The 69,666-nt window shown below is 47.6% G+C and overlaps 7 protein-coding genes across 16 annotated transcripts; 3 read left to right on the plus strand and 4 right to left on the minus strand.

The window, feature by feature from the left end:
- Positions 1–13,825: 13,825 nt before the first annotated feature.
- LOC136449453 (uncharacterized) lies at positions 13,826–17,499 on the plus strand. The gene is made up of 4 exons (XM_066449485.1): positions 13,826–14,492; positions 15,690–15,866; positions 16,039–16,467; positions 16,554–17,499. The coding sequence occupies exons 1-4, from the start codon at positions 14,151–14,153 to the stop codon at positions 17,361–17,363; spliced, it is 1,758 nt and encodes a 585-aa protein (XP_066305582.1). The 5' UTR covers positions 13,826–14,150; the 3' UTR covers positions 17,364–17,499.
- Positions 17,500–18,351: 852 nt separating this feature from the next.
- Positions 18,352–27,072, minus strand: LOC136449454 (protein ALWAYS EARLY 3-like). Of its 5 annotated transcripts, none has more exons than XM_066449487.1 (16): positions 26,787–27,072; positions 25,673–25,816; positions 25,415–25,510; positions 25,251–25,313; positions 24,975–25,052; positions 24,036–24,201; positions 23,483–23,863; positions 22,836–22,919; positions 22,582–22,730; positions 21,541–21,807; positions 21,274–21,455; positions 20,887–21,169; positions 19,697–19,903; positions 19,301–19,480; positions 19,069–19,215; positions 18,352–18,987 (listed from the first exon to the last, which is right to left on the minus strand). In XM_066449487.1, the coding sequence occupies exons 2-16, from the start codon at positions 25,778–25,780 to the stop codon at positions 18,787–18,789; spliced, it is 2,592 nt and encodes an 863-aa protein (XP_066305584.1). In that variant the 5' UTR covers positions 25,781–25,816; positions 26,787–27,072; the 3' UTR covers positions 18,352–18,786. The 5 variants fall into 5 exon arrangements, with proteins under 5 accessions (XP_066305584.1, XP_066305583.1, XP_066305585.1 ...); XM_066449486.1 differs by having other exon boundaries at positions 24,036–24,204; XM_066449488.1 differs by having other exon boundaries at positions 24,999–25,052; positions 26,787–27,071.
- A 7,234-nt stretch (positions 27,073–34,306) lies between these two features.
- Positions 34,307–39,890, plus strand: LOC136451452 (uncharacterized). 5 transcript variants are annotated; one of them, XM_066452154.1, is made up of 11 exons: positions 34,313–34,986; positions 35,266–35,451; positions 36,063–36,172; positions 37,037–37,145; positions 37,450–37,605; positions 37,902–38,017; positions 38,173–38,339; positions 38,631–38,761; positions 38,860–38,984; positions 39,098–39,152; positions 39,339–39,890. In XM_066452154.1, the coding sequence occupies exons 1-9, from the start codon at positions 34,393–34,395 to the stop codon at positions 38,965–38,967; spliced, it is 1,677 nt and encodes a 558-aa protein (XP_066308251.1). In that variant the 5' UTR covers positions 34,313–34,392; the 3' UTR covers positions 38,968–38,984; positions 39,098–39,152; positions 39,339–39,890. The 5 variants fall into 5 exon arrangements, with proteins under 5 accessions (XP_066308254.1, XP_066308255.1, XP_066308251.1 ...); XM_066452155.1 differs by having other exon boundaries at positions 39,355–39,890; XM_066452156.1 differs by having other exon boundaries at positions 39,373–39,890.
- Positions 39,891–40,945: 1,055 nt separating this feature from the next.
- Positions 40,946–44,698, plus strand: LOC136451454 (F-box/LRR-repeat protein At4g29420-like). Its single transcript, XM_066452159.1, has 2 exons — positions 40,946–41,442; positions 43,638–44,698. The coding sequence occupies exons 1-2, from the start codon at positions 41,001–41,003 to the stop codon at positions 44,462–44,464; spliced, it is 1,269 nt and encodes a 422-aa protein (XP_066308256.1). The 5' UTR covers positions 40,946–41,000; the 3' UTR covers positions 44,465–44,698.
- Positions 44,699–44,874: 176 nt separating this feature from the next.
- LOC136451455 (uncharacterized) lies at positions 44,875–46,733 on the minus strand. 2 transcript variants are annotated; one of them, XM_066452160.1, is made up of 3 exons: positions 46,540–46,733; positions 45,399–46,387; positions 44,875–45,315 (listed from the first exon to the last, which is right to left on the minus strand). In XM_066452160.1, exons 2-3 carry the CDS (start codon positions 46,376–46,378, stop codon positions 45,009–45,011), a joined length of 1,287 nt encoding a protein of 428 aa, XP_066308257.1. In that variant the 5' UTR covers positions 46,379–46,387; positions 46,540–46,733; the 3' UTR covers positions 44,875–45,008. The 2 variants fall into 2 exon arrangements, with proteins under 2 accessions (XP_066308257.1, XP_066308258.1); XM_066452161.1 differs by lacking the exon at positions 46,540–46,733 and having other exon boundaries at positions 45,399–46,530.
- Positions 46,734–56,512: 9,779 nt separating this feature from the next.
- LOC136454209 (3'-5' exonuclease-like) lies at positions 56,513–57,291 on the minus strand. The gene has a single exon (XM_066454716.1). The coding sequence runs from the start codon at positions 57,242–57,244 to the stop codon at positions 56,513–56,515; it is 732 nt and encodes a 243-aa protein (XP_066310813.1). The 5' UTR covers positions 57,245–57,291.
- A 2,587-nt stretch (positions 57,292–59,878) lies between these two features.
- Positions 59,879–61,100, minus strand: LOC136451456 (dof zinc finger protein DOF3.1-like). The gene has a single exon (XM_066452163.1). It carries the CDS (start codon positions 60,903–60,905, stop codon positions 60,180–60,182), a length of 726 nt encoding a protein of 241 aa, XP_066308260.1. The 5' UTR covers positions 60,906–61,100; the 3' UTR covers positions 59,879–60,179.
- Positions 61,101–69,666: the final 8,566 nt, after the last annotated feature.

A 69,666-nucleotide genomic window follows, 5' to 3' on the forward strand; every position in this document is an offset into this window, starting at 1 on the left:
TTATGTCATACTTAAATATCTCCTTAGTCATCTCCATAATTGTCCTGACCTTCAAGTTGGGCTGACCCTTCAAAGTTGTGTATAACTTTCTGGCAATGAGGGTAGAGGTCAACTGTCTATGCTTCTATTTTAGATCCGTCTAGGCAAAAGTGTGTGGACCTACAATTTTGGTGATCTTGAAATTCTCTGTGGCCTTCTGTTTGTGAGCACAGACCCTCCAATTGTAATCTGCCATCTTGCACACCACCGTATAACGGTGCTCCACATGGGAGTGCCTCACCTTGAATGGTCTCTTACGTCTCACAGAATATTCCTGTAGCCACCTTCTTAAGGTGGGCAAGTCCTTGAAGACCATGCCCAACTGAATTTCCACGCTGTCATCAGCCTCAGGAGCCTCTAGCAGCTCGTCATCTCTTCCTTCTCTATAAGCATGTTGAGAATGACTAAGGTCGCTGAATTCATGAACCAGTGGATCATGATCAGGACATAAGTGTCTGATGAGCTCCATTTCTTGTTCGCTCAAAGCTGCGACTGGGCGGTCATCATCAGAATCAACGGCCCTTGTTGTGCCATAAGGCTCCTCATCATCCGCAATATCAACATCTACACTGTTAGAGGCCATAAACCCTGGGTTCACGTTGGTTGATGGAGGAACAGGAGCACAACCGTCATTATCAGGATTGTCTCCTGCATTTAAAGCACAAATATGGATACTACTGAGACAAATGAATGGAATGAACAAAGAATAAGGAAAGCCAAAGTGTTACTAAATCACTTACTAGGATGATTCTGGGTCAAAGGGATCTCCTGAGGGGCACCTAAAACATCATCAGTCCCACATTCGGTACGGACACCAGGACATACACCAACCTCATTGGGGGTGGATTGAGCATCGGGCACCACAACCGCATCTTCCACATCCACCTCACGGTTGGGTAACAGAGGCTCAGAGGGTGCCGGATTCTCTGGTGCTGGCGACAACCCATGAGGGGGTTAATGAACATTAGGGGGTGAATACCCATGAGGGGTGGGATCATTGGACAACTTCCGCGCAACCAAATCCAAGCATTGAAACTCATTCTTTATGACAGTTTTGACATATTTATCCCATTAAGCCTCTGATGCAATTGGGACCAACCGCCTTAAAATTGTCCCTGACCTACCATGGTGAAGTACCCCCTCAACTAAGATGACATCTTCATTTGAATTGCATTTAAGCTCATCACGAGCCCTACCAAACAACTCACAAAACAATGGCCGATCATCGAATATCATTGGCACCCTTTGCATTCCAACAAAACTAACATTATCAAACTCATCTTCCTTCACACTTCCTCCATGATACTAAATGACTGCATTGTCCATCTAGTTGGTATGCACATCAACCAAGTTATTACGGATATATTATTATAAGATAACTAACCATAATATCTAACTACAATTGCTAACTAAATTACCTAACTATCGACCTAAACAAATATGTATCTAACTGTTTAACTATATCTATAACAAGATAAGAGATTTGATAACTACACTTACTAACTAGCTAACTAAATCAATAGGTAACTAACTCCTTAATTATGTCTCTAACAATCTAATCTAACTAAATAAGCTACATACATATATTCCTAAGTATATAATATAACTAAATAAATAAGCATTTAACTTTCAACCTATGTAATTAAATTTGCTAACTAAATTTACTAAATATTCTTAAAAATTACTAACTAAATTACCTAAAGTAGATTAACTAATTTAAGTTAACTAAAAAAATTACCTGGATGGGTTGCTCGCGCACGGCCCGGAGGGGCAGGGGCCCGGAGCCCAGCCAGCCGGTGGGAGCTCCGGCGAGCAGTGGCGGGCCACCCTCACCGCCGGACAGAGATGACGAGGAGTGAAGGGGTGACGAGGGTGCGGCGGTGGCTTGCTGTGGTGGAGCGGCGGGCAGTTGCGTGGGGGCGCAGGAGCTGGGAAAGGCAGGGGGCGCAAGGACCGGACGGCGGGCGGTGGCCTGCAGCCGGCGCAGGAGGCCCGGTCGACGGCGGCGCTAATAGGGCATAGACGGCGACGGTGAGAGGCAGAGACAGAGCGCGCGCGAGAGAGAGAGCGCTGCGGCCGCAGGTTTTGAATCTATGCTCGGCGCCAAGATCTGTGGCGCCGAGGTTGGCACCATGTGTTCTGGCGCCGTGGTACCGGCCACGTGAACGCCACCTTGGATGCCCTGCTGTGCACGGTCAGGCACCTCGGCGTCATGAGTGCTGGCGCCGACCCCAGGGTTCAAAGATGAGTTTAAGTCTCTCAAAAAAAACCAAACTTAAATTTTTCATAAAAAAGATCAAATTGTAAAAGATTATGGACGCTCGAAGCTCTCGCAGTGAGCCCAACCGTGCCAGGAAGCAAGAAGTTGGACGAGGCGGCGACGCATACCATCCCAGCGTGGCTTGGTGACAGGGCGGGGCACCTGGGCCGGCTCCTAGGGCTGGGGGTGGATGACGGATTTGCTCCACCGCCCGCAGGCGTAGGACCCGCTCCGTCAGCGCTTGGGGAAAGCGGCAGCAGCTGCGGAGTCCGCAGCCGTGCGGAGGCATCGTGAGGCTGAGACGGCAACAATCGCTCCCCGAACCGGTGCGGTTTGAACGCGGATGGGTGGATGATGACGGACGAGAAAGAACGAAGGGGCAAAGATGCCTGCCAAGGCTAGAATCTAGTATTATCTGGCTCGAGATGGATTCATAGAAATTTTTGAGAATCTAGACACCGGATTGTTGCCATCCCTCCCGTTTGGAGGCGACTCGGATTTTTTTATCCAATTTCTAGAATCCAAATAGGGCACTCAGACGGGCCCGTAGCTAGTTCAATTGTTGTATGTAGCCGGTCATATAATGTTGTACTATCCCCATCCTAAATTACAAGTCATTCTAACTTTTCTGAAGAGTAAAAATATCTCAAGTTTGATCAAATTATATAATAAAATAATAATGTTTATGATACCGAATAAGTATTATTAGATTTTTCATTAATTATACTTTTATAGCATACCTATTTGATGACATAAATCTTTATAATTTTAGTCAAACATGCTCCAAGAAAGTAAGTCTTTATAGTTCTCTCTATATTTTTTTGTCAAACTTGCTCCAAAAAGTTATAATGACTTATAATTTGAAATGGAGGGAGTACGTAATAAACTACACAATGACTAATATACAAGTTAGGTTGGATGATTTCCTCATTCAGTGACAAACAACTCTTTCTTGAATTAATTTCTGATCTCCCATCCCCGATTGGCTACAGAATGATAAATCTACAGGATAGCTTGGCCTGTGCGTTCAATCGCCTGTGGGCTTCCATTGGGGAGGAACTCCAACGCCTCCCATGCACCTCCCCTAGTCCCACCTGACCTGACCGTCAGGTTCGTTCAGAGTTCTCTGAAACACGCTCCTTCACAAACACCTGCTTCGAAGCAAAGCCTGAATCCAGTCGCCACAGCAACTGGTTCTGGTGTTTGTGTCGATGCAGCAGTACGTGGCCGTGCACTCTTGCTCGTGACAGCACCCAAGCGAGCTAGTGACGTGGTGGCACGTGCGACAGCTCGTGGCGGCGCGCTGTCTTTGCTGGACCGGTGCACGTCGCTGTCGCCGCTGCTGATGATACGTGATGGGTACGCGCTGGGCTGCTGTGCTGGGTCCGCTGCGTTGTCTCCGCGCCGTTTGCTGGTGACCGCGAGCTAGAGGCGAGGGAACGGACGAGGACGACAGAATCGATCGATACTCGCTCGGTTCGTTGGCTTGGCCCTCTTCGCCTTGGGGCGTCCCGTACGTCCTCCTTTAGCTGGCCTAGGATTGGATGCGTTGCGTCGAATATATAAATACAAGCGGCGCGTCGTTGCCATCGGAGACAGTCGGGGCCGTCGTCGTCGCTCGGCCGGGACCGCAGGGACGGCTAGGCATCGCGTCGCCGGCTGCGTCTTGTTTATGGCTTTGCTCTGCCCTCTGCATTATATGCGTGAGCTCCCAAGTCCTTGCTTCGCATAACGACGCAGTACCGTACCTACTCCAAAGTAGTGTAGTATACCTACTGTACTTACTATAGATACATACGGCTAACGGAAGAAACGACATTCTGCACGCCTGATTCCTTATCGCTCCAACCAGAGACCCTTTGTTTTTGCTACCCCGGACCACAAAAAAGAACGAGTAAAAAAAAGAAAATATCACGCGCGGGAGAGTAATACGAGGCCGGCCCATCCGCGCGCGCCAGCGGCCAGTCGTTCATCGCGGCGGCGACCGGCAGCTTTCCTTCCACAGAAGGAATCGCGACGCGACGCGACGCGTGATCCATGATCTATCTCTGGAAGCACAAGCAAAAGGAGGCCGACGGCGACTGGCGATGGTGGTGACGACCGACGAGGATGCGGCGAATCTCGCGGCCTGTTCGTTTCGTCGTATTTACCGCTGACTGGTTTAGTATAAGAGAAAAATATTGTTCCAGCTTATAATCCATGATCGTATATGAGCAAGCGAACAGGCTGTCGAGTTCTCCGCGCGAGCGTGACGCATCCATCAAGGCCGCCGTGACGTAATTGTCACCGACAGAGGCCGATCCGTCGGAATCCATGGATCGATTAGGATCAATTACCTTTTTTGAGTTTCTTTTGTCCATAGATTATAGGATCAATTACGTACCTTTTTAGATTCTTTTCTTTTTCCTTTCCGATAATAATGGAGATTACGATCGATCGGTGAGATGACTTGCTTGTTAGGTTTGTTGTCGCGCACGCGTGCACGTGTGCGTGGAGCGTGGTTGCTTGCTCGGTTTCGCCGGCCGGCCGTCGGTGGCCTCGATCGATCGGCCGGAAGCCAGCAGCGACGAGAGGGTTACTTATCCAACAACTGTTACACGTACTACATAGGACTACATCCTTCTAGCTTGTCCCGACACGTCAAAATTGATGAGAACTTTGGATGCAATTAATCAAAATTGATGAGAAGTTTGGATGCAATTAATCCAGTCCAAGCAAGCATGCGGCCCGTGCCGTACGTACGTGCGTGGTGACCAAGCAACCGGGCGGCCGCGCGCACCCACGAGACCAGATCACAAACGGCGGCGTGCCGTGGCGTCGCAGACGACATCTAACAGCTTTCTAGATGGAAGTACGGAGTAGTGTTTTGCTACGGCTGGCTGGCGATAGATGTTAAGGCCGCCTTTAGTTCGGCCGATTCGGCGGCGGTCGAAGCACTGTAGGTACACTGTAGCTACAGTGTCGTTTCTCTTGTTTTTATTTGGTAATAATTAGTCAAAACATTGACTAATTAGGCTTAAAACGTTCGTCTCGTAAAGTACAACCAAACTGTGTAATTAGTTTTTAATTTTGTCAACATTTAGTACTCCATATATGTACTACAAGTTTGATGTAATAGAGAATCTTCTTTTTATATAATGCTAAAATTTGAAATTGGAGAGAACTAAACATGGTCTAAAAGCCTTGGAACCGGGCCTTTATTTCCGCGCACACGTGCACGCAGATGGCGCGGCGTGACGTGACATGACAAGATGCCGAGCAGGCGAGCACAGGCACGGCAAGTTTTCGCTGCTGGCTGATCTGATCGAGACGAAGTCGCCAGTCGCGTACGTATCGGCGTATGCCTCGCCCGGCGTCGGGGAAAAGAAACTGCATCTGCCCATGCAGGACGATGCGAGGCCCGCGTGAATGGATGATGCAGACATGGAGTTGCGTTGCTTGACGGTGAAGGAGCGCCCGTGCTAAGTTACCTGCGTCAGCGCCAGCCGCCAGGCCGGGCGCATGCGTGCGTACGCCAAGTACCCAAGGTATACCGCCTGTCGTTGCAGCATATGCCATTGTCCAGGTTAGAAAACACTATTTATACTGGAATATTGTGAGAGAAAAATATTGTTTTGATTAAAAAAATAAGTCAAACAAACCGGCTTAAAGTGCAGCTGAACAAGCTAGTGGAACTCGGGCCGCTGTCTTACGCTTGTACTATACGACTTCAATTCCTGAGGTGCTAGCGTCCCTGTCCAGACGCCCGCGCAGCGTGCTCCCGTCCGATGATTTTTTTCGCCCCACACGCGCATTCCATCCCGTCGCAGCGGCCGCGTGTCAGGAGGACTTGCCTCCCACGTCCCACTCGCAGCCCGCCTATCCGCCCCGACCGCCAGCCCCGAGCTCGTCCTGTCCGCACCCCATTCCCCCGTGTCCGCGTCGTGCCACTATCACTCCCTGTGCCCCTCGACTCTCCGAATAATATGAAAGATGCGTAACATGAAACACTTGAATGCAACAAAATAAAACATCTGAAATATACACTTGCAACATATGTGTGAAACATATGCAACTTACAACATGAAAACACTTACTACAACATAAGACTGTAATAACTGAAACATCTGGAACGTATTGTTGCAACATATGTATGAAACATATGCAACATTCAGATCAGAGCGCTTACAACATATGTCTAGAACAGATAAAATATTTTAAACAAACCTCTAAAACACTTGCAACATGCTTCTGAAACACATGCAACAAGTGCAATATGTGCAACATCCCCCGATCTACTTTTACAACATCCATACAAAATAATTGCAACATACCTCTGAAACGTCTGAAACACTTGAAACATACGCTTGCAACATGCGCTTTCATCGCAACATCTCCTAGCTGAGGTCGCGCATCGCGGCGGCCATGGCGTCGACAGCGGGCATGACCTTCTGGTAGGGAATGGTGGCGGCGGCGGCACCCCAGCAGCACCTCGCCGCGCGAGGGACGGGGCATGGTGCGCAACAGCGGGGGCGCGGCACGGCAATGGAGGTGGCGTTGCGCTGGAGCGCGGCGCTGGGTGGGGTAGTCGCACAACGCGAGATGGGGTGCGCGACGGGGAAGATGGCAGCAGTGAGCGCACAATCCAAAGCAGCACGCGATGGACGAGAGCGATTGTCGAGGACCAATACTAGGGTACCCAAAGAGGAGGAGCTAATGGTCATCAACATTGATTCATCCGAGCAGTCAAGAGCGCGACTACAGCTCCAACCAACCCCAGGTGTGTGGGCTCCGCCTCGCCCGATCTCTGGGGGCGGGCTCCGCCTCGCCCAACCTCTGGGTCGGGGCCCCGCCTCGCCTGACCCCTAGGTCGGGGGCTTCGCCTCACCCAGGCTCTGGGTCGGGGGCTCCGTCTCGCACAACCCCTTAGGCGCGGCTCCTAACGGAAGCCCGTACCACCGTCAACCACTACGGGCCAGAAAGTACAACCCAAAGTTAAACTTCTGGCATCATGTAGGGAGCGGGCATATCTCAACATGACCCATGCCCGCGACATGTCACTTTAGGAAACTCACATCACCAACAGTGATGGGCGCGTGGTCACTATGATGCCTACTCCCTGTACGGCCATTGACCAGCACGCTGGATCGCTGCGTCGCCCGTCAGGACGGAATGTGACGTCACGACCCGCTGACAACGCCGGGGCGTGGCATCAGCGGCGAATAGACGCCCTGTGTGGAGTCATCCCTAACATCATCTGCAGTGTCGACGAGACCTGCATAAAAGTAGAAGAAAGGTCCGATGGTCCTAAAAGCCTTCCTCTCCTTGGCTCTTCTCCCTCTTTCTCTCTGTATAACATGCTCTTCCCTTTTGTCTATAAAAGGGGAAGAAGGATGCCCAGGAGAGGGGACAGCGGTTCACCGCTCTACACGGATGTAGACATCAAAACACACGTCCTTACACGCCTTAAGAGCACACGCACATAAGAGATTTGGGACATGTTCCTCTCTCGCTCGTTTGTAACTTCTACTACAAACTTTCAGTGCTAGTAACAAGAGCAGCAGCGATGAACTGGACGTAGGGACTTTCTGCCCGAACCAGTATAAACCTCGTGTCCTCTAAGCACACCATCCGAGCCAGACGCGAAATACTAAAAAATTACTAGTTGGTAACTCGAAACACCAACAGCGATGAGGAGATATTTTTTAGAGAAGAGATAGGAGACGCAGAAAGTAAGCAGGCCTATTGGTCTAATACGCGTAGACCCGGAAAAATGGCATCCGGACGGACGGACATCCACTCCTGAGCATTACCGATATAATAATTGTATATACACGGCACGTGAACCAATGTGTTATTTATATATACACTCACTCTATCTCAAAATAAGTGCACATCTAACTTATCAGAAAGTTAAATTTTATTAACTTTGATCAAATATATATATATATAATTTAATAAGTATCATTAGATTGGTCTAGAAATATATTTTATAATAAAATTATGAAAATACAGATATTGGTATTATTTTTTACATACTTAGTCAAACATAAAAAAAAGATTAACTTCTCAATAAGTTGATATATGTATTTATATTTATTTTAGAAGAGAGCGAGTATACGGTTATACCAGGCGGCCTCCGGGCCAGCGTGTGACGCTTTACAGCCGCTTGCTATAAAGAAGGAAAATATCTCCACAACCTTTTTTATTTTTAGAAATTTTCTTAGCTAGTTTTCCAGAGACAATACTTTGTTGAAACAACTCCTATATATTCGGCTATTCCACACGTGACCAATATGATGTGCGTGGTGGTCCGGAAAATGATCTTTCTCCTGCCCCCCATCGAGAGGCCAAACAGCAGTAGACGATGACGCGCATGCTTGCGCCTTGATTAGTTGGACGAAATTTAAGAATTTGGCTACTGTAGCACTTTCGTTTTTATTTGGCAATGAGTATTCAATCATGGACTAATTAGGCTCAAAATGTTCGTCTCGTGATTTCCATTCAAACTGTGTAATTAGTTTTTTTTTTTTGTCTACATTTCATGCTCCATGCACATATCGTAAGATTTGATGTGATAAATACTGTAGCACTTTTTGGGAAAAGTTTTTGAAAGTAAACAAGGGCTTGCACGTGGTGCAAACGGAACATTCGGCTAGTACTACACGCGTTCCCTTTACTTCAAATTGTTCTCCAAAAATAAAAAGGAATACCAATATTTTCTGTGGCCTAAGCCTAACTAAACGCATAAGCAAACGGTCATGGCAGCTAGCCGGTGGATCGATGGCAGACGAGCCTGACATGGCGACTTAAGTACGGGCTCGTTTGGTACGGCTCCGAGGAGCTTCGGCTATGCACTGTAGCATGTTTGAACGGGAGCCGGTGGCGTTAGAAATTCGAGTTTCACTGGCTTCATGAACAGTACCACGCTCTACAGTGAGAGAGAAAAGATGTGGATAAAAAAACAGCTCCCGGTGCTACAGTGTTGGTACAGTGTTCCATGTCAGGGTGTCAGCGGGAGCCCTACATCACCGACACACCACCACGAAAATGCAAAGCCCCAAAGTATATTATAATCCTTTTTTGCCTCCTTCCAGAAACTAATATTATTAGCAAGGACAAAGGACAAACTGAAGGATCGGCCGGAAAAGGCCAGCCAGACAGCGACGGGAGCCGCCGCCGACGGTGGTTCTTCGTACACGTACGCGGAAGACGAAGGCGTCGTCAATAATGATCAGTGATCACCGAGTACACTAATGGCCACGCCCCTGAGTGCTCCTGCTCCCACTGCTAATACTAGTCTAATCAGCCCAGCTACGCGCCGCGACTGATCATCACCGCTGGCCCACGACGTACGACGCGCCGACGGGAGATCGAGGCCAGGTCATCAGCGACGCGGACCGGATCCAGTGCCTTCCTCTGTCTGTCCCAGCGTGCGTTCGCGACAGCGCGCATGGGGACGGGCGGTCAGGGTCAGCCTCGCGTATTTTGAACATCGGAGAGCGAGGACACAGCAGTCAGCAGGGCGCGGGAATGAACCCTGCAACCACCGGGACCCCGACCGACAGCCTCGTGTACGCTCCAGATTAACCCACCGGACTGGCCGTGCCGGCGGGAGGGCAAGCCGTGCGTTCGTACAGGCCCCCAATTCCAAGAGGCTCCAAAAAAATTATGGCGCATTAAGCCCGACTGATTTTCAGATTACTCCTGATGCTGCGTCTCTTCCTATATCGCGCTAACTGAATCGATCTACGTCGATCTGTCTTCCTGGTTCTCCTGTAGTCCCATCCTAGCTTCCCCGTGTCTCGCGTCTTCATGATCAAGCAAGCCAGCAATCTGTCTCTCTGGCTCTCCCATCCTGGCTTCACTGTCTCTCCATCTCCGTGATCAAGCAAGCTACAAGCCAGATGGAGGTCTGGAGGTCAGCGCCCAGGTGTAGGTCACAGGGGGTAAATTCATGATTCCTATAGACCTGAACTCGTGAAAGATAATTATCTAATTGACTAATTATCTTATATTTATCGATACAAATATTTCTTTATGTTAATGAATAATTACTCGTTGCTATAAGTAGACGCAGAACAGTTGTATTGCGCAAACGATCGATGGTGTATACACTCACATCCGAAAAAACGCAAATTACTACTCTCTCTCTCTCTCTCTTTTCGAGGATCACAAATTACTACTCAACAAGTGAAAACAAGTCTTTTTTATTTCAATTCTGTTAAATAATTTAAAGAACACTAAGAGAATGATATTGTGTTCAAATAAAAATTATGCAATCACAAAATAAATAGGTATGTGTCGGAGACCAATACTAGGGTATCAGAAGAGGAGGAGCTAATAACCATCAACATTGATTCGTTCGAGCAGTCAAGAGCGCAACTACAGCTCCAGCCGACCTCCAGGTGCGCAAACTCCAGCTCGTCCGACCCCTGAGGGTTGGCTCCGCCTCGCCCGACACCGAGGTCGCGGGGTCCGCCTCGCCCGACCTCTAAGGGCTGGCTCCGCCTCACCCGACACCGAGGCCGCGAGCTCTGCCTCGTCCGACCCCTAAAGGTGGCTCCGCCTCGCCCGACCCTTGAGGGTGGCTCCACCTCGCCCGACATCGAGACCGCGGGCTCCACCTCGCCCGACACTGAGGTCGCAGGCTCCGCCTCTCCCTACACCGAGGCCACGGGCTCCGCCTCGTCTGACCTCTAAGGGCTGGCTTCGCTTCGCCTGACCCCTGAGGGCGGGCTCCGTCTCGCCCGACACTGAGGCCGCGAGCTCCGCCTCGCCCGACCCTTGGGTTTGGGCTCCGCCTCGCACGACCCTTGGGTTTGCACTCCGCCTCGCCCGGCCTCTGGGGAGGAACTCCACCTCGCCCGACCCCGAGGCCGGGGACTCCGTCTCGCTCGACGGAGACTCATACCGCCGCCGACCACTCCAGGTCTAAGCGTATGGGCCTGGGTCACCAGGGAGGTGACCGGCATGCCCCGATATAACTCGTGGCCGTGACGGGCCATACCTGAGGATTCACATCAGGAACAGCGTCGGGCGAACCGGTGTTGTTCTGCCTAACCCTCGTACGAACACTGACAGGCGTGTCAGTTCGCTAGGACGGAGTGGAGCACCACGACCAGGAGACGACACCTGCGCATGGCGCCAGTGACAGACAGGGCCGCGACGTGAAGCTATCCCTGTTGACGTCTACAGGGTTGGCGGGACCCGCATAGAAGAGAAGAAGGACCCGGCGATCCTAGAGGATTTCTTCTCCTTCTGATTCTCTTTTTCCCCTCCGCTGTAACCCCTGTTTTCCCTTGGCCTATAAAAGGGAAAGCAGGACGCCCCATTAGGGGGCATCAAAACTCATCGCAACGCACCATAAGAGACTCGAATCCGATCAACTCATCGAACCCCGAACATACAACCGAGCAGCGACCGAACTCTCGGCATCCGTTCACCCTTTCCATCAGTGACTTGGAATCTGCCCCTCTCTCATCCGTTGGTAACCTCTACTACGAACTTTCAGTGCTAGTAACATGAGCGGCAGCAACGAACTGGACGTAGGGACATTCTGTCCGAACCAGCATAAACCTCGTGTCCTTTTAGCACACCATCCGAGCCAGACGCGCAATATTAGAAATTTACTAGTCGGTGGCAACTCGAAACACCGATAGTATGATTTTTTATTTATCGCATTGCTATATATATATATATATATATATATATATATATATATAATTTTATTTTTTAAGGTCAGTAGGACCTCTTTTAGAGTTTGAAACAAGGCTTCAGAATTTTGACGGCACGGCCCTGCTATCAACGGTGGCCCATGCAACCCACGGAGTAGTAGCAGTACTCCCTAGTATGTACATGAGCGGTCGCCCATGGACACTTTTGTCGCAGACCTTCTTGCTACCCGTCAGTGATGGTAACCTACTGTACACTTTGTCATCACGCGCACACTCACTCACACTAGGGTACTACGGATCGACTGATCTGTGGAACTTTCCTTCGTTCCTCTTCATCCAACGGTGACCGCTCGAGTCCCCCATCGACTGTCTGTGTGTCTCGGCGTTTCACCCTGACGCGGACAGCACCTGGTCACAAAGTCAGGAGGTCTAGAAGGCCACCCCAGCGCGCACATGTACGAACTAGTACAGGCGTGTTTTGCAGAGGTCCCAAACACAGCTCTCAATTGGACTGGGACAGTGCAAACCCAGTACTGCATACGTTTAAATAGGAGTTTGGGTGAAACAGATCGAATCCGGTGCGAAAAACACTTGTCAGATGTGGGTTCGTTTGGTACTTCAGAAACGAAGAAATCAGTTCGACCACCACAACGACGCCGTGCCATCTCCGTGTCCCGCGCGCAAGCGTAGGGGCTCCTCCGTCGAGATTCGCGGACCGCAACCGTGGGACTGCACGAGCCTGCGTGGGCCACCGGCGTGGACGCAGCACAGGGCGGTGCTAGCTCCCGTGCCGCGGGGCATGCATACGGGCTCTGCTCGACAACGAAAGGTCGAAGAAGCTAGGAAAGTGGCTGATAGCTAGGTCCCACGTAAATAGTAGCTAACGCGGTTCAAAAAATGCCATCCATCTGAACCCACTCTGCCCCTCAGGTCAAACGAAAAATTAGAATGGTTCCATCCTTCAAACCAAACATGAGAATTGAGATGAGTACAACCCAACCTTCGGAACTGGGACAGGTCTGACCCATCCCATATTGTCTTGAAATCAATCACACGCTAAATTCATGAGGATGTCTACTAAACAATTTTTATCAAGAAGTGAATCTATATTGGTTGTGTGAAATAATTCTATAAAATCACCTAGGTAGGAGGCTGAAACCTAAACAAAAGTATTTTCTTCTAATTCACTCCACGCACAGGGTAAGGCATGTATAGAGTTTATCATAAAAAAAACCTAGATAAATATTTCCAGTCAAAGAATTAGCTTCAGAGAGAATCTAGAGTAGAAGAAAATCTACCTAACTTGCCTTACCCTTAAAAGAGGGGGTGGGGGGGGGGGGGGGGGGGGGTGGATGAAGAGAGAATATTTGCATGAGTGTCATGGGAGATCCCTCAAACTTTAGAAAACGAAATGAAATCCGTCCCACAACCAGAATATAATAATATAATATAAAAACAAAATAAAAATCCCTGCGATAGTGAATCAAACAGCTCCACCAACGCCAGCATCAGCAATAATGCGATGCGGTGCAGGAAGAAAGACTGGAGCCCCCTTTCCAAATAAATGCCGCGTAGAAAAAACGTGCATGTGAGTTGTGAGCCGGAGGAGAGCCCCTCCCCGTTCCCGCGTTCGGTGACGTCCCCTGCATGTGGCGCGCAGCTGCCCCCGCGCCGTTCGCCTCGCACGTCGCGCGCGCACGCACCGGCGGTGCTGTCCGTCCGGCCCCACCGGCCCGTCCACATCCAATCCCGCGCGGCCACGTTGGCTCCCCCGCTGACACCCTGGCCCCGCACGCGCCTCCCAGCGCATATCCCCGGATCCCCTGCGGACGGCTATTAAAGGCTCCGCGGCCCGCAACGGGCGGGGTGGCCCTGGCCTTCTTCTTGTTGTTGTGTCTGTCGCCTCGGGGCGGTTGAATTAACGACGCCGAGACCGCGACGAGGCCCGGGCGGACAGCCGGACACCAGCGCCAGCGTAAAGGCAGTGACACGACCGAGGAAGAAAACAAGCAAGCAACCCACCACGCCCTGCCTCGTCGGTGACCACCTGCAATCGGCGGCCAAGCCACAGCTAGCTACCGTGTGAGCGGGCGAGCCAGCCTCCGGGGCAAGGGAGCAAGCGAGCGAGGATTCGATCAGAGGGGTGTTCCTCGTCATCCGCCAGGAGGAGCGTCGAGGACCCCGCCACGGTCGGGATGGTGGTGGCGAGGAAGCAGCATCCGCCGCCGCCGCACGCCGGCGGCGCGCGTCGGCGGGGCGGCGGCGGCGTGAGGGTGGGACCCGCGAGGCTCGAGGGCCTCCCCGCGGCGTGGCCGGGGGCCGCCGCCGTCAAGGTCAAGTGGCCCGCGCCCGGGGGCGCGCTGTCGCAGATGCTCACGGGGCGGTGGGCGCGCGGGGTCACCGCCGTCGAGGCCGTCGGCGCCGGCGGGACCGTCCGCTGGGAGCCGCGCGACGGCAACCGGTTCAGGCTCGACGTCGTCGACCCCGCCGGCGCCCGTGGCCGGCCGGAGCGCGGGGTCTTCTTCTCCGTCCTCTATGTAAGCGCTCTCTTCCTCCCCCTCATCACTTGATGACCAGTTTCTTCAGCCAAATCAAATCGCCTAGCTAAATAGTGTTATTACGGATGTTGCATATGCAATCAGTAGAAACTTTGCTAGATCATCTGTTACACTGATTTGAGCCTTTCCAACATGATTTGTTTCTTTAAGGCGTCCTGATTTCATTTCCACCTTCTACGAGCATAATTTAATATAAGCTCCTGTTTTTTCTAGCTTAAATTCTAATCTTTTTTAATCAACCTGTCGTTGATATTTTGTCGACGCATTGGTGGTAAGTTGTGGATACCATTTCCTGCTGTGAATTGGAGGCTTGCGATGCAACCGCAGCTTCGGTGTGGTGTGCTCGAGGTCAATGCACAGCTTTCTTTTACCTGTAGCGGTCTGGTCAGCAATTGGGGAGGAGACAAGTCAAAATGTTGGGCTAAGCGTGCCTCCATAATCCTATAGCTTAGTGCTGAGCTCAGGAAAAAGTAGTCATCTTTGCTGGGAGCATTTGTCTAAAGCTTTATTGTGCGTGGTTTGAAATTGAACAGGGGGCCAGGGCCACGTGGGCTGCTCCGATTGGCCAGCGTAGTTTGACTTCAGTTAGGCTTACGAGTAGTTATTTTTATTTGGTTGCGAGATCTATGTCATGGTGTTAATTTTGAGGGTTATGTTCCAACAGTGGCACCCTCGCGGCCTCGCTTTCATGTGCGTTAAAGTTGCATTTTTCAGAAGGTGCTGTTCTGCCCCCAATCTTTTCTTTTCAGTGTTTTCTTGTGACATTTCTGTTTCGTTTTTATTTACCAACCTTTTTATTTATAACTATTATATTTTAAAAAACCTTTTTGGGGAGGGTGAAAGTAATAAAGCAAAATTCAATTACTAGAGTAGCTTATATCGCAAGGATAACTAAATGTTGCAACCTCCCGTGGAACAGAACCAAAGTAGGCATCAAAGCATATCTTAGGTTCCTTCCAAAGCAGTAATCTTGAAGAGCAGTGCAAGCATTTACGTAGCAAGCAATGCTATTCCTTTGCCATTTCGGGGTAATCTTGAGACTTACAGTGGGATGGATCATCATAGAGTACCGATCATTCAAAGCATCCACCTTCTAGCTATCTAGGCCCCCTTTTTGTGTGGATGCGTAGGCTTGTAGCCATCGAGGCTGGCAATAAGAATTGCTTTGCGATGCAGGGATTCCAAGAACAAGGCCGGGGCGAGGAGCTGGTGAGGCTGGAGGAGATCGGGACAGCCATGATAAGCCTGGAGGAGTGCTGCTGGGAGATGCAACTGCAACAGCAACGCCAGCAGCTGGTGGTTGTCCCCATCAGAGTCAGGAAGGACGGATGGGCAAGTGATGCCATGCTTTATGTAAGCGCGATCTTCTCCGGCTCGCTTTTTCCCCACCCTCCCCCTCCCCTTTCAATTGCCTTGCCGGCCATTTGCAGTTTTAGTGGAATTGCTTTGGATTTGGATAATAGATATGACATGTTTGGTGGAAATGACATGTTCTAATGAAAGAAGTGTGTGGTTAATTGTTCAGGTGAACGTGGAGCTCGTGGATGCGAACACGCGCTCGGACATAGAAAGGGCAGTTTCGTTTAGGGAGAAGCCGAGAACGAACATGGCGCCACGGCTGACAGTTCGAGACAGCCGGAAGAGCTTGGAGGCAGCGACGTACGATGATGTTCTTGATCTGAAGCAGCTGCTTGATCTGGCCGAGAAGGAAGGCCGGGTGGCAGTGTACGGGAACAAAAGGAACTCAGACACCAGCAGCGTGAGCAGCATCAGCAGTAGCAGTAGCAGCAGCAGCAGCACGATTAGCATCAGCAGTGCTAGCACCAGCGGCGGCGCGAGCCCAGAGCCGGCATCAACGTCGAAACGCCGGTTCCTGCCATGGATGAGGAGGAGCAGAGACTTCGACAAGAGGAGCACCGAGTCGCTCTCCCAAGAACTGCCTATGAAGTGCATGGTGAGCTTTTGGCACCTGATGAAATGAAATGTTCCTCGTCATGTGCACCGGCACTAACCGTGTCACGACGACGAATCTGTGTGTAGGATGACGATCCGGCCGGCAGCTGGGAGACGCACGAGTTCACGAGCAGGGACGCCGAGACGAAGCTCAGGACGCCGGTGTTCTTCGCGTCCATCGACCAGCGCGACGACAGCGCCGGCGGGGAGAGCGCGTGCACGGCGCTCGTCGCCGTCCTCGCGGCGGCACTCCACGCCAACCACCCGACGATGCCCACGCGGCCGGAGCTGGACGCGCTCATCCGGGGCGGCTCGTCGGAGTGGAGGAAGCTCTGCGACGACGAGGCGCACATGGCCCAGTTCCCGAACCGGCACTTCGACCTGGACACCGTCCTCGCATCCCGGACGCGGCCCATCGCGGTGCAGCACGACAGGGCCTTCGTCGGCTTCTTCCAGCCAGAGAGCTTCGCGTCGCTGTCCGGCGCCATGTCGTTCGACGACATCTGGCGCGAGATCAACGGCGGTGAACGCGAGCCGGGCCGCGCCGACGTGTACATCGTCAGCTGGAACGACCACTTCTTCGTGCTCAAGGTGGAGAGCGACTGCTACTACATCATCGACACGCTCGGCGAGAGGCTGTACGAGGGCTGCGACAAGGCCTACATGCTGAGGTTCGACGGCTCGTCGGAGATGCAGGCCGAGGGCACACAGGAGGTGATCGTCACCGGGAAGGAATGCTGCAGGGAGTTCATCAAGAGATTCTTGGCCGCCATCCCGCTCAGGGAGGAGCTGGAGATCGAGAAAAGGGGCGCCGGCAGCATCGACGGTGGTGGCGCGCCGCACCGGCGGCTGCAGATCGAGTTCCACTTCACAGTCCTGCGAGACGACGATAGATGATCAGTTGGTGATACGACAGCAGTTAGGGGACGTTCCTTCCTCCCTGATTGCAGCATTGTACTAACATAATGTAAATTCATCTGTATATCTGTATACAGTTTAAAAGAAAAAATTTACAGGGTAGGATTGTTGGTTCTGGTTACGGGGGACTTACTCGTGTGCCATTAAAAAAGATCGTAATGCTCTGTGTCTAAAAAAAAGTTCAGCGGTCTTCAACGCCACTGCTCCAATTTTTTGCCATGCCACTGCTGTCAGTTTGAGCTCTCACGTCATCAAACTGCAGGTGTAATAATTTTTTCTGAGCATCTTAACGACTTCAAATGAAAAAACTCAAAACTAGAAAGTTGTAGATCTCGTCGAGATCTATAATTTTTATATAAAAATTATCTTCATTTAATTCTGCAAAAAATATGATTTGATATGATTAATATATCTTAGAAAAATCATATCTTTTTTGCGGAATTAAATAAAGATAATTTTTATATGAAAATTATAGATCTCGACGAGATCTACAACTTTCTAGTTTTGAGTTTTTTTTTCATGTGAAGTCGTTAAGATGCTCAAAAATTTTAATGACATATTTAGACATAATGGTATTTTCGACTTTTCACACCTGCAGTTTGACGGCGTTAGAGCTCAAACTGACAGCAGTGGCATGGAGAGCACAAAAAAGTTAGAGCAGTGCTCGCTGAAGACCGCTGAACTTTTTCAGAGACACACAGGACATTACGATCTTTTTTTAATGGCACACAAGGAATTCCTCCTTTACGATTTAGATAGGAAACAGAACATGGAGAGGAAAATACAGGATACAAGAGTGCTGGTTGAGTACTTTTGTTTTGGCTGGGATTTGGGTCTATCTCACCCCTGCAATACCATTTTGTAGGCTAGCTCAGTATTATATGAATTTTACTTCTGTTGAATGATGATTCAGGTGGGCAAGCTCCTCTTCTTCCTACTAAAAAAAGAAAACTTGTCGCGGTAAATCACAGTGAACGGGTCCTGAGCTCCTGGCTCGTTCATTTTAATACGTAAATTTCCTATCAAGAAACCATCCTGTGACCTTACACTCAAGAATCATGACTGCAGACATACATCTTTATAACTACAATATCAGATGTCAGCTATCCTGAATCTGTATATGGGCCTATAAACTATTCATTCAGGTATATACACAGGTTGCAGGGGAGCTAGTCAGTTAATGATCGCACGCTGCATATCCAAGCTCAGGTCAGCACATCAGACTTGTGTCCTCCGTATGCTATGGTTTGCTAGTTGCTACCATTCAACCGGACTTCCTCCATAACATCAAGCTCCAACAGCGGCAAAACCTCTGTGTTTTGAACTCACAGCAGAGGAAGCAGCGTGTTCTTCTGCAGGGCCTGCAAGAAGGCAGCAAGAGTCTATCCGGCTCAGGGCCCAGTTACATGGGCGAGACAGGAGGGTTGCAATTGCCAAATGCTGTTGGCACACGTGCAAATATCTGGCTCCTTATGATACCGATGAATCTCTTTATTTCTTCATAGACTGCGAGGTTCTCTGGATAGCTTGGACGCAGCATTGACAAAGCGTGCTCCAAGACACCTGCTATGCTATCAAATTCATGCCACGAGTCGCTAAGGTGCTGCACAAAATTGGAACAGGAACATAAGAGATGAAAATAGCTTCTAACCAGTCTCGATAACAAGACATGTCAGTATTTTACCTTGATTGAAAGAGCCGTTGCGATGCATTTTGATATCAGGTCAGATGGATGTTGCGTGCTACGAGCAGATTCAGAACCTGGGCCTACACAACCTGTCGCTTGATTTGACATGCATAACTTTTCATCGTCTCTACCTCCAGAGTTTGCCTATATACCACATAAGCTTATCAAATGAAACTATGAGCAACATGTTGCACAGAGTCCAGTAATTGCCAGCTAGGTTTTAACATACCTGCATTTCTTCATCAACCATCTGCCTGGCTTGTGATAGTGATCTTTCTACAAATGCAGCTATAAATGACTCTAGCTCATCGTTGTGACCAGCATTATTGTCTGGGCAATCTCTAGATATTGTAGGGCCATCAGATGTACTCCTATATGGTGGTCTTTCATTATTTACAATAGATTCTGCCTGCAAATGAAGCATCAACAAAAACTTAGCCCTGAGATACTAATCATGATAATTGCATTTTATGGATGAGTGGAGGGCTAAGCACTGCTATGTGAATATATAGTTACTTAGCCTGAGCAAGTACTATATGTTGAACCTCACTCTAGAAATTATGAACCCTGAGGAAAAGAATTTTTTTTTGAAACAATTGAGGAAAAGAATTTTAAACAAGATAACCTTAGGCTGTATATCTGATGTTAAACGCAGACTTTTGTGCCCCTCAAGTACAGTAGCTCCATTTACAGCATGGTCCCCGTTCTCACTTGGTGTAAGATCAGGAATGTGATCCATCTCCAGTATGCTGCACGCATTATTTGAAAGGTAGCTCCTTCTCATGTTGTCAGGACGATTATACAGCCAATTAACTGGCATACAATCAGTGTCCTGAAACCAAATAAGTTCAGGTATGTATCTTTATGTAACATAGCATCAGACTGTCAGATTGAAATTCTAAAGCTCATGAACGCAGAAGATTGTGAATGAGTAACAAATCCTTTTTTTTTCTCGAACACGCAGGAGAGCTGCGTATCATTATATTAAGAAGAAAAAGGGGCAACACAACCACAAACAAACATAAACACCAACACCAACACACACTACACACGCCACTCTAATATTTTGTGAATACAAGCGCGCCTGTTAGAACTGAGACAAGCGACCGACACCCCCAGACACCAACCTACTACTCTTCATGAGCCGGACCAGTCAAAGACGAGAGGCTCCGCGTGCCTGCTATCTCCCAAAGACGCCGTTCATCACTAGTGACGCTGAGAGCTCTTGACATACTAGGAGTCGCTCCCTCGAATACACAAGCATTGCGATGTGTCCAGATAATCCAAGCCCCTAGCGCGACCAGGGAATTAAATCCCTTCTTTTGGTGTTCTGGAATTATGCGCCATGATCTATCCCACCATTCATCAAAAATAAGTAACAAATCCTCACCAAGTTCAAGGAAAATATGATCCAAAGTATAAGTACTAAAAATGCATCATAAAGCAAGCATGCCCCATGCCAAATCAAAGAGAAATTTGTATGCAGCATAGTCAGTACCAGATCAAGATTGCAGCTGGATGCGACAGCTACCATGCTGACAATCCACTTTTGAAAAGTTTTTTTTTGTTGCGAAAACATGCTAGTAGTCTCCACATGTAAAGGGCAAAAAAGCTTGCCACTACATTTGCACAGGAATAGGCTTACAGAAAAAAAAAAAAAAAGAACTAGAGCAATGTTCAATGAATTGTGAAATTGATTCTTCAAAGTGAAAACTAAAGGTTTGACGCTTAACATGAAAAAAGGACATCTTACCAGCATAATATAAAAAGTCTTACTGACAATTGATGAAAGCAGCTGAAACAGAAACTACATACCTTTACAATATCAACACCAAGGTCAGGATCATCAAAATGGACCTTGTAACAATCCGACCCCATCATCACCACTTTGCCATCACAAAGTTCCCTAGAACTTGGATGACGAACAATAACCTGCTGACCAATTGAAAATGGCCTAGCTAGGTCTGCAGGTAGAGAATCCCGTAAACCATCACTGAGTTGAGCATAGATTTTTCTAACTTCCTCACGATAATCCTCAAGTTTTTCTTTTTCCACAGCCAGAAAATTATTTGAAAATCGCCGTGGTTTACCAAGGGAGCTGCAGGAAAAACTTGTTCAGTGTATATGGCATAAACAAACACAATGCTGACAGAATTGACAATGAAACAAAGACTGTGTCCTCCAAGATTTGCTGGTTTATACCTCCGAATTGCGCTCCATTCTGATCTAGTCAACTTTGAAAGATGACTCAATTTTGCATGATCTAAGTAGTGCACAAACTCATTATTTGAAAACCATGGATAATCAACTGCACTGTAGAACCACTCATATGTGCACCATCTACGAAGTGGTTGGGATGACAAACAGTGCAGCAATTTCTTTGCCTGAACATAGCCAACAGTTAGGATAGAAGTCTAAGAGCAGGGCATATCTCAACTTGCAATATTGACAAAAGGTGGCATAGACTACCTGTAAATTATCTGAACCTTCATTGCATGACATATGCTTTGTTTTGCAATGCATTTGAGATTTCCGTCTGGTCCTTCCAGACATTCTAACTTCAGGCTTGGTTTCCGTTTGTGCATTGGGGACTTCAGCAGAAATATCTTCAGATGCTTCTGGTATCCCCACTCTTCCAGAGTCAGTACACAAGAAAGAATCATCAGTGATACAAACCCTCAGTGTTTCCGGCAGGACTAAATTATTACCACAAATGTTTTGTGCTTCAGCAGGCACCTGTGACACAAAAAGAATGAGTGAGAGAGAGAAAGAGCATCATAAGACTATCTGAAGAGATTAACATTTAGTACAGAACATATCAATATTGACCGATATTTAAGATGATTTCGAATGATAAATAAACATATATAAACAGTGCACACCACCAGCTCGGAATAAATTGATCAAAATGAATGCCCTTAAACATTATTCCCAGAACATAATAAATTCAATGGGATGCAAGTGGCATTGAGTTAAAAAATGGGAGATAACAATTGAAGGAATGAACCAACTATGAGTGAATTCCGACAGCATAAGATACACTAAAGCAATTTCACAAGTTCATTAATCTCATCTTGGTTCCACCAAAACAAATAAATCATAACACTGACAAGGAAACAGTTGACTCAAAGTAGAAAATGAACATAGATGAGCCAATCGAATTTTATTTCCTAGATTGACCAGAAAAGGGACCATAAATTTAGATAGGAAGTACTCCCTCCACCCAAAAAGGTCTAGAGTAGTGCTCAGCCAAAACATCTTAAGTTTGACTAAATTTATATAAAATGTTATTAATGCTTATCATACTAAAGAAGTATCACTAGGATTTGCCATGGAATATATTTTTATAATATACCTATATGGAGTCTTAAATGTTAGTACCATTTTCCATAAACTCAGTAAAACTTTACTTAGTTTGACTGACCAAACCTAGAATTGCATCTTTTTTGGGATGGAGGTAGTACATAAAACAAGGTTCAATTTATTATTTTTGTTTAAAAAAAAACTTACCTCTGCATCTAATATCTTCTTATGTTTTTTCTTCCTAGTCTTGGAAGCACTGGATTTAACAACAGGCTTCCCTTGTTTAGATACATCAATGATAGGGTGGTCTTCCTCCCTTCTGTGAGATAACGCAGAGTCAGTTTTCCCAAGTGAACCTGGATCAGTACATGAGAAGAAGAGATACATAAGAAATTATCAACATGGCTAACATATAATGTGGGAAAAAAAAGATGGAACTACGAGCAGTGACAGAAGCTGACCTGAAGGAATATTAATCTCTAGTTTTGACATTTTAGAGGGTGCATTCACCAGGCTATTCAATACATCCAAGACCAACATATCATCTGCAACCATAACAGAACAGCAGCAGTCAAATATTTTCATCTAAAACAGTACTAATAACTAGTAAAACATTACACTGCTTATTAACCTTAGCAGTACCAAGGATTACTAAAAAGGATGCCTTTCAACAATAATATGAGTGAAATCCTATGACGAGGAATATGCACCAGACAGCAATTATGTGGTTGAAGAAGTGAACATAATGAATGCTCAATCACATATTGTACAGGGGGTCAGGGGTTTTGTTCTGGTTGCATTTTGTAAACCTAGTTCATCTGTGTGCCAGATCTGTATTTTCTTTTTCCACGGTAGTGGGCTGGAGGCTAAAGGGTTGATGGGGTGTGTGCTCAGGCTCAAGCTTTCAAAACATAGCCTGGAAATCTAGTATGCAGAAATTCAGCAGATCTGAGGATGAATATGTACCATAATAGTACACAAGTATAAAGTACTTCGTATACAGAAAATGGAATTGGAAGCAAGGCAGAAAATAAAGTCTGCATAAATAATGAGTATGTTGACATTTTGTCAATAAAAGTGAAAAGAATGAACCAATTGCTAAAAGTACCTTCAGAAATACTGTCGATAAGTATCTGATTGTTGTTTAGTGAATCAACTAGCTTATTCCCTTCTTTAGATGCCATCGTTGTCTCATGCTCAACTATACCAGTCTGACCTTCCGCCATAGTTTGCTGAATTCTTGTTTTCTTAAAATCTTGACCAGCCTTGTTTGCTTCAGCAAAGCCAGAAACTCTGTCCGGAGAGTACTCATTTGTTGGAACAATAGCACAGTCGTTATTGGCTACTTCATATTTTCTCTTGGTAGAATTGATGACGTTTTCAATTCGTGGTGTGGCCTCATCAATGGTACTCCTGTCTGCAGGAGCTATAACTGGTATACGAGGAGTACGCCTCCGAACAGCATGATTTCGGTTGTTCCTGACCAATTCTGAAGAAACAAAAAAGCTGCTTAAACTTCTTAGGCAACAAATTATCCAATAAAAAAAATACTTCTCAAACTATCTGCTAACAGTTTCCTCCTTAGTAGGCAATCCTTATGAGAAAGACTGAAAGGTTATTAAGGGAAACAGAAGATGACATATTTTTGTTATGATACTCACCGCCATAGTATCGTTTTTTGAAGGAAGCTGAAAATCCAGAAATTTTCCCTTCATGACAGTTGTGCGGGTCAGGTCCATCAATTGATTTCTGTTGTTCTCCATGTTTCCTTGCCTTTCCAGATGCTCTGACTATGTGATCATATCCTCTATGACTCGTGGTTTTCTCCTGCTGTTTCAAGCATCACAAGTCAGTCAATGAAAAAAATGTCAATCTAATTCGGATAAAACCATGTTGTGTAGGCATGCTGATAAAAAATAACAAACTAGGTTAAAACTCTGTATCAAGTTTTATAACCTTTACAATTCATTTGTTTTGTCTTGTCTATCCCACATTGCATTTCCATCTCATCATTCACCTGTTTGTATGAATCGTGCTTCAGAGCCTAAGAAGTGCCAACTATGGTAAAACGACCCAAGCGGCTCTAGGTTGGACGCTGTTTGATGTTAGAAACACCAGCATCACTACAGAGTACAGCCTCCCATTCTTTTAGGGCAAACACATAATTAAAAATTTAAAGTTGGTGACATTTGACTGATGATTACTCTAATGCTATGTACATAGTGTTATGAAAATGGTGTACCATTGCATTCATATATAAAAGTACTTTACTATGATCTTGATTTTATTGTTGTGAACAATAATGTTATAACAAGAAAATGGTAAAAAAGTTAGCTTTCAAGACTGCACCAAGCCAAACCAGACCTCAAATTATGAAACAAAGGGACTATGTATAGCTATTCTTATATTTAATAAAATTGTCATAGCATATGTTGGAACAATAATGATCAGGCGTGCTGATCTTCATTATAACAAGCTTAGCATGGTAGCTTCATATGGACAAATGTGCACTTGATCAAATAACAAATGAAAGAAATTGAGGGTCGTTCTACGTATCCAAAAAAACAATAATTCGAACAAGTAACCGATCATAAGCTAACCAAAGCATTGTGATGACCAGTCACCAGCGCAATAAATCCCATGGCAGTAGCTTCACGTTCTGGAAGAGATAAGAAAGTCTACCAAAAGAAATAAAACATGTCAATCCACAAGGATCATAGAGTGCAACATGGCATTCAAATAAGTACTATTTCTGCGGCATGTTATATCATCCTATATGAGCAGAAAAACACTATCTTAAGTTTGACAAAGCCATGTAAACAGTGGAGGATGCAGAGATGGTGCACTTTGGAAAGAGCTACAGAGTTCAGACTCACCCGATGTAAAGTGTAAAGAGACCGCACCATGTCCGATGACTTACCACCTACCGCTATGCTGATCTGCATAAGCAAATTCACCGATCAAAATTCACAATGCCATGACACCTCGAATGATACTTACAAATGATGGAGAAGAACAAAGGGAAACAGACAGTTCGAACCTTTTTCCAGTCCTTCCCATGTTGACGGTAGGCTTCATAAAAGTTTGTAAGTTCATCCTTGCTCCATTTGGGATGTAAGTCTGAAATTTTCCTCTTCTGCAAAACAAAATTATTTTGATGAATGAGAGAACTGAATACTACATCACTGCAGAGTAGAATGTTAATTTAGATGATATGATGTCACAATTACTGGTCTCTATCTACAGCCCATCTATCATAAATCTCTGTACAGCTTCCAAGAGAAATAAATATGCGTACTTTCTGTTTAGCTTTGCTTGAACTAGATGGATCATCATGCTGCTGTTGATCTTCATATCCTTTTACTATGGTCTTGTTAATAGCTCGAGAACCCTTTGCTGGGCCCATCAAAACAGTCCTTTACTTCAGACTCGACAAATATTGCTGCGAGCAACAAATGAAATATCAGTAAGGCCGAAGTCGAAGCAACATTTGGGCAACAAAAATATATCGATAAAACAAGAATGCCATGTCATTCACATTTCATAAGTTCTGTAATTCCCTGCAACCTTCAAAAACTTCCACATGCTTACTTTAGTCAAGCTAAGATGCAGTGAAAAGGATCGAACTCTTTTTTAAAGAAAAAACTCATTCGACGACCCGTTTACTACTGAGATCAAAGCAAGTCATCAACCTCAGAAAAGAAAAGAAACTAAACAAAGCAACCCATCCCATATCATTCAGGAATCAAAAGTAAAGAGGATTTCGTTAGAAAAATCCATACTTTCCAAAGCCCGTGCCAAAAGAATAACTCGAAATAAACAAAACGCGTTTCATTGTTTTTTTTTCGCACAAAATTTGAACACCAAAGCTATGGCTACACAAAATCCGCCAAACCGACCAAATTCTCTCCTAATTTATGATGCGTGACAACGACGGATCACACCACAGTGGACGTGCAGCCCTTTTATGTCACGAAGGCGTGAAGAGCGGTGGTAAACCCGCTGCTGGAGGGACGAGCGTCGCGGCGGCTTCGGGGTTGGGCGGGAGGAGAAGTAGGAGATCGAACCGGGCACCACCGTGCTGGCGCGCGGACAGGGCCGACTCTGGAGGAGCGCCTTCGCTGGCAGCTGCGATCCAGGCCAGTGCGGCCTCGCGAGCAGCGAAGAGGCTTCTGCCGCCAGCAGCCGCGCTTGACTCGATTACCCCCAGCCACAGCACCGGGTGCTCCGATGAACCCAGCCTCCCTTCCTCCCTCGTCGCAGAAACAACGCGAAACCCGCAAATTCCGCAACCCGCAAAACCGCGCAGAAAACCACAAGCAGAAATCGACCTCACACCACCACCCGAACCACATCGGCGGAGATCGCCCACCCCGCGGAATTCCAGAGCTAAGACCCGCAGAGGATCTCACCTGGGTCGGATCTGGACGAGATCGCGCGCGCGAGGGCGCCTCTCGGACGCCCGAGCCGCGCTCCCTCCGGCGCCGCCGCCGCAGAGGCGAAACCACGCGTCCACGCCGGCAGAGGCTTGGGGCCCGGCGGCGAGAAGGTGCTGCTCGGGGGGCTGGTTCCGGCGGCGTGGATGGATCGGGGAGGACGGGAGCGGAGGAGATGGGGCGGCGAGTGCGGGTGGCCGGTTTGCGTTTCTGCTGCGCTGCAGCCGCGGCTTGGCGGGCGAGGGATACAAGTAGAGAAAAGGGAAGAGGAAGAGAGGAGGAGACGGGTGGGAGCAGCCCTGCGAAGGTGGGTGGAGGCGCTTACATGTGGGCCACACGCGAGTTCGCGCGTTTGAAAATTAGGGTCGGGGGAAGTTGTAGCTCGGGAGAGCGACGCGGCGCAGCGTGGGCCTTGGGCCGTCGTGTAGATCTTGGGCCGGTAGATGGGTCTGTGGCGGTCGAGAAAGCACGCGTCGTTTGTGAGCTTCTAGAAGAAGCAAACAATATTTGCTAAAAAAAAAGCAAACAATAGTCTTCATTAAATTTTAGGATCAAATTAGTTTCATTAATTCACCATAACATAAGTCTCGTAGGAATTTATTTGATACTATAAATGTTAATATATTTTTATGAGGTTTGATAGAGTCAATTTTTTATACTTAGTGTACAAATAGAAACATGCTATATTTTGGTAATTTGGAATAGAGGTACCCTCTATAGCCCCGTTCGCTTCGCTGAAAAGATAAGTCAAAATACTGTTTCGGTTGATTTGTTGTGAGAGAAAAATACGGTTCCGGCTGAAAAAATAAGCTGAAAAAGACGGATTATAAGAGAAGCGAATATAGTGGACCCATCGTAACGGACATCGCTGGTGACTTAAATAAAACTAATCTAAGAGTCTCTTTATATCTTTATTAGGATCTTTTTACCAAGGCTTCGTGTGGGGGTATGGCCCCCGATATCCATAAGACATGACATGAGCCGCACCATCAGAGGTGGCCCAGCCCACAAGATCAAGGTGTGCACGGCGCTGCTCGGCGTGCACCGCAAGATATTGTATAGTACCAAATATGCTACTTTTCTTGTAACCCTACCCTTTCAGAGTATATAAGGAGAGACAGGGGTCCCCTAGTGGACAAGATACATACATCTGCAGTCATGTAATATCATACGATAGCCAATACAAACCAACAGACCACAGGAGTAGGGTATTACGTTATCCTGACGGCCTGAACATGTCTAACTCGTGTGTCTCTGTTGCCTTCTTGTTCTTGATCTCACGCACCTCTACCGATCAATCTATCTTCGTGGGATACCCCTCGGAGGACTGTCGATGATATTCTGTCGATAGCTGGCGCGCTAGGTAGGGGCTTGTGTGCTGTTTCCTTATCGAACAAGATGATTTTTTTCCCACAGGCTCTTCGTTCCTTCCACAGTCCGGTCAGATCTTCACGGTCGGATCGATCTCGTGGATCATCAATGCTGACGGAGTCGGAGAGCTCCTCGAGCCAGTGCAGATCGATTCTACGTCGATCACCCCCGTATCTATGACTGCAGATTCGATCTTGGAACCGCCTCTGAGGTCGCCTTCATCAACAACTCACCGCCCGCTTCCTTGCTACCAGAGGAGGCAGATCAACAACGATGATTTGATCGCATCCATCGATCGGGTCGGTCTAAAGCTCGCTGATTGCCTCTACATCGCTGAATCAGCTCTGGACACTCTGGTTTAGCGTTGACCACCCTCTGATCCATATCTATCAGAGGTTGCTCAGGAAACTCTAGGGGTTACGGCCCTACCCTTCGGGTTCATCAACGCCACCGCCGCTTACCAACATGCCCTGAGGGGCAGATTCGCCAACAATGTTGAAGACGTCCATCCTCTCACCGACCAGATAGTGCCATACGCCGTCGACCAGACGTTATGTCTAAAGCTAAGTCACGCTTTAATATTTTTCTAAATATTATCCAATCTTCGTTAATTGTCATAATGTTTCTCCGAGCTGTTTTCTCCAAGTTTGCTCTCCAAATGATTTTCTGAACCCCCAAACAGTCCTATTGATGCTCAGATGCCTCTAGAGACTGCCCTGTTTCCGGCTCCTCCCTATACATGCATGAGTGTCTGCCCTCTGCGTTATGGGTGATCAGCAGCGGCTCCTTAGTGACGCTAGTTCCTCCTACACGTGCACGGGCTCTACGCTTCGCGTTATGGTTAACAGGCTAGCTAGGGCTAGAGACTCAGCTACACACTAACTGTTCGAGCGGTTTATATTAAATATATCTTCACACTAACTAATCGCCGAGCTACATACGCTATTTCATCGTCATTGCTGATTTTTCTCCAGAGTTCATATATTTGTACATCATGTACTACCCATTCTACATATTTGTATTGCAGGATCATCAGACCATCTGGTGCTCGGGCTTCTCCACCAATCAACTAGTCGGACCGCTAGGTCCATAGACTTCATCGCCGACTAGTTGATCGGACTATTCGTCGGTCGCTTCTACTCAATGTTCACTTCGCCGCCGACCAGTTGACGAGACTGTTTGTCGCTCGTGCTTCATCGCCAGCTATGTTGGTTACTCCTCGGCCCTCGGATTCTTCGTGCTCGAGGACTAAGTGGGCACACTTCACCCCATTTCACCTTGCGGACATCACCAGCTACGCTGGGGACTCCTTGGAGCTCAGACATCGCCAGCGACATTAGAGACTCCTCGGTGCTCGGACATCGCCAGCTACGCCGGGGACTCCTCGGTGCTCGGACATCGCTGCCTACGCTGGGGACTCCTCGGTGCGCGAACATCGCTAGCTACGTCAGGGACTCCTCGATGCTCAGACGTCACCAGCTGTGCCGGGGACTCCTCGGTGCTCGAACAATAGCCGCCTACGCCGGAGACTCCTCAGTGCTCCAACATCGCCAGCTACGTCGGGGACTCCTTGGTGCTCGAACATCGCCGCCTACACCAGGGACTCCTCGGTGCTCGAACATCGCTGCCTATGTCGGGGACTACTCGGTGCTCGGACATCGCCGCCTATGTCGGGGACTCCTTGGTGCTCTGACATCGCCGCCTACGTCGGGGACTCATTGGTGCTCGGACATCGCCGCCTACGTCGGGGACTCCTCGGTGCTCCGACTTCGCCAGCTACATCGGGGACTCCTTAGTGCGCGGACATCACCGGCTACGCCGGGGACTCCTCGCTGATCGGACGTTGCCAGCTACATCGGGAACTCCTCGGTGCTCGGACATCGCCGCCTACACCGGGGACTCCTCGGTGCTCGGACATCGCCGTCGATCCGGGGACTCCTCGGTGCTCTGACATCACCAGCTACATCGGGGACTCCTCATTCCTTGGTGCTCGGACATCGCCAGCGACGCCAAGGACTCCTCGGTGCTCGGACATCACCAGCGACGCCAGGGACTCCTCGCTCTTCGATGCTCGGACATCACCAGCAACGCTGGGGACTCCTCGCTTTTTAGTGCTCGAACATCGCCAGCGATGCCAAGGGCTCCTTGATGCTCGGACATCGCCAGCGATGTCGGGGACTCCTTGCCCCTCGGTGCTCGGTTATCGCCAGCGACACCGGGGACTCCTCGCTCCTCAGTGCTCGAACATCACCAGCGACACCGGGGACTCCTCGCTCCTCGGTGCTCGGACATCGCCAGCGACACCGAGGACTCCTCGCTCCTTGGTGCTCGGACGTCGCCAGCGACATCGAGACTCCTCGCTCCTCGGTGCTCGGACATCGCCAGCGACGTCGGAGACTCCTCGCTCCTTGGTGCTCGGTCATCGCCAGCGACGCCAGGGACTCCTTACTCCTCGGTGCTCAGTCATCACCAGCGACACCGAGGACTCCTTGGTGCTCGGACATCGCCCGCAATGTCGGGGACTCCTCGCTCCTCGGTGCTCAGACATCGTCAGCAATGTCGGGGACTCCTTACTCTTCGATGCTCAGACATCACCAGCGACGTCGGGAACTCCTCGGTGCTCCCTTGGTGGTCGAATCTTGCTACGTCTCATCGGTGTGCTATCGAGCTACTCCATGATGTTTGGATAAGGGTGCTGATCTTGGGCAGCATGTCTAGGGCCTTGATACGCGCATGTCGGATGACGTCGACAAAGCTTTTAGACTTCTTTTTCTTTGACCCTGCTACAAGATTCATTCTTCATCTTCCAACAGGCTCGGAGACTAAGTGGGCACATTTCACCTTGCGGTGAATGTGCGCTTTTGTCATCTCGAGGCTACGCCCAGGAACTGCCTGCCTGCTCAGCTGGTCTTCTACTTTTTGACCCTAGCACCATGTGACTACGTCACCTACTGTCAGGCTTGAAGACTAGCTATGGGGGTATGGCCCTCGGTATCCATAAGATAAGACATGGGCCGCACCATTAGAGGTGGCCCAGGCCACAAAATCAAGGTGTGCCGGCGCTGCTCAACGTGCACCGCAAGATATTGTACAGTACCAAATAGGCAGGGGTCCCCTAGTAGACAAGATACATACATCTACAGTCACGCAATATCATACGATAGCCAATACAAACCAACAGACCATATGAGTAGGGTATTACGTCATACTAACGACCTGAACATGTCTAACTCGTGTGTCTCTGTTGCCTTCTTGTTCTTGATCTCATGCACCTCTGCCGATCAATCTACCTTCATGGGATACCCCTCGGAGGACTGCCGACGATATTCTGTCAACACTTCAGCTCTAGATTCTTGCGGCTGTATTATCTAGCCGTGCCAAACATCCATCTAAGAAAACAATTCCTTAAAAATTGGAAAAGCCGAAGCTATTTTTTAATGAGAAGTCAAGCAAAGATATGGGCCACTTTGGCAGAGCTTCACTTTTTATTCTTAAGCTTCATTTTTTATCTCTAAAGGAGTGATTTTGGTGGGGAGCAAGATGAGGAGCAGGTGATAATCAATTTTGAAGTGATTCTTGTGGCAAATGAATGAGGAGCAATGAGAAGCGGTGGAGAGCGGTTTTTAGCTCACAGCTCGTAGTGTAAATGGAGAAGTGATTCTCCTCATCTCCCCACAAGAATCCAGTTATATTTTAAGTGTTTGGCAATACTCCACGGAAGATGAGCATGAAGCTAGGGCTGGCAGCGGTGCCAAAGGGGCCTATGGCTTCTCCTCATAAATTTGATACAAAAATATTAGGGGAAATTGGCTAGCGGAGACTGAAAGTGGAGGTCGTTTGCTAGCGTCTAGCGAACACCCAAAGAGGAGCCATTTGCTGAAAGACACTTTCGTTGCTGATAATTATGCTACTGGACACCGCGCTTATTTTATTCATTTCTAGTGGTTGAGGAGAGAGAAGAGTGGTGAAATGACATCCTTGCCCATGTTCTTTCTTCTTCCTCTCTCCCTTTCTCTCTTTTTTCTGTTTCCTGTGTTAGGTCGATGCATAGAGGCGAAGCTGAGGCAGGCGACGACTACTAGTGCGGCGGCTGTGGCGGTCGAAGCCCCGCTACTACTAACCTCGCCTCCATCCCCCGTGCGCTCAGAGCTCGAAGCTCGCCGGCCTCCATGGTTGTGACCTCAGAGCATGTCTGCTCGTGCGTCTGCTCCACCGCTCGGAGCTCACGTACGTCTTCTCAGAACATGTCCGCTCGGAGCTCGCGCGTGTCTGCTCCACCACGCCGTCATGTCTGCATCCGCTCGATCGCTTCACTCGTCCGCTCGTCTGTCGTGCCGGGCTCGCTCACCCATGCTGGCTGTGCCACCGCGCTGGTCCCGCTCGCCCACGCTAGCCATGCCGCCACGCCCGCCCGCGCCAGCCGCGCTTGCCCATGCAAGCCGCTCTCTGGTTGAGGCTAAGCTCCACGAAAACGATGAGAGCGAGCACGCATCCATGGAGTTGCCGCATCCATGAGGCCAAACTCCACGACGAGTGCGAGCACGCATCCACGACGAGCACGCCTCCATTGATGTCAGGGCCGGCCGCGACGCTGGCGCGGCACTGACCACTTGTGCGGCCATGCTTCCCCTGTTGGCGCCATGTGTGGGGATCTCGACGGCGACAATGACCTCCCCGCCCCCCCCCCCGCGCCGTGCCCCCCGCATATAAGCGGCTCGCCCAGTCGCCTCGCCTCCTCACCCGCTCCGCAGTCCGCAGTCGCACTCAGTGTCTCAGTCCAGTCGCCTCGCCTCCTCGTCCGCTCCTCTCTCCGCTCCCAACCCTAACCCTAATCCCCAGTTACCCACTCGCTCGCCGCGGCGCAGCCGAGCCCTGCTCGCCCAGTTGCCTCACCGGTGGCCGGCTCCGCAGTCCGCTCCCAACCCTAACCCTAATCCCCACTCGCTCGCCGGCTCGCCGCGGCGCAATCTCTGCTCGCCCGCATCGGCCGCATCCACGATCTGGCGAATCTGAGCTCTCTCTCGTGATCTACTGATCTCGTCCGTTTGTGAAATTGTGAATGCAAAGGGTAATAGGGCGTGGGCTGGCATGGCCCGTGATTCTGGTTGTGCTTCGCGGGCCGGCCTGGTACGGAAATCAGCCCATAGGGCCGTGCCTAGGCCAAAGGCCAGGCCCGTGGCCCTATGAGGCACGGCGTGCCGTGCCGGCTTGTTGGCTATCGGGCCATGCTGGCATGGGCCCGTGTCGTGCCGTGCTGGCCCGGTCCGTTGGCCATATATACATACAACACAGCTATCATGAGCTAAAGTTTCACGCTATTAAAAAAAGGACACCGATGCCCCCGTGCGACCCTATTGCCACATTTGCATCATCTACCCTCGGTCTCTCCCGCATCCACCTGTCGGCGCCGTGTTTCCCTCCCTTCCGAATCCGCGCCGACGACGACAAGCTCTCCTTGGCCAGCCTCCGCCCTTGTCCTTCCTCCTCTCACCGTTGTTGCTCATTGTTGGGGAGGTCACTACCTGACGCAGGACAGGCCACGGCGGTGCCATAGGACTAGGAGGCCATTGTGGGGAGCGTGTGGGGTTTTGGCCGAGCCGCCGCCATGGGAGGCCGTTGCGGCAGTGGGGAGCGGCGCCATGAGGTGGCTGCCGCCGCCACCACGGGACGCTAGCCGCCTCTGGGCCCCATGCGCGCCGGTGGTGAGAGGAGTGGTTGACGCCATGGCCGGTGGGGGCGAGAGCGCGCCACCGCCGTTTGCCTCCACCTGTGGTAGGGAAGAATCCCCCACCAACCGCTATCGGAGAAGCTCCATCGGTCATATCCAGATGTGAGGAAAAGTGAGGAGAGAGGAAAGTAGGAGAGGAAACGGGCTCAGGGCATAAATGACTTTGTGTTGAGATAGTACTGCATATTAGCTCTCGGATCCAAACCGGACTGACCTAATCACTAGTCAGCTAATTACTAGTCAACTAATCACTAGTCATAGCTAATCAAATAGACTATGAGTAAAAATTTCATGCTCATTGCACTAAACCCATTTTGCTCATTTGGTGGTTCTCGGCCCATGCTTACGGGCCTGGAATTGCTCAACCGATTGGAGGTGCGGGGCCACTTGGACGCCACCGCGGTTGCATTCTTTCCCGCTCCATCTCCACCGTCCACTGCCCATCCACAGTTCCACACCACGCCGCCGCAGCCAGGCACTCTCATGGCTGCCCACGCCGTCACGCCGCTCACCATCTGCCGCCTCCGCCGCGGCGTCCCCCTCCACCACAGCCGCCGCCTCCTCGCTGTGGCCGCCGCAGCGCCGGAAGCGCCTGCGCCTACCCCCGCGCCATCCCAGTCGCCGCCGCCCCCGGTTCCGCCCCGCAAGGGCTACTTCCCGAAGCGCGGCGAGACCGTCGAGCTCACCTGCGAGGCGCTCGCCTTCAAGGGTAAGGGCGTCTGCAAGGTCGCGGGCTCCACCTTCGTCCTGCTCTGCGATGGCGCGCTCCCCGGCGAGCGCCTTGTCGCCCGCGTCAGCCGCCTCCGCCGCGGCGCCTTCGCCGAGGCCGCCAAGCTCAGGACCCTCGAGCCGCACCACGACGCAGTCGAGGCGCCCTGCCCCCTCGCTGCTGACTGCGGGGGCTGCAAGACCCAGTCTCTCGCGTACGCCGCGCAGATCCGCCACAAGCATCTCCAGGTTCGCGACTTGCTCGTGAACTTTGGCAAGTTTGATCCCAAGCGCCTGGAGAGCTCGGAGCCGGATGCGATCCTCAAACCCATCGTGCCGTGCGACGAGATATTCCGGTACAGAAACAAGGTGAGGTTTAACTGCAGGGTTTATGGTGGATGGTTTTGGCGTTTTGAATACTACTCCCTCCATTCCGTTTTATAAGATGGAGTTTAAAATGCCACGGTCTCATAAATTATACTTTGACCATTCATTTACTTTATATTATATTGTTTGTGCTTATAAACTTATGTGTATTGGACAGTACAATTGCTTATAAATCTAATCGTATCAAGTTTATGGTGGATTGGTTTTGAACGTTTTGAATGCTAATGATGTTCATGCCATTTTGTGTTTTCATTGTTGCAGATGGAGTTCTCATTTGGGACGAAGAGATGGGTGCAAAAAGAGTTGAAGGACAAGGATGAGGAGGTGGAGGTGAAGCAGGAAACAAACGAAACTGATGGATATGCGCTTGGACTGCACGCACCAGGGTTCTTCGACAAGGTGCTACATGTGCAGAAATGTTTTCTGCAGAGTGAGCCAGCAGATAAGGTGATGAATTGGTTAATTGTGATGTAGGAAGTTTGCTTTATTAGAAAAAAATGATGATATGTTTGGTTCCTTTTAGTATGTTACTGTGCTTTTGAATGCTGGTAGTCCGCTTTGTATCAGACTTATTTGCTTTCTTAAAAGCAGAGTGAATCTCCTATAAAATAAACTGATGATATGTTCAGGTTTAATGTTGTCGATTTCGGTAACATTCCATAGGATAATGTCTGAACAGGGTTGCTTAGGCAGTGTCTGCAATCGATATAATTAATGGAGTTGCGGGTTGGTGTTAAACATTACATCAGAGAAATATGTAGTTGTATTTGATAATCTGCTAGGAGGGTTTTGCTTATGTGTGGAAACATATTGTTTATAGCTGGTACCTGTATTCTAATCTTTCTGGACTACAAGTGTGGAACCATGTGGCTTGGAGGTTATGTCAAAGCTAGGTTGTTTATTAAACAGCATTTTGTTGCTTATGTTAATGTGGTTGGTTGATTGTTACTTGGTGATCATGTTACTTGATTGTGATTGGTGGGTGAATAGCGCATAGCTTTTTTATTGTTTGATTGACAATATGGGATGCTGAATTGATTAGTTGCTAATGTCCATAGGTTCTTGCAGTTGTTCAAGAAACCTGGATGGATCCTACCATAGGCCTCACGCCTTATGATGTCCATAAGCATGTTGGGTTTCTCAAGCATCTTATGATAAGAACTGGAAGGTATGGCATCCCATCTTGTGTTTTTCACATGTTCTACCAGTGTTATCATATATCTCATTTTGCTGGTTGAAACCTGAATATAATTTTTTCTGTTTTTGTTTTTCATCTTAGTGTCACACACTCGCGTGTCTGACACCATCTATTCCATGCATTCCAATATGCCATTTTTATGCATAGTACATTCTAATTGCTACAATTTAACTATAAAAAATGCATATACAAGACTCACTCCATTAAACAAATATAACATTTTAAGTTGAATTCAGAAGATGTGCTTTTACAATGCTACACATGTTTCGATCGTCAGCTCTGTTTCAAAAGGTGGTGCATAGGGCTCTAGGCAGGGCAGCACAATAACCTAGGTGATTTCTCCCCTAGGGCGTTTAGGACTTGATCCAAGTTTGGCAATGTGGGATAAATTAGAGATGAAGAAAGACAAACTATGGTCATGGAACTTATGGTTGTAATATAATGTCAAATTCTTTGTTTCGATGCACCAAATATCTTTTATTTAACATACCATCACTCTACCCACATCTGAAAATTACAACATCATAGTCTCACCTAGCTGCTAGGTGGAGCTTGACCTCTGACTAGCACCTAGCGCTTGTGATAATGTGGTTTGATATTTAAAGTTTTAAACAGTTAATCAAGTTGGTATTTTTGCTTTGTTAGCTGCTAGATCATATATCTCTATCTATAGGAAGATGTTCTGACTACATTTTCCTTTTAAAACTCAAGTAATGTTGATAAGGGAATAATATTTCCATGTAAACTACCATTGATCCTTTTGTTGGTCATTGAGCAAATCATTTTGTGTGATGAGTTCCTTTAAAGATTCCATTTTATTTGTTCTTTTTCCAGAAACTTCAGCACTGGAACTCCAGAAATAATGGTCAATTTTGTGACGTCATGTTATAAACCAGATCTATTGATGCCTCTTGTTGACAAAATCACAAAAATACCTGAAGTGGTATGTAATTGGTTCCTTTTTGTTCTGAACTTTAATAATGACGAAAATATTCTTAAGCTACTTTTGTGATGATAGATATTATAATTTAAAATAGCTCTTTTATGTAAGGACTGTTCTATTTTTTGTGCCAATTAAAGGTCTGTTCGGAATGGAAGGAATGATCTAGGAGTTTTTAAGATTTATTTCAAGTTTGTAGTGAATCCTAGGGATTTGGTTGACAAAACTACCTTTCCAAACAGGCTTTAATTAGTTTGGTTTCCATATTTGGGCCTCAATTATTGACATTCCCGTAATGTAAATGCAGGTCAGTGTCATAAATAATGTGAACTCATCTGTTGGCAATACATCTGTGGGTGAACAAGAATATACCTTGTACGGGAAGCCAAACATTACAGAGATGTTGAGAGGACTTACATTCCAGATATCTGCCAACTCCTTTTTTCAGACTAATACAAAACAGGTTTGTTTTTGTTGAATGATATTGACATTTTATTGCATTTTGTTCTTGTCACAACCGTACCATTCCATCATGGTGTTTCTCTCCAATCATCGTGTGTTTCTTTCCCCTCTTCAATAGGGTGAATGAAAAGAACTAAAGAAAGCATAAGTTAAATAAGAACTGTATATGCAGAAAATGAGCTTGTATGCTCGTATAGATGAGAAAGACCGGTAAATGTCAGAAATTTGAATGTTGAAATGAAGTCCCTTCCTGGCCTTTAATGATCTGAGCCCCTCTCCCGCTATGACTTCGTGCAGGCTGATGTTCTTTACAGGCTTATTGAAGACTCTGCTGGCCTTAAAGGAGATGGCTCTGAAATTGTTCTTGACTTGTTTTGTGGAACTGGGACCATTGGTTTGACCCTTGCCAGAAGGTAGTTTTTTTTCCCTGGGTGTACATATTCTGTGAGACAGATATTACTAGTTATGAGAGTCTAATTGCTTTCTTGGTTAACATAAACCATTTTGCTACTACAATAAACCACTTTATGGCAACCATTTTTAGTAAACACACTTCTGCTTGGCTCAGGGCAAAGCATGTTTATGGATATGAAGTTGTCCCTGAAGCCATTGCAGATGCGCGAAAGAATGCCAAGTTGAATGGTATCAATAATGCAACATTTGTTCAAGGGGACCTCAATAAAATCAATGAATCATTCGGGAAGGAATTTCCAAAGCCTGACATAATCATCTCAGGTTCGTATTGGTTCATATACTGCTACTATTCATTGGCATTCAAATTTTAATTACGCCATGATGTTCCCTAGAAAATTTGTTTGACAGCAACAGTTCTTTCTAAATCTGCCTTAACTTAGTATTTTCATTAGCTACTTACAGGCAACAACATCTTTGGTATGCAGCCTGATGAGTGTCACAATTATATACAACAAACATGAGACGAAGTTTCAAACTTTATGAAGCTATATGCTGGATCAGTTGTAATTCTAGTCTGCTTCGTAACCCAACTGACAACAATGAATTATACAGATCCTAATCGGCCTGGGATGCACATGAAGTTAATCAAGTGGCTGTTAGAAGTTAAAGCTCCTCGAATAGTGTATGTCTCATGTAATCCAGCTACTTGTGCTCGGGATTTGGACTATCTATGTCATGGCGTGGTATGTTTTGCCCTACTCCTATTGGCACATAACCAATACCTTTTGATATTTTAGTTCTCTTGTGATACTTAGTTGCTGCTTCAATAATTTGACTGCAGGAGGAGAGAGACTTGAGAGGATGCTATGAACTGAAGAGTGTAATTCCTGTGGATATGTTTCCTCATACTCCTCATATTGAGTGTGTCTGCTTATTGGAGCTGTGTTGATTTTCAGTTTTGGTCAGGTAAAACCCACTGGAAGGTTTTCCACTGCGTTTCATTTTGTCCTAATATTTGATGACAACAATGCTACTTATATTTTATGCCTCTTTATTAACAATTTTGTTCCGTGTTTCAGAAATTGTCCATATGTTCTGAAAATGAGACAACTCGTTTGTGGCATGAATACCATGGTGAGAATCTTGATCTGATACTTTTCATTGAAGGGTACACAAATGATTTCCTCATGATTGAGGAACCCTTGTATCTTCTTTCTCAACATCGGGAAGTTACTGGACAACTGATCTGAATTCTGAAGACCCTGCCCGGCCTTGGGTTTTATTGAAACACTTTTGACAACTAAACATTTTTTTGAATAGAATTCTTATTCATCAGCTACCATGTATCAAGCAGCACCGAAGAAGCTTGGGTTGCTAAAAAAAGAGAACTGAACAGTCGCCCCGGATCATATTGTACGATTGACTCTTCACTGGATGGTCATCAACAGACAACAAGGGTTGGACCTGCCCTTGCGTTCTACAGAGAGGAGAGAGGAGTGTATGCAAACAAAGGCACGATGTTTTTTTTTTTTTTCATGAGGTATCTACAGAAAGTAGCAGGCTGTCTAAGTTGATTATCTTTCTTTTAGAAAAAAGCCCCCCCCCCCCTCATTAGAATAAAGTGATAATCTGTGTTCAAAGTTCAAGGCATATCCGAGGCGTGCCTGGCAAAGGTTCCAGAATGACAACTCTGATAGGATTGCATACCATCTACTCAAACCCCTAACCTCTACTCTGTATAAGCAGGCTCTGTATAAGTTGATTATCTTGTCTGAACTTTCTGAGTTGTTGTAAAAAATATCTCCAGTAATTGTTGCTCAATTATGGTGCATGTGATTATTTTAATGTGAAAAAAATGTGAGCTGCGACCAACATGTTTTTGTTATTCCCTGCTGTATCATCTGTCCTCATGGCAGAAGCTGCGGCTATTGCTTTGGGTGTTAAAATTATCTATGTGCTGAATCTTGGTGGTGCCAGTTTCATATGTGACAATGAGACCTTTGTCCACAACTCCACATGTTATCACTTGTGACGCTGCTGATGCCGCTCTCAGACCTCTTCTGAACAGAGTTGAAGCACAGCAACACGAACGTGCAACATCAGATCTTCAAGATTCATAGGAGGCAACATCGCTACTCATTCGCTAGCCACCCAGGAATCTTTTCCAGTAGTTTCTTTTCAGTTGGTCCAACCTAGATCACAGCAACTTCTGCCCTGTTTTATCTTCTCTGCAGACCGTAAATTGGGAGCTTGCTGAGCCCCTTCAAGTAAGATGTGCTTGATCTAAAACAAAACGGTCCCTTATTAAAAAAATCCTACTAAGGCCACGTTGGGTTATCAGGGAATGAGTGCATGGAAAGAATCCAGCTGAAATTTAAGCTTAATTTGTATAAGTAATTGAACCTAGATTAGTTCCTAAGCGTGAAATAGGCTAACCAAATGAGCCCTAAGGGAACACATATTGCTGCCATTAGGAGCGGACCTAGGATTCAAAGGGAGGACCAGCCTCCAGGATTCAGATATAGGGGGACCAACCTATCGAGTGTCAACAAAATTCATAGGACGATAAAATTAAGATATAAAATCATACATACTGATATACATATATGATGATTTATTTATAGCACGCATAACAAAAACGATGTAGAATATGTTTGGTAATATAAAAGAAAGATATTTTTAGTTGTACATCTACTAATTTGAAATTAACTCGATGAGTACCAACTACATCTAGATAATAAAATTTAATAATATCGTTAAAACTAACTTTTTTTTAGCAACATATCGCTAAAACTAACTAATCTTCAGTTCCTTTTCAACGTAAACTATCGTTATATTTGGTGTGCGTGGATCGAGTCCAGTGAGACGTTCGGCCCCATAAACTTGGGCTGGGCTTGGGCTTCCTGTCGCTTCAGTCAGCTCCAGCCGCTTACGCTGTGCGGACACTCGATCGCACGCCACATTCGGAGAGTCCATCTCCACATGTCAGCCTCCGGCGACCCCCTGTACGCCCTCTCGGCGGCGGTCCTCGCCGACGTCCTGGGCCGCGTCGCCGACGCTGGCGACATCGCGGCTTGCCGCCTCGCCTCGCGGGCGCTCCTCGCCGCGTCCTACCTCTGCCCCCCCGCGTCCACCTCTGCGCCGCCGACCGGGGCCGCCGCCGGTGCGAGGGCGGGGGCGGTTCCCCCGCGTTCCGCGCGACCACTGCGAACCTCGCCTCGCTTCTCGGGCGTCACCTCCGGTCCCTGTCGCTTGACACGGCCGATGGGCAGGGTTCCCCCGATGACGCGATGTGCCGAGGTGGCGGCGTGGGCGGCCACCTCCGCGGCAGCGGTTCTCCGGGAGCTTGAGATCGCTGACTACTGGCCGCAGGCGTGCTGGCGAAAGGCGGAGGCGCTCCCGCTCCCACTCATCTCACACTACTGTATGCGATCTCTTTTTAACGAGATTTACCTCTGCTTATATTGAAAACCATACGAGTTCTACAGATACTACTGTATGCCAGGTTTCACTCTGATTGCATTTGATGTGTCTGCCTTCGGCTATGCCATGTTTGATTGAGCTAAAACGCCGGCACACCATTATTCCTTTACTAATCTATGACACAGTAGTGGTACAATGTGAACGAACCGTAACTGCGTTCCTGTGTAGGCATTTGATGGTTAGTGGTTAGTTCATAATCATATCAAGCAGTGGTGAGAGGAGGAGGAGGAGGAGGGGGGGGGGGGGGGGGGGGGTCCCTAATCACTATACTTTAGGTGTTGGATGACACAAGGCTCCCTAATGATTTTGTAGGATAATAAGCTCAACAGAACCAGGTTTTTAGGCTTTTTTTGGGTTTTGATGAGGCATCGCATCAAATTGAACTAACTTGCAGCTAGGTTCAGTATATATATATATAGGTTTCAGTTGTGATGACGATCGAATAATCCAATTAAGTTTTTTTTTTATATTTTAGGAGTTTATAGGTATTATTTGGCCAAAACATATATTATATGTGCTACGAAAAGTATGCCTGTTTTGGAGAAATATTTTAGTCACTTATGTGATTCCCTCTCTTGTTATCCATGCTAGCTTGAAGAAATTAATATTTCCATGCTCAACACCTACACCCTCCACATCGCAGATACGTAACATTTTGGGCAGGGTTAGACTCAAACGTTTAAAACTTTGATCATAAATAACTTTTAAATTATTTATAAACTTGAAGACCATATTCATTGAGTTGTCTTGGAAAGTACTTTCATAGAAGCATAAATTTGTTAGGATGTCTATTTTTATTCTAATAGAAAATAGTGGTCAAAGGTATGTTTTGGAGGCCATGGCATTATCCAAAGTGTCAAGTATTTGCAAACTAGAGAGAATAATCAGTGTCGGTGATTAGATAGGTCTAGAGGGGGAATGCCCCCCCCCCCCCTCTCGCGTCAAGCCTTGGGTGCACATAGCAAAGTTGTGGTGGTCTCACTGAATCTATCTGCGCATCTTATACGCCCCATTCAGCTCTTTTTTGGATGAATAGAAGGTTTTGTAGTGTGCTGTTTGAAGGAGCTGCAAGTGCAAAATTGTTCTCTAGTTTGTTGAAAATTGCTAACAAAGTGAGGATAAATTGACCTACTCATGCTCTTGCCTTGGAACATGGCACCTTGCTCTGTAGATTGGTTGGTTGGCTGTTCTTTTGCTATGCTATCAGATAGTCTAATTTTTTTGTTATCTTTTTCATGTAGCTTCTGGTTGTTTATACTGATGTCTGTACCTAATATCCCTCTGTCTAGCTTGTTTAGTCGTGTAATGTGCACTTTGAAGAAATGGGCGAAATTCAGGATTTGCTGCTCGATGCTTCATTGTCATGTTGGTTCAGGGTGGTTAGGTAAAAAAAGGGCGTACCCAGTGCAGAGAGCTCCCGCTCTGTGCGGGGTCTGGGGAAGGGTGTTAGTGGCAAGTCTTACCCTCGCCTGTGCAATGCGAGGAGACCGCGACTCGAACCCGGGACCTCCCGGTCACAGGTGGTAAGACTCTACCGCTTGCACCAGGCCCGCCCTTCAGGGTGGTTAGGTAATGTATGGCAAATTCTGAATACAGACAATGGAGTGGCAAATCCTAAATTTTCTCAAAGATTAGATAATATGTTTGGTAGCCATATAGACATTGAACTCAAGATTTGATGTGATTTCTTGTTGAGGAAGTAAATCTTTTCTGGCACTTTGTTACGCTCATACTCCCTCCGTCCTGAAATAAGGTGCATTCTGGCATTTGAAATTTGTACTCAAATATAGTACATTCGGGGAACAAGAAGACAATGTTTACTTAAATAAAATTCATGATTATTTTGTATAAAGAAAGTAATTCATGTACTTGCCATATTTTGTATAAGGAGACTAATAGTTCACCCTTTAATCATGCAAAAAAGAATCAGATTTCAATACATTAGGAAGGCAAGTGAGGGGTACATGCGTCTATTGCACTCCCCCTTATTTTGTCTGAAAATGGCCAGAATGCATTGTATTTGAGGACGGAGGGAGTATTTATCATGTTCATGATGAAGAAGCCAACCATTATACTCTGTTTAGCTCTAGATGTCTTGCTGATTAATCTTGCCTGCGATGATCTGGTTCTACACAGGTCAAAATCTCGTCAAGTTGGGACTTAAAAATGCATGGCTTTCTGTTGAGGGGCTCAAGAAAATGCCAGATCTGATTCATCTGACGCTTGAGTTCATTAGGTTGGATGATGAAGATCTCAACCAATTGAATGAGTGCTTCCCTTGCCTTCACACTCTTAATCTTATAGGAGTTGGAGGGCTCAAGGACCCTAAGATTCACCTTCTTCATGTAAAGGCTTGCCGCTGGGAGGTATCAAATGTCCCACGGTCTTTGGTTGTCCATGCGCCAGACTTGGTTTTTCTGGAGTTGAAATGTATCCGACCAGATACACTCATTTTGGATAGTCCATCCTTGTCTACTCTGAAGCTGACCATTGATAAACTTGGTGCAACTGTCCGAGTTGACGGCCTTCTGCGTTTGACGAATCTTCGCATAGAATCACTGGATTTTAGTTCCCTTTTTCCAGTGTTCATAGACAATCGAGGTATCAGGACATTGGAGCTTGAGCTACCTGAGTCTGCAAGTCAATATGAACTTCTTGAAGCAGTGAACCCAGATTATCTTCTGAGAATGCTTGCCAGCATTAGTGAAGTCAAGCTGGCCCCGAGATTTTCATGTGAACTGAAACTATGTCTCGCCCTATGCAAAGGTAGTCAGTTTGGAAGTTGCCTGAAGAAGCTCCTAATTCATGTGCCGCAACCAGGGAGTTGTTCTCATCTCTTGCCCTTGTTTGAGATTTGTGCACCTTTGTGTGAGGTGACTGTCCTTTTCCACGCTGAATCAGCTGATGCTGTCCGTCAAGGTGCAATCTCAGTTTGTATGCAGAACTTCCCAGATATCAGATGACAGTGGGGTACCTGGCAGTAGTAATCCTGTCTATATATGCATACTTATAGGCAAGTTTGAGTTACATAACTAAGTTATCTGCGTGACTGATATTTGTAGTTTTGTTAACATAGCACCCCTTCTACACAATTGGGAGCTGGTTTGTTTGCTGACATATACTGTGCACTAACATTGTACGCAGCAAGTATATGGTTGTGCCTCTGTTTCATTTATACTATATTACTATATTTTGTGTTTCTCCATCATTTGTTTAGATATTTTACTTGTTGAAAATTGTACCTGCATCTTGCTATTACCTGCTAAATGTGACGTGACGTTCTGTGCTCGTGTACATGGAACAGCAAGGAGATTAATCGATCATTAATATAACAATCAGCCTAGCAAAATCATTCATTTGAACTTCCATTCCTTCTCAACATTGTACAGTGTGTCAGCTGACGTGCACAAGCCAAACCCTATCTGCCAAATAATCCTCCGAAAACACAAGCACCATCTAAAGTTCCCATTTGGCACCAAGTTTGTCGGATCCAAATGCCAATTTCTCTCATGAGCAGAGACACCAGCTGCACCGGCAGAAGCTGGGGCAGGAGCAGCTGCAGCAGCAGCCGCATCGCCACCACGGGCACCGACAGCACCAGGAGCGACAGCACCAGGAGCAATCGAACCAGCAGCAGCCGCAGCAACAGCACCCGGTGTCGCTCCTCCGCCGCTCCTCCTCCGTCATCATCTCCATGAAGGCCGACACGGGGGGCTCGAGCTGCGGCTGCTGCTGCTGCTCGCGCTCCTTCTCCAGCGGCTGGTACAGCGCGCTGTTGACGACGTCCTTCTTCCTCGGCGACGTCTCCGCCAGTCTGCATGCAGGTGATTGCTTAATTTGCACGGTCGTTGCCGACAAGACAAGATCAAGAACGGGCATCACGGTGCAGTGCAGTACATTGGGAAGGCGAAGGAGAAGTTGCTGGAGCTGCTTCCGGAGCCGCTCTCGTGCTGCCGGAACACGGCGGCTCTCTTGGCGTTGCCGCCCACGGCGATGGCCGCGGACTCCGCGCTGCCCGGTGCCGCGAACTCCCTGGACTCGGGCGCGTCCCCGGGCTCCGCGCCCTCCGCGAGGGACGGCAGCTTGGAGTCCGCCGCCTCCGCCATGGCCTCGTCGTAGTAGAAGTCGAAGTGCGACCTGCTGCCGGGGTACAGATCGCTGGCGCCCTGGATGCTGAAGAGCGACTCGTTGGACGCCATGCTCCACTCGGCCTGCGACACCGACGTCCTGTGCTGGAACACGGACGCCGGGATCCTCCCCGGGTCGAACCCGCTGGCCCCGGCCGCCCCCGCCGCTCCGAGGTTGGCCGGCGAGACAGTCTGTACCTGCGGCGCCTCCGTCAGCGGCGCCGGCGCACCGGCGGCGCCGCCGCCTTCCGACGAGGCGAACGAGTCGTCGACGACCGGAGGCGGTGGCTCCGGCCACGTCGCCCAGTCGTCCGGCTTGGCCTCCGCGCTGTGCACGGTTCCGGCGGGAGCGGCCTGTCCGCCCTCCGGCATCGCGCAGTCTGCCGGCTTGTCCTCGGCGCCGTGTACGGCGGGAGCGGCTCGTTCGTCCTCCGGCGTCGCCGAGTGGACCGCTTTGGCTTCCACGCCGTGTTCGTCGACCTCCGGCTCCGGCGGTACCGCCGCCAACGGGTTGACGAGCTCCACGACGTCGATGTCGCACGGGATATCAGCCGACGACGCGGACGAGGAGGACGAGGAGGAGGAGGAGGACGCGGTCGACTTCCTGCCCGGCTCGAGTTTGGTGGCCTCCTCCTTTGTCTCGTCCGGCTCTGCCATCTCTTCCGACGGCGTTGCCGCCCTGGCATTGTCCCATAACGTCGTGCCCGGAGAGAAGGGCGGCGACGTCGGCGACCCGGGCTGGGGCTCCATGACCACGTCCTGCAGCAGCCATGGCACGCCTCAGATAATCAGCCATATTAACCAATTCTTGATCTTTAAAAGTGATCAACAATCATCATCGTCAGATATTATAAAAGAAAAGAAACAAATCGGTGGATCATGAGCGAGCGGTAATCAAATCCTTTGCTCGCCTGAAGAACAGGAGGAGCCCCAACACGATGGGAGCGCGGGGACGTGGGTTGCCTAGCCTGCGACGAGGGACGAGGGACCGGGGCTGCGCGCAGCCGCTGCAGCTAAGGACGGCACCGCCGTTTTGGCGGTTGGTGCGACCCGTGCGTGCGAGGCCGCGCTAGCTATTTTTGGTTGACTCGTGTCGTGTCGCTGCGAATCATTACGGCGCGACGAGGCCGGGGAAGCCACAACCATCCTCATCCTGGCCCGGACCAAATCCAGGCCGTCTCCTCTGCCCTGCTTCCTTGTGCACGCACGAAGCTGCCGGAGACGCAGAGGACCGCTTCCGCCGCCTGCGTCAGGTTGATGGCACGGGTGCGGCTGCGAACTGCGAACAGCCGACTGCCTGCGCCGGCGCCGCCTTGGGTGCTTGGCGCGCGCGCGCCAACGGACACGGTGCCATCCACGTGACTCCATCCGACCATCTCGGCTTTTTGGGCTTTGCAGAGTTACATAGTGGTCCATGTCGGCTTTGACCACTCTCGAAGCTCAGAAGCCTTCGTTTGATGATGATTTTACTCGCGTCTCGTCAAAGGAATAAACCGGACTAGTAGAAGCACCAGTGGAGCGTCTTTAGGACTACATCGTTAGGTCATTTTATATTTTTTGTAATTTATGTTTTATGAATTTTTTGATATTTTTTAAAATATTTCTAATCTAATTTAACTCCCCGAACTTTCAACTTCGTAAGATTTACCCCTCTCTGACATGACATCACATCTGCAAAACCTAATAGTTTTAAAAGTTGAAAAAGGTAAAATAAAACTATTTTTATAGTTCAGAGAAGAAAATCGAACAAACACGATAGCTGAGGGATGTACATTGGACTTTTCACTTTATACATAGTGGTCCAGGTTACATTGGACTTTTCACTTTATACATAGTGGTCCAGGTTAGCTTTGAGCACTATCGAAGCCCAGAACTCTCTTTGTTTAATGCATGTGTTTTTCATAGAACCCTTTTATCTTCGGAGAAGAACCGGCGCTCGACGTCTAGATAGTTAACTCTTGTCCGGATAATTCAATTCCGACCGAAAACATTATTGTCATTTACTTCCTCCGTTCTATATCATAAGACAATTTGATTTTTCTAGATACATTACTCTATACTATGTGTCTAGACATAGTGTATATCTAAACGTATAATAAAACCTATGTATTTAGAAAAGTCAACACATCTTATAATTTAGAATGGATGGAGTACTATCTATTTTGCATGTAACGTCGTTCAATCCCAAATAATATAGGGAAAAAGAAAAAAAAATGATAGCACTCACTAAAATATTGCCACTATGTTGCAACATCGTTCAAAATCTCAAATCGTGTAGTGAACAAAATCAACGAACATGAAAAAAAAACCCGCATCGCAAATTAGATAACTTAACGCAATATAAAAGAAGATCACGTACTATAAGTAACATCACATGGTCTACTGCAATATTACAAAATGAACCGTGTTAATATGAAAAATCAATTTTTAGTGTTGCAGTATTTGAAAAAGGTAGTCCCAACAATTAAATCCACCTACCACAACCTAGAGAAGAAAAAAAAACTCAAAACTCAAAGGATGCTGCAACACTCGAAGAAAAAAAAAAGTAATCGCAATATCAAAACTTACTTTCCACGGTACATGACTCATCTACTACAACATTCAAATATCCATTGCTACACCCTTAAAAGCCTCATGCAACATGGAGAAACAATAAACACAACATCATCAATCAGATACCACAAAGTTGTCGCCCACAGGGGCTTGAACGTACAACAGCCGGAGAATGGGTTCAAGGGCGAGGCCCATCACCGTCGAGCTCAAGGTTTGTCACGACCAGGGGAAGAGGGAGGATCTTATTGGAGGAGCCGTGCTGCAAGGTGGAGTTGTGCTGCACCACCCCGAGCTCAAGCCAGTCATGTGGACTTGATTGAAGAGCTACTCTGGCATGGGAGCTCAAGCGAGACAGAGGAAGCAAGAGAGAGGGACTGAGTGGGGAAGACAGAATTAAAGCACCCGCATACCGTTTGAATAAGAGGTTTTTACATGTGTGTCATTATAAAAGTTTGTAATTACTCATAAACTATTAAAAAGTTTGAATGGTCACGGGTGCCATTGGTCGAATTTTTTTTTTGCCCTCTACGCCATTCCATCCACATTGGATACTAACGGTGTCAAACTGAGCTACGAAAAGACTTAAATACCCTCAGACTATAGAAGCGAGATGAAATTTCATTTTTCTCCTGTGCCACTCGCTGGATTAGTGTTTTGACGCCAAATTGAGGATGGAGCGGGAGAGCGTTTGGTTGGACAAGGAGCGTCGTGCCCATCATCCCCGAAAGCGAGTACTTGTACTACCTGATAAAAAATGAAAACTGCATAGAACTTTAGCATAAGACATCACAACAACAAAAAAAAAGGTATAGCTAAGGGACAAAATACATCACAATAATCTTTTTTTTAGTGTTTACTTTTATAGTGTTAGCAGGAACTTGCATTGCATGTACGAAGCATATATATATATTATTATATTTCTCAAAATACGTAATGGAGCTCAAACTCATTTAAGAAAGAGAGCCCACCAGACTGGCGGCCACTATACATGGCATCATCTATATTTATCTACGGGAGTTGTAGATCACAGACTAATAATACAAGAAGCTAGCTAGTAACCAAAATATATAAGCATTCACGTATTTACCCTATAAAGAAAAGAGGCAGGATGCATGAACTAATCACCTACGTACGTGAGGTGTGCCAAAAGAAACAGGCTAGCAAGTTGCATGTGTGTATCATGTACGTATATATAGGTATGCGACAAGCTAATAGAAGTATGTATACGTATATGCAAGTAGCAGCAGTAAACTTCTTCAATCACCAGGAAGGCGTACGTGCACCTGTGCAAGCCGGCTGGCCGGCGTAGAGAAGACGCGTTCGTCAACTTCTTCATCATCAATGCAACAACTCCTTAAATTTTAAAAAAAATGCAGCTGCTCCTTCGCCCCTAACGCCTGAAGTGTCTATGGATCATCGAACGCGTCGCGTTATGTGATGAAAAGGAGCCGAGTCTGTGACGACCAAAACTGTATCTGAAGGCCAGCTAGCGCTGCACAGGCCGCCGAGAAAGGGCACTGACCGGCACCGCGTCACTCGCTACAAAGGAGGTGCCCGCTAAGAGCATCGAGTACGCGAAACCAGCGTCCATGTGGCGCCGAGATCGAACAGAATGTGGGCAGGTACTGTGTGTTCAGACCTCCCACAGTCCCACGCTAGGCGATGTGTAAGAGCATGAGAGGTCGGGTGCTGAGAGCTGCTGGTGGTGGTGGAGACCATGCCGAGCCAGCATCGCCTTTGGCAAAGCGCTGACACCGATGCAGGTTTTGTTCCTGTGGTCAGTTGTGCATGGCCAATAAAGACGGCGACCTCATCCCCATCGTGAGGTGCTTTGATGGTGGCTTCGCGCAGCTCGAGCTTGCCGCTGCTACGCGGCCGGATCAGGAAGGCTGCTTTGTGCGGCTCGAGCTCGCGGCTGTTACGTGCTGCCACCAGGCCGTGGCGGCCGACAAAGGGACAACCATGGCTTCGACGTCTTTGGCGTAGCCGCCCAGCCCATCAGTCGCGAGTCCGAGAAGCGCGGCCATCCTGATTTCGCATCTTGTTTCCTCTCAGCATCGAGCCCGCCGCGCCGCGCGGCCAGGTGCGAGCGGAGCGGGCGGAGGAACAGGCGGCAACGAAATCGGGTTCTGATGCATCCGACGAGTTGCGGAGAGCGCGGTAGCCGACGGCGCGTGAACAGGGCAGCTGGCGGCGCATGAGCACGACTGCACGAGCAAGGACAGTTCAGTTCGAGGCGCAGCCGCGCAGGGGAAGGTAGGTTCTCGAGAATTCGCGATGACCGATGATCCAGTTCGTAGCTTAGCGGGGCCTTGTTTAGATACCATCCAAATTCTAAGTTTTTTCACTCTCTCTCCGTCACATCAATTTTTAACCGCTTGCATGGAGTATTAAATGTAGGTAAAAAAATAACTAATTACACAGTTTAGTTGGAAATCACGAGATGAATCTTTTGAGCATAGTTGGTCAACGATTAGACAATATTTATCAAATAAGACGAAAGTGGTACTATTCATAGGGTTGATTTTTTTTGCAATCTAAACGAGGCGCATGTGAGAGACCCTGCGGATTCGTGTTTGAAGGACACGCGACAAAATAGGATGCTAGATTTGGTGGTGCAGATTTCCATGGCGTTCGGCTGATGGCCTCAACAGTGAATTTTGAATGATTCTGGATGATTCAATAGTATTATGTGAGAGAGAATAAGCTGAAACAAGCGAAAATAATCCGGTAGTAGACCAGCCGAACGCAGTGTTCGTCTTTTAAGAGATTGTGTAGTACGTACACGTGCTGGCGTTCTACGCCTGCGTGGCAACGTGTGTCCCCCCGGAAGGGCACGGCCCCTACACCTGCTAATAAAGAAGAGGAGCGGTAGGAGCAGCAGCTATGATGAAGAGAAGACCGACCACTGACTTGCCGCTACCGCCTGCGTGGAGGACGTGTGCGCACGGGAGAGGAGGGCACTGCCTACCTGCTGCCACGGGCGCGGGTGCCTAGGCACTCGTGGCGCGTCCAGGTAGGCAGGCTCCGCGACCGCTGAGCCCGAGATGACCCGCGGCTATCCATCCACTCGCCGCGCTCGCACGCGGTAGGGCCCCGCCATGCATGGCAGTGCCACCTAGCCAAGCGAGCCAGAGCCCAGAGCCGAGAGCCAACGGCCGCGGGCCACGTCGCCTAACCGCCGGACCGACGTGGGGAGCGCGGAGCGCCGCAGCGCGCGGCAGCGTGGGGGCGGTGACTGACGACTTGACGAGGCCTCGAGGGAAGGGAATGCTGAACGGGCAACTCGACCCCGACTGCCCGTTCTGTTACGACCGGGGCATTAGGAACATTTTAACTAGCCGGACCCATAGGTTAGGATGGTCAAATCGTCGAAAACTATCAGAATATGATGGGAATGGCAACGAGGGTAAAAAAGTTTCGACCAGTGGCACTTATGATCGCTCAAACTTTTTAATGACTTATGGATAATTATAAACTTTTATAATGACACACATGTAAATACCTCTTTAAATAAGGATGAGGATACAAAGGCAGACCAGGTGAATCCATATTTTTGTGTAGAGGCAGAGCCACCGGGTGACTGTCGATGGTACGGATGGCTAGCTCCTAGCATTACCATTTTATCTTTTGTTCACTGATACTTTGAAAACGAAAAAAAGAATCCGACAATCTTATTTCTGTTGTTACAAACAAAAATCGAGTTAAATTCCTAAAATGCCAATCCCCAACAAGCTTGTGGCTTGGTGGTTAGGTCACCATAGCCTCTCGTTGATAAAAGCGAGGTACGCTCGCGCCGCCGGCAGCAGCTGCCCCGAGGGGATCTCCGACGCCCACGTCGCCGCTGTCCCGAGGGGGCTCACCCACGCCTGCATTCCGCCGTTCGTCGCCGCTCCGAGGGGATCCCAACGCCCGCACCTCCACCATCGTCCCAAGGGCCAAGGGGGCTCTCCATCGTCCGTGTGGCCGCTGGGGTTCCTCGACGCCCGCGCTGCCGCCTGGTCCCCTCCCAATCTGCACAAGCGCTCCCTCAACAAGCTTCGGCACACCACTGCGTGCGCGAGCTGGTGGCTAGTGCTGCTGAGCCACTCGATCTAGGATTGGGGACGCCGGGGCACTGGTGCCGAATTCGCCTCTGAGCCACCACTGTCGTCTTGCACCCTCTACGTCGCCGCCCTTCAACCAGTCTCCATCGACGTCCACCCCAACATTCAGCCAGGCACATAGCTGGAATGTGAGAAAGCATTTTCATGCCATCGTTGTCTTCGTTGGGCTCTCCCCGTGTGGGGGCCGGAGCGGAGGGTGTGCATCCAGCGTCACCACCAAAGACTCAAGTGCAACGGAGTCTTGACTTCAAAACATGGGCTCGAGGCAAATGCTATCGTTGTCTTGCCCGCGACCATCAAGTTAGCTCCTGTCGAGATTACTTTCTCTCCATTCGTTGCCGTCATCCTAGGCACAGGGAGTGGCAATGCCGCTTCTGGTCTCCCTCTGCTACTCTGAGTTTTTGTTCTCCTACGGCTCAACCTCGTCATTCTAAGCATGGCCGGAGTTGGCCAGAAGTTGTAGCCATGCCTCCGTTAGGAGTGAAAGCATCTAGGCTTCCAGTTGGGTTTCGATGATTAATGACAACACAAGATTATTATGACTAACGTGTGTTTTACAGAGGCAATTTGAGTTAGGTCATGGTAATGGAAATTAATTGGGCAATCATGGTTGTCATGCCCCTGTCGATGGAAATCGTTTCGGTTTTCAAAGGATAGACGACAAGGTAAATAACAGATTAGTTCTAAGTGTCATTTGTTATTGGAGAGACACTTAGAGTAGTTTAGGACTTTGTTTTTTTTCCTTTGGCTATACTATTAAGGGGGGTATGGACTAGTAGCTTGACCTAGGTAAGTCTAGTGGGTTAGGTATGGTGCACACTTGTCAAACCAAGTACTAGGTAGCCCAGGAATAGCTCTAAGATCAATTGGAATCAACTTCATTTACATAGGATTTCAAGTTGGAAGTGAATGGAGGGTCAAATGACTGAACGGGCACTCGTTTGGTTGTGACCGGACACTGGAGGGTGAGTCCGGTCAGTTTATTTGATCAACTACAGTCGTCTGGTACTGACCGGACGCTGAGTAGAGGAGCACCGGACGCTGGGGTGCCTACGTCTGGTCCACTCTAGAAAGGTTCTAGAGAGGTTTTTTCTTGACTGGACGCGTCCGGTGTGTGCGGACCAGACGCTGGTAAGAGTCCGATCAATCAATTGCAGTCGTCTGGTACTGACCGGACGCTGGGGTGCCTGCATTCGATCCACTCCAGAGAGGTTCTAGAGAGACTTTTTCTTGACCAAACACGTCTGGTGGGTACTGACCGGACGCTAGTCAGAGTCCGATCAGAGCTTAACGGCTCTCTTTGACATAGTGGCGGGTATAAATACCTACTCCACTCATTCATGGGAGGTCTCTTGCCCATTTATTCAGCTGAGAAACACCTTTGTAGTGCAAGGGAGAGTAAGAGCCTAGTGAGGTGATTGAGATTTGATAATCCAAGATTAAGGACCTCATTAGTGCATAGGGAGTAGCAAGTATGCATCCACCTTTCTCATTAGGCTTGTCTTGATCAAGTGAGAGTTTGTGCTTGTTACTCTTGGTGATCGTCATCACCTAGACGTCCCGGTGGTGATTGGGAGCTTGGTGATCATCCGGCGGAGCTTGTGGATGATTCAAGTCAAGTTGTGAGCGGTTGTGGGTGATTCACCTCGACGGAGTGTCAAAGAATCAGCCCGTAGTGAGCACTTGATCCTTGCGCGGATCAAGGGGGAGCTACACCCTTGCGTGGGTGCTCCAACGAGGACTAGTGAGGAGTGGCGACTCTCCGATACCTCGAAAAAACATCGCCGTGTTCCTTTTCCCTCTCTTTACTTTGAGCATTTATATTTGAGCAATTTATTTCATGTCTTTACATTTCTAGAATTGACATGCTAGAGCAGGATTGAAACCTAGGGTGCAAAACTTTTGTGCGGGAAAGCAATAGGAACATATTTTAGGCACAAGCGGTGAAATGGGCTAAGTGTAGGACTTAAGTATTGCAAAAATTTAGAATTAGCCCAATTCACCCCCTCTTCTTGGGCATCTTGATCCTTTCAAGGAGGGCATGATGTTTCATTTACATCTCCGACGCAAGGACATCACAACTCGTCGTCAGCCTCGCAACCTATTGGTTCACAAGTTAAGGACGCCAATCATGTTTGTTGCAACTGTTGTTGTGCCTCTACTGCTTCCCCGCCTTTGAGCCTCCAATCCTTCCTTATGCCTCTAGTGGAGTCTTTGTGATCAGACCTCAAACACTTGATAGAAGTTCGTTTGGAGGAAGTTACACGCCCTCTTAGGGAGGAGGCTTCTACTATCAAGTTGTGGCTAGCACGTATAGCCAACCATTTGGAGAGTGGTCAGCCACGTGTACAACATTCTTCTGCACCTGATGTGACTGAGCTCTTTGGCCCATGTTCTCCAGTTCGACACTCTCCGACGTCATCGATCCTCGCTTCTCTTGCAGCGGCTTGTACGCCTCCGGATTGCTTGCCGCATAACACACGTGTGATGAAACTGTTGACTCCGTCCTTAACAAGTGGACCACAGAGGGGGACTCGAAGGCGTTTGGCACAGAGCTTCACCAAAAGATACCCATGGAGCATGCTATCGAGGGGACCTCAAGGACTTCTTCGGTTCAGATGATAGATCCGACGTTACTACAGATTGTCACCACTATTGACATTGTTGTTTTGGTTGAGGATGCATCTGATGATGAGGAGATCTTAGATACACAAGTGACAGTTAAGGATCCCACCTTTCTCATAACCATTGAAGATTGCGCCACCTATCCTGTGATTGTAGTCAACACGGAAGAGCCCCTAGTGATAGATGAAGATCCACCAGTAGAGGCAACATCTCCTCCGATCGCCACACCTAGGAAGGACGAGGACCTTGCATGTCCTCCTATGCACCCCCTTCACCATTGAGCACAAGAACAAGACGTCGACGTAAGTCCTATGATAGATCATCACTTTGTCGAAGTGTTCGCCTCGCACAACGTGGCGTGTTAAAAGATTTGGGTATAGTTGGATATGATGGAAAACTCAATGAGGATGCAGTGCAAGTCTACGCAGAATGACTAAAGAATTTGTTGCCGCCTGATCTCCTCAAGTCACTACTGGGGCTGAAAGGTCGTGCCTTTTGAGATATAGTGACAGATGTTTCTTTGTCTTCTCTGCGGGTTGTCTGTTTGTTTGCTCTGGTTGCAAGTGGGTTGTTGATGCTAGAGTTATCTTAATGGTCGTTTGTTTGTCGATGTTGTTGTTGTTGGTAGTGTTGTCATAGTCAGTCGTTTGTAGTTGTTACGATTGTTGTTTTTTCTGTATTTTCCAGTATGGGATTTCTACTTAATCAATGTAATCGGCGGCTCTCTTGTTTGATTCGTTAAAAAAAAGATTTTTTCAGCCAGTAGTATAATTGAGCTCTCTCCTTTAAAAAAATGTCTTGGGAGAGATCATACTCCTACTTGATCCATATTTTTCTCTATGGGGCTCTATCTTGTGTTAAAAGAAACAGATATGTTCTCATGATCGGTGCCTTGCAGCCTCAAGGATTTCTCACAATGGAAGAATTGAGAAGGAACCAAAAGGAGCCGGCTTTCCCTACTCAGATTCCACCATCGATATATACCAAGAATTGCGAAGAATACACGAACCATTAGACAGAATCCAACATCAATATACCAAATCACCAATGAAAAACATAAGCCATATATTACAAGCTACAATATTTGAAATTCGAAAAAAAAAACAATTTTGGTGGAAGAACCGCAAAGGAAACGAACGAAGTTCATCTAGACGAAAGGAAAATAACAGAACAAAGCACTGCAGCATTCAGCTCATTTCCGATCCAAAAAAGGAAAATGCTGATGATAAGATGGTAGCAGCATCGATTGTTCATGAAACATGTCATCATGCAGGCGAACTGGCATGAGAGAAGTTCGTCACATCCTCAGATCACTCTCACAACAGTTCCTTCCATTCTGAACTATTACAACTAATAAAAAAACCCCAAGAACAGCTTCCTTTCTTATCCTTAAACCACTTGGTTCCCCATAATAAAAATGGTAAAAAGATCATCTTGATGCAACACTACAGTCTACTACTGCTAATGAAACAGCTAAAAGAGAAAAAGGCTAGATTTATAGATCAAAATGCACGTGTATCATACTGATGTAGAGCCCTCCTGTCCTCGTCTTCCATCCCTCTTGCAATGAATCCTGAGGGAATCGGTGCGTCCATCGCCATCAACCCCAGTAACCGCCATCGACGGCATCTGGCTCCGACTCCTCACCGTCCATAGAATCGCTGTCGTCGTCGGGGTCAGACTCGTACTCATCGTCGCTCGCCATGTCACGGCGGATGTGCTCACCGAGGCAGCGCGAGAGGAAGGCGTCCACGCAAGCGTAGCGCACCTGCCCCCTTGACAGCTTCGCCCCGTCCCACGTGCTGGTGCCAATCCGCCTCGACTTCTCCACACCGCCGCGGATCCCCAGTAGCCTGTCCGCCATCTCCGCCATGGACGCGTTGCCCATGCCGGCCGCGCCTTGGAGCTCCAGCGTGGATCCAAGTTCCAGCCCGTGGCGTGCGCGCAGCTTCCGACAGTCGGACGCCACGCCGTAGACCGCGAACGTGATGCGGGCGTCTGCCAAGAATCGGCGCAGGATCTTGGGCACGGGCACCACGCCGCCAGCCCGGGCGATCTGGTAGATGAGGCAGCGGTTACCAGCACAGAGCTGCAGCGTCCCCGGCCGCGGCTCGGCGCCGCCGGGGAGCTTGCGGAAGGGCGGCGTCCACTGCACGCCCAGGCCGACAGTGAGACCGGCGGCGGAGTGAAGGTTCTGCCTTTGGCGCCACATGGTGGTGTACAGCCATCGGCGCACGACGCCCGGGCGCGCGGTCACCGTGGTCACCACAGGGTAGCCGCCAACGTGCAGGGTGCGACTCGGCACGGCGGTGTTGCGGCCGCGGGCAACCATATGGCGCCTAGTAGGGCCAGGTGACTTGGGCAACAGATGGGAGGAGGCAAGATGATGGGAGTAGAGGTTTACTGGAGCCTTTCGAAGTTTATTTTACAACTGAGACATGGCCATGGGTTTATAGGCAACACAATTCCGGTTGGTTTCTTTTCACAAGATGCCTGAAATGAAGGATTGAGAGAAAGATATAGAAGAAGATAAAGTAGATGTATAGCGCTGGTTTTCTGGATGGTTGGATTTAAGATCTAATGGCTACTATTTGTCGTTTAAAAAAAACTTTAAAATCGGGTATCTGAGAAATAGCACCTCCCTTTCTTTTATTTTCTTTTTTCTTATAATAAAATTAACTTAGCTTTTGAGAAACCGTTCAAAAAAATATAAACCCTAGATTTGAACAAAATCAATTTTCTCAAATTTAACTAAATTTATAAAAAATAATATCAACATTTGTGTCTTCATAAATAAATTTACTATGCAAATATATTCTTATGATTAATTTAATGATACTTATTTGATATTATAAATGTCAGTACCATTTTGTATGCATTTAATCCAATTTAAAGTTGCTTAACTTCTAACAACGGAAATTATATATATTTTTAGAATGGAAGGAGTATGGAGTTTTTACTCTGAACTAAGCTTGACCAGCTTCTCCTTATTCATCCACTCAGCTAAAGCTAAACAGTGTACCATCCTCCTTCTCTTGACTTTGTCTTTTTCTTTGAACATGTATGTCAAGGTCTACAAAAAAAAATGATAGTCGCCTAGTAAATCACATGAATCAGATTAGATGGATTATTTTAAATTGCCATTTTGTTTCGGGTCCTCAAACCTCCCACGACAATCCTGGAAGAAGGAAGATCCCCAACTTTGAGGGACTACGAACCCAGGGGACTGTACGACCCTCCTGGGCAGCCAACTCGTAGGCCCTGTTTAGCAGGCTTGGGCTGCTTGCGACTTCTTGCAAGAGCCATTGCCAAACGACCATCTAAAAACATGTCCTGGCAAGAAGTTTGGAGGAGTTGAAGAAAAAAAAACTTTTTTCAACTTCTCCTCACAAACCTAACCCAAATTTGTTACAGGATTGCCGCAGAAGCCGTTTTTGTCAAACATTTTATAAAATAGCTTTAGCTTCATTGGATAAGCGGCTCCACAAGATGAGCCAGAGCCCTACCAAATGAGCCTATAAACTTGTGTGAAAGTTGCAAATTTATCCTACCCATACCCATCTCGAATACAACAACAAAAGAATTGCAATGTGATACGCTCAAAGAAGATATGAGGCGTCAGACTTCGGAGTTTCGAGGTCTATGGGCTATGTCAAACGTCTGGTTGTTTTGGCTTTCGTTGGCTTCCTCCAGTTTGTCTGTGAGAGGATATTTGCCGGCTACACTTCAATTAACTACCCCTTAAACTCCATTAATCCCCAATTAAGTACCCCGTTACCTCCACTAACCCCGGAATCATGCCCCCCCCCCCCCCCCCCCCCCCCACCCCTAACGCATGCATGCTTTGCGAATCGTGCTGATAAAGTGAAGTGCCATGCCTAGTTAACCGTACGTATAGCTTACCATCAAGAGGGTGATATTTTTTTTTAGATAAAGACAAGAAAGTGATATCCTGTTTTGCATACTGGTGTGTGAGAAACAGAGAAAGAAGACTGATTTCTGAACCGAACACAAAGCAAAGTTGGTACTCACAACTTCACAATACTGTTTCTATCTACCAGCAATTCAGCATACATGCATACTACGTACTGTAGCCTCCTACACAGTTTAAACGTGTCCGCTACACGTGATCCAAAACGAACTACAGCTGTACCATGTCTGATAAGCCAGTCTGATAAGTTCAAATGTCATGAAGGATGTAAAACTCCGGTTTTGATTTGAGTCAAAGTTCTATAATTTTAGTTAGTAAGTTCATAGAGAATATTATTAATAATATTTATGACTCAAATTGGTGTCCTAGGGAAATATATTTCAAGATTAATTTAATGATACTTAGTTTTCTTCTTCTTGCATCTGGTGAAATATATTTCAAAATTCGGGTCCGTTTGAAATGTCAATCCCCATGTGTCCCGTATCAGGTTCTACCTCCTGTTCAAAAACAGATTGGTCTGAAGATTGGTGTCCCAGAGGTTTCTCAGTTTCTCACACGGGAAAGGAACAAACAGGCGCAAAGCAACCAAAAGGAGACGGCTTTTGATCGTGTTCGGTGAAAACTAAACGAATCCAGCATCGATATACCAAGAAAAGACATGAGACATACATTAGGACATTTGTTTTCCCCTGATGAACTGCAAAAATAAACTGACAAACGACACCGGAGATGAGCACACGAAAGGAAAATCACAGGAAACACAGCACTGCTCCAATCAGCTCATCATTTTCGATTAAAAAAAAACAATCCCGTTCGCTGGTCTGAAACTTGGCTGAAACTGGCTGAAAAACACTGTTCCGGCTGAATTATTGTGAGAGAAAAACACGGTTCCGGCTGAAAAAAGAAGTCGAACAAGCCATTTTTAAGACAAGCGAACGGGGCTGCATGCTCATGGTAAGATGCCAGTGTTCGCTTGAACTTTTATCAGCTAAAATCCGGCTTATCAGCTAAAATCTACAGTATTTTTTTCTCACAACAAAACAGCTTCGACCAATTTATCAGTAGACTTTAATATCAGCCGAACATGTCAGCATACAGAGATTCATAACATCCTGAGCAGATCACTCACTCACAGTTCCTTCCTGACTGAACTACAACTTTCTTTCCTGATCCCTAAACGACTTGGCTCCCAAAAAGATCACCTGGATGCAACACTACAGTCTACTGTTAATGGAGAGAAGAAGGCTAGATTAGCGATGATGCAGCAGCAGTCATTCGCCGCCCACCGATGGCGGACGATGCACTGCGCGCGCGCCGGCGGAGGGAGATGGAGCTCTTAGATGGACAGGTCAGGGCAGCCCATGCTCCAGAACACGCCCTCCGGCAACGCCTGGGACACCGTCGGCTGCTGCTGCTGCTGCTGCTGCGGCGGCGGCGGAGCAGCGACAGAGGCCGGTGCCCGAGGCAGGGCCGCCGGCGCGAGCCCGCCCAGCAGGAACCCGGCGGAGAAGTGGACGACGACGTCCGACACCCCGGGCGCGATCAGCGAGGTGAAGCTGCCGCCGAGGTCGAGCAGCCGGCGGTCCGGGTCCACGGCGGCGAGCGGCGACGCCAGAGCCGGCGCGGCGAACGACAGGCCGCCGCCGCCGTACGGGGGCAGCAGCGAGCCGTGGAGCGCCGGCGAGGGCGGCGGAGGCGGGGCGACTGCCGAGGGCGGCGACGCGGTCGCGGGCACGGTCACGGGCGCGGGCGCTGTGCCGGCGCGCTTGCGACGGGCGGCGGGCGTGGCCTTGCGCGTGCCGCCGCCGACGGGGACGTTGCGGAGCGCGCCCCCGCGCGTCCAGTAGCGGCGGCACGTCTTGCAGAAGTAGCGCGGCTGGGAGAGGTTGTAGTTATTGTAGTAGCAGAACTTGGTGTTGACGGACTCGCAGCGCGGGCACGGCAGGCCCTCCGGCTCCCGCCCGCCTCCTGCGCCGCCGCCGCCGCCGGTGGTGACGACAGCCATCAGCGCCCTCCCGTCCGGCACCTGACCCGCCTCCATGGCAGCAGCGGAACGAACCATCCCTCCGCCCTCTCCTGACTCCTCTCCTCTCTCTGTTGCTAGCCAAGGTCGTACCGCCAGTTGTTGGTCGATAATACGGTGGCAAGGATGGATGATAGGCGAGGCAATTTGTAGGGGAGGCCGGAGGCGGGAGGAAGGGTGAGGAAGAAGACAAAGCGGAGACGGGTGTTGTGTGTGTGATCTGATTGAGGGAGTACTGTACATTACTGTGTCGGAGAGGGGTACCAGTAGGTGGCGGTCTTGCGGGGCCGCGAAGCTCTCCGTCTCGGATTGCAGGAAGAGAGGCAGAGGAGGGGAGGGTTTGAGACTTCTATTCCGGGGAAACGGACAAGCCCGCGGCAGGGCCAAAGGCCGCAGCTTTGTCTCCTGATGGGGGTTGCTCCTCACCGTTCACCCTGTTCGCTTGCCGGCCAGCCATGGGTTGATGTTGGAAGTGATCCGAATTAAATATCAATAGGGTCTTGGTGTCTGGACCGCTATGGATCGAAGAACGCAGCGAGGATATCACTCTTTTGTAGTGAAGAACGGAGAGGTTTACAAGCAAACCACCAAAGGATAATCAACGTGCTTACGTGACGAAGAACCGACTAGTTTTCAGGCAAACTAGCAAAGAAACCGTCGAAGCTCTCGTCCAGGAGGGACCCCGTCAGGACAAGGACGTCGTCGGATTACCCTAGGTCGGCTGGCAAGCCTAGGGCGTCATCCTTGGTCGTGGGATGAACAGCATAGGGGTTGGAGAATAGGGTAAAAGGGTTGGAGTAGAGGTAGTAGATTGATTTGTTTTACGATTGGATAGATGGCTACTCAATCGGCCATGATCCTTTCATATATATAGAGGGGGTGGTCTTATCCCAGTAGGAAACCTCTCCAAGCCTTATTTTCTAAGTTTCCCACGAGTTTGGAACAGTTCGGATCGGAATCCAAAAGGCCAGATCTGAACAGGATTTTCTGTCAGGTATGTCGGAAGTCCAGTCGGAACTCCCGACGTAGGGATAACCCCAGACACCCGAGCAGATTTCTTCAGGCTTCCTGGAAGTCCCGACACACGTCGGAACTTCCGACAGTCGGAAGTCCCGACTTGGGTCGGAACTCCTGACAACGAGGCATCTTTCCGAGGGCATAACTTCTTCATCCGGACTTCGAATTAGACATTCCATATATGTTTCTTGACCGTCTCGACGAGAGGAATGCAATGGTGAAGTCCGTTTCACATTTTGACAACTTCACAAAATGAACATTTTTTGTTGTCAACATATGCCCCCCTGTTTTCAGGTGAATAATGCATAAACCTGAAAACACTTAATCAAATAAATTAAAACCAAACAGCGACGATTCCCATCTCATCGGTTGCTCAGCGGCTAAGGACGATGTATACATCGGCCATTTTTTCTAAGGGCGATACATGTATCGACCATTGTTTGGTGAGCACTTAGGCTCCTTGCCAAACACTTGGAAAGTACCTTTTTAAGTATCTCCCGTTGATTGCTCTTGTGAGACGTTCACCTTGCAATGTCTCTAGCACATATGAATTTCTGAATACAACTTTGACCACTTTGTAAGGATCTTCCCAATTCGGTGACCACTTACCAAACTGATTGCTCTTCGATCCAATTGGTAGTATGGTTTTCCACACCAATTCTCCCACTTGAAAGAATTTGCTTCTGACTTTCTTGTTGTATGCTTTGGCAACTCGAGCTTTATCTTTCTCTATTTCCTTGAGAGCTTTTAATCTCACATCAGTCACCTCATCGATATTATCCATCATCAAATCATGATACACAACAGCTGATAAATCATTTTGTTTAGCAAGCCTATATGCATCCAAATTCACTTCGACAGGCAACACGGCCTCTTGGCCATATACTAACTCAAAAGGAGTAACCTTTGTAGTACCATGCCTTGAAATGCGATGTTCCCATAGAGCCTCAGACAAAACTTCATGCCATCTCCTTAGATTCTCCTTAATTTTCTTTTTGATGAGCTTGATCAAAGTCTTATTACTAGACTCAGCTTGGCCATTGGCTTGAGCATAGTATAGAGATGAATTGAGTAACTTGATCTTATATAATTCGGTAAATTCCCTCACCTCTTTAGACACAAACGATGTCCCTTGATCTGTAGTTAATGTTTGAGGGATACCGAATCTATAAATAATATGCTCAGTAATAAACTCAATTACTTTCTTGTGTGTCATATTCTTCAAAGGAACTCTTTCGGTCCACTTAGTAAAGTAATCTGTAGCAACTAACACAAATCGGTGTCCCTTCGAAGATGGGGGGATATATTTGGCCAATGAAGTCTACCCCCAACCATGAAAAGACCATGGTTTGATGATAGGACGAAGCACAGCAGCAGGCACAGACCATGGTAGAAGAGTAGTCGGCTGAGCCAACTTGGTCAGTTGGCTGAGCCGACTGGTCTGTACCTACACAGGAAAAATTGAAATCTTCATGCATCGGCTGTTCTTGAATATGGAAATTATGTCCACTGACATCATAGCCAGATGCTTGTTGAGCTAACATGTTGGCCTTTTAATTTTCATACCTTAGAATATGCCGAATTCGGAATTCAGCAAAATAGTCAACAATATCAAGGCAAGCATCAAGACAAGTTCTTAGTGACCCTTCTAAACATTGAAATTCTCTAGCAACTTGTTGTACCACCAGCAAGAAATCACCATAGGCTTCAATATGTTATACCCCATGGATTGCAATATGGCCAAGCCGAATAAGAAAACTTCACATTCGGCTCAAATGTTGGTGCAGATATAATTTTAATTGGCTTGATGTCTCCAATAGCACCATTGTGAGACATAATGATTATGCCAACACCTTGGCCTTGTTTGCAAGCCGACTAATCATATTGTCACATCCATGAAGTAAATCAAAATGCATATATCATGCCCCCGGGCCTTAAGGCCATCAAAGTAAATTCCATGGGGCTTTCTAATAGTACGATGGTCGCAAGCATTCATCGACTATATTTTTACACTAAGGGCGATATCAAAATATCGGCCATATGAATTCATCCACAAGGGCATGCATAACCAAAATAAATATTTTGGCTCCTGATCATCAATAAGTAAAATAATTTGGCAACCCTTCATAACATAAAGATCCACACCAAGGATCAAAATAAGAAGCTAAGGGATAACCATGCATACCAGAGAATGAATTCCACATAGGCATAGACAAAGAATATGGATGATGCCATGACCAATAATTTTGATGATTTGGTGCAAACCTTCAACTTGGTAATTGTTTTTTGAATCTCCTCTCCTTTATTTTTGTTGCACCACTTGCTTGAGCATCATTCTTTTGAGATTGAATTCTTCCTTTAAGCACCCATGCCAAGCCTTTTTCTTTCAGCTTCTCAGCACTAAGCTTTTGTAGCTTGTTTTCTTACCACTTTGGTAAACCGATTGAGCATATCGGTTTTATTTCTGTTTTGGACAGCGGCAAATCTTTCTTGATTTTGGGCACTCCCACCTTATTTTATTTAGATTTGGCACCTACAATATCAATAGATGATTTCTCCACTTCTTTACCATCAATAGCCAAAATTTTCAGTAATATAATCAGCTTTTCAATAGTTGAATTCAGATCTAAACTCTTCTTCTTTCGACCATCATACTTCACGCGGTAAACTTGCTTTATCGCTTTCTTCTTTGGTTGAGCTCCAGACTGATTTTGATCAAAACGGTCTTTACAAGATGATAATCTCTCTAAATATCTAGGAGCTGCATACTCTACATATTCTGGCCTCAAATATGGTGGAACATGTGCCTCTTGATCAAACCAGCCCCAAGATGAATAAGGATGAAAATATACAGGCTGTGGTCCATATGACATGGTAATTGGCTGCTCAAAAGGAGAATATGTTGCTACTGCGTGAGATCTATCTCCTTGCCAATTCCACTCTTGAGACTTGTGCTTTGGAGGCAATTTTGATAATTGGATTTTCTTTGGCCGATTGGTGACATTTATTTTTGCTATCTTCTCATATTTAGCTAGAAGTTCCTTGAAGCTAAGCTTCGGCCTTTTAGTTCTTTGTTTGTCATGACCTTTACCTCAATTAGCTTTACGAGTATCCTCCTTCTCCCCATCTTGATAGACATGCTTCAAAGGAGGATCCTTAGCCGATTCCCCTTGCTCAACGAGATCAATAGGCTTTTGCTTTGGTTGGAGAGATTTCAGCTGCCCCTAGTGTCTTCTGGAACTATGATAACTTTGCTGTCCTCTGGAATATCTTTTATTTGCAATTCATCAACAACAACCTTGCCTTCACTTGAGGGCTCCACATCTCTCTCTTGGGCGTTCAAGCTTTGATCTTTGAGTGAATCGGCTAATGCAAGCCGATTTGAAACCTGTTTGCCATCAAGACCAATTGAATCCAATTGGTCTATGTGTTGAGCTTTAGAAAATCTCAATCGTCCTTTATCAATGACCGATTGGATGACTCGACGAAACACGTTGCAATCAGAAGTATTATGATCAGATGAATTATGCCATTTGCAATATGTAAGCTCTTCTAATTTTTTAACAGATGGCAAAACATTGTGATCAATGATTCTAATAAAATTATTCTTGAGCAAGACATCAAAGACATGATCATAAAAAGTAAAGTCAAATATGTACTTTGATTTTTTTAGCCGATTCTTTTGTGGAGTCGGCTTTAAAGCTAGGCAAACGAATGGATCAGATTTATTATCAATCCATTCGGCCACACCTTTGCAATTGCTTATATGAAGCTTTAGCTTTGACGAATTACCACTATCGGCTTCGCCATATGGAACAATGTCTTGGCCGATAGAATCCGAATTTATTTTATCATCAACAAATAAATTACTATTCTCAATCGGTCTATTACAATAATAAGCAAGGATATCTCTAATAGATACAGAAATTGAAATAGTATGACTAGATTGGAATTTGAGAAAAATATTTGTGTTTTCTACCTTGTTGATCATGTTGGAAAAGTGCACGTCCCTGATTTGCATGATGTTGCTCTTCATCTCCAGAGAATGATCAACAATAGGTGCCGAATCATCCAAAGATACATCGGCAACTGCCGAGACCGAGAAAGTTGGCTTAGCCGACTAGAAGTCGGCTAGGCCGACTTGGGCACTAGTAGGGGCAGTCGGCTTGGCCGACTGGGAAGTCGACCTAGCTGACTCAGACTTAGTGAAGGCGGCTGAAGGGTCGAGATGGCGACTAGAGGGGGGTGAATAGTCTTTTCTAAAACTTAATCACGTCGGCTAACCGAAACAAATGCGGAATTAAAAACTATTGGTCTAGCTAAGACTATACCCCACTATATGTGTTCACTAGCACCTTGCAAAGATAACAATTATGCAATAAAGGTGCCGGGCTAGCTAGAGCTCTCCTAAACAATTCTAGGAGCAAGGTTACACAAACCTATGCCACTAGTACTTTAAGCAACAAGGGAGCTCCTACACATGCTAGTAAGCAAAAGCACAAAGCTAACTAAGCTCACTAGCAATGCTCAATAACAAGGCAACCACTGCCTAATTAGAGAGCGCAAATACTTAGCTACACAAACTAAGCAATGTGACTAACAAGGTTACTAAAACCAAATTAGCCACGCAAGGGAGCTACTTCTATGCTACGCAAGCAAGAAGGTAATTAGCAAGCTACGCAAGCTATCTAATTACAAGAGCAACTACACAAGCTTAATATGTATAAAAGTAATTGCAAGCTTGTGTAATGGGGATGCAAACCAACGGGAAGAACAAGGTTGACACGATGATTTTTCTCCCGAGGTTCACGTGTTTGCCAACACGCTAGTCCCCGTTGTGTCGACCGCTCACTTGGTGGTTCGGCGGCTAATTAGCATCACCCGCTAAGCCCACACATCGGGCGCCGCAAGAACCTACCCCTTGAGTGAGGGTAGCTCAATGACACGCTTTACTAGAGTTGCTCTTCGTGGCTCCCGCGGGGCGAGCACAATGCCCCTCACAAGCACTTCTCTGGAGCGCCGCACAAGCTTCTTGCGGGCTTCGACGGAGACCACCACCAAGCCGTCTAGGAGGTGGCAACCTCCAAGAGTAACAAGCACCACCGGCTTGCAACTCGATCACCTAGTGCCACTCGATGCAACCTCACGATGCAATCGCACTAGAATCGCTCACTCACACAATTGAATGATCACTATCAAGTATGTGTGTGATGGAGGGCTCCCAAGCACTCTCAAGCATGGACACAAAGTCCCCCAAGGTGCTCCACACCAGCCATGGCCGAAGGCCACTTCTATTTATAGCCCCAAGGGCTAAACTAGCCGTTACCCCTTCACTGGGCAACGGTCGGGCCGACCGGACGCTCCGGTCGTGTTGACCGGACGCTGGACCTCAGCGTCCGGTCGCTCACAAACGACCACGTGTCCCGGTTCCAACGGTCACTTGACTTGACCGGACGTAGCAGCACTCAACTGACCGGACGTTGGACCCTTAGCGACCGGACGTTGGACCCTTAGCGTCCGGTCATTTCCAGTAAGCTCTCGAGCATGACCGGACGCGTCCGGTCGAACGCGATCGGACGCAGCCAGCGTCCGGTCACATTCCAGCTTCTGCGTCACCGTACGTTAGCCTGACCGGACGCAGCCTGCCAGCGTCCGGTGCATGCAGATCCAGCGTCCGGTCAGTTGACCGACGCCAGCAACTTCTCCATTCTCTTCACCCTTGCTCAAGTGTGCTAACCACAAGAATTTGCATCCGGCGCAATAGAAAATAGGCATTCCATTTTCGCAAACACCATCTCAACCCTGCAAACACCACCGCCTTTGTAAATGTGCCAACACCATCAAGTGTACACCACCATGTGTATGTGTGTTAGCATTTTCACAATCATTTCCCAAAGGATGTTAGCCACTCAACTTGCCACGCCACTCGATCCTAGCGACAATGCAAAGTTAGATCACTCGAGTGGCACTAGATGACCGATATGCAAACAAGTTTGCCCCTCTTGATAGTACGGCCATCTATCCTAAACCCGGTCATAAACTTCTCTACACACCTATGACCGGTGAAATGAAATGCTCTAGGTTATACCTTTGCCTTGCGCATTCCATTCCATCTCCTCCAATGTCGATGCAACACATGCACCAACACGATCAACAATGATATGATCCACTTCATATCATCACATGATCATATTGGTTCATCGATCTTGACTCTACTTGCTCTTCACCGTTGCCATCGTCCATTGGTGCCAAGTCTTGCTCAAGCTTCACCGCCACGCGGTCCATCACTCCAAAGCCTTCGACTTGCCCTTCACGCTTGCAACCGGTCCATCAAGCCAAGTCTTATCTTGATCTTCTCCACCTTGATCACATGACTCAATGTCATGTCTCATGTGCAATAAGCTCCTTCATCATCACATGTGTGAGCTTTGCAACATCTCCAAGCCATTTTCACCTTCATGGCATATGTTGCTCACACACATGTATCTGTGGACTAATCACCTGTGTATCTTACATAAACACAATTAGTTCACCTAAGTTGTCACTCAATTACCAAAACCAAACAAGGACCTTTCAGCGGCAGAGGCAGTCGGCCTAGCTGACTCAGGGCAGGCAGCAATTGGTTCAGCTGACTTTGAAGTCAGCTCAGCCGATTCTGAGTAGGCAGACAACCCTCCTTTGTTGCTTGTAGGGGCTTGATCTCCATCAATGATGCGGTAATTACTAGATAAGTGTACAACCGCTTTAACTCCTGAAAAATCAAGTCTAGCTGGTTTCCGGCGTTTTCCATGCTTTTCTATAGCAAGACTTGTTTTTTGAGATGTGATTGATTCGGAAAGGATATTGTATTGTTTGGCTTTTGTAGCCGAACCTTTGCTTTCATCCGAATCAATTATTTCTTTCATGCCCACTAGCAATCCTCTTTTAACCGATGACTCAACTGTGATTGGCCTTTTCTCATTAGTCTTTTCAAAATATTCATAGAATTGCTCCTCTAATTGAGACCATGAACTAATAGTACATCGCGGCAAAGATGTAAACCATGCAAAGGCAATACCGGTGAGAGATAAAGGAAAATTTCGCACTCTCATATAGTCTTCTTTACCGACAAAACCCAGCTGTGAGAGATATATACTAATATGCTCCATAGTGGTTTTATCATCTTCACTACTAAATTCATAAAAATCAGGTACCCACCAACCATTAGGAGTTTTCAAGTAATCATAGCATAATGGGTACGGTCTATGATGAGTGGGCACCTTCCATTTAGAGAAACCATATAGATTCCTAGCATGGGCTAAATCTTCATCGATTCGACTTAATTTGAGAGCAACAAATGAAGCCGAATCATGATTGTTTGCAAGTGCACGCATTGCTGAATTTTCATTGATTCGGCTATAATTATTAGCAATATGTGGAGCCAAATCACGAGTTTTAGCACTCGAATGCCTTGCTAAAATTTTACTAATTCGGCTATGGTCATGAGCGAAATACAAAGCCGAATTGTGAGCATTGATCTTTGCATAAGGTGCTGATTTTTCATTGATTTGGCTATGGTTACTAGTAACACGTGAAGCCGAATCATAAGTATTAGCACTTAAACACCTTGTTGAATTTTCATTAATTCGGCTCGAGTTGGGAGTAATATATGGAGCCGAATTATGAATAGGAGTATTGGCATATAATGCTGAATTTTTAGAGCAATTGGTTAAATAATTAATATTATTATAGCCAATTCTCTCATTCATCGGCATGTCTTGTGGTGGAACCACATATTGTGAAC

The sequence above is a fragment of the Miscanthus floridulus genome, chromosome 5 (assembly GCF_019320115.1).
Source record: "Miscanthus floridulus cultivar M001 chromosome 5, ASM1932011v1, whole genome shotgun sequence".
In the NCBI taxonomy this organism is placed as follows: Eukaryota; Viridiplantae; Streptophyta; class Magnoliopsida; order Poales; family Poaceae; genus Miscanthus; species Miscanthus floridulus.

Coding starts and splice junctions, on each gene's coding strand:
- LOC136449453 (XM_066449485.1), top strand. CDS start 14,151: ATGGTGGTGGCGAGGAAGCAGCATCCGCCGCCGCCGCACGCCGGCGGC. Junction 14,493..15,689: donor TCTTCTTCTCCGTCCTCTAT/GTAAGCGCTCTC, acceptor TTTGCGATGCAG/GGATTCCAAGAACAAGGCCG. Junction 16,468..16,553: donor AACTGCCTATGAAGTGCATG/GTGAGCTTTTGG, acceptor ATCTGTGTGTAG/GATGACGATCCGGCCGGCAG.
- LOC136449454 (XM_066449486.1), bottom strand. CDS start 25,780: ATGGGCCCAGCAAAGGGTTCTCGAGCTATTAACAAGACCATAGTAAAA. Junction 24,205..24,974: donor CTGGTCATCACAATGCTTTG/GTTAGCTTATGA, acceptor TGCTTGAAACAG/CAGGAGAAAACCACGAGTCA. Junction 22,920..23,482: donor TATCGACAGTATTTCTGAAG/GTACTTTTAGCA, acceptor TTATGGTTGCAG/ATGATATGTTGGTCTTGGAT.
- LOC136451452 (XM_066452154.1), top strand. CDS start 34,393: ATGGCTGCCCACGCCGTCACGCCGCTCACCATCTGCCGCCTCCGCCGC. Junction 38,018..38,172: donor GGTTTGACCCTTGCCAGAAG/GTAGTTTTTTTT, acceptor TGCTTGGCTCAG/GGCAAAGCATGTTTATGGAT. Junction 38,762..38,859: donor ACTATCTATGTCATGGCGTG/GTATGTTTTGCC, acceptor ATTTGACTGCAG/GAGGAGAGAGACTTGAGAGG.
- LOC136451454 (XM_066452159.1), top strand. CDS start 41,001: ATGTCAGCCTCCGGCGACCCCCTGTACGCCCTCTCGGCGGCGGTCCTC. Junction 41,443..43,637: donor CCCACTCATCTCACACTACT/GTATGCGATCTC, acceptor GGTTCTACACAG/GTCAAAATCTCGTCAAGTTG.
- LOC136451455 (XM_066452160.1), bottom strand. CDS start 46,378: ATGGAGCCCCAGCCCGGGTCGCCGACGTCGCCGCCCTTCTCTCCGGGC. Junction 45,316..45,398: donor TTCTCCTTCGCCTTCCCAAT/GTACTGCACTGC, acceptor ACCTGCATGCAG/ACTGGCGGAGACGTCGCCGA.
- LOC136454209 (XM_066454716.1), bottom strand. CDS start 57,244: ATGGTTGCCCGCGGCCGCAACACCGCCGTGCCGAGTCGCACCCTGCAC.
- LOC136451456 (XM_066452163.1), bottom strand. CDS start 60,905: ATGGTTCGTTCCGCTGCTGCCATGGAGGCGGGTCAGGTGCCGGACGGG.